The 68862-nt window shown below is 44.3% G+C and overlaps 7 protein-coding genes across 17 annotated transcripts in view; 2 read left to right on the top strand and 5 right to left on the bottom strand.

The window, feature by feature from the left end:
- Nucleotides 1–2785, top strand: part of polr3glb (RNA polymerase III subunit GL b) — a 12394-nt gene extending 9609 nt beyond the window's left edge. The window contains exons 7-8 of the mRNA XM_047361183.1: nucleotides 1–76; nucleotides 2503–2785. The exon at nucleotides 1–76 is cut by the window's left edge and continues 41 nt beyond it. Coding sequence (XP_047217139.1) covers nucleotides 1–76; nucleotides 2503–2589 — 163 coding nt within the window. The 3' untranslated portion in view covers nucleotides 2590–2785. The remainder of the gene's footprint in view (nucleotides 77–2502) is intronic.
- Nucleotides 1246–9175, bottom strand: LOC124865772 (thioredoxin-interacting protein-like). Of its 3 annotated transcripts, XR_007037661.1 has the most exons (8): nucleotides 8537–9175; nucleotides 8206–8281; nucleotides 7974–8121; nucleotides 7234–7446; nucleotides 7011–7157; nucleotides 6253–6558; nucleotides 5990–6123; nucleotides 1246–2278 (listed from the first exon to the last, which is right to left on the bottom strand). XR_007037661.1 is itself a non-coding variant. In XM_047361179.1 (7 exons), the coding sequence occupies exons 1-7, from the start codon at nucleotides 8862–8864 to the stop codon at nucleotides 6076–6078; spliced, it is 1266 nt and encodes a 421-aa protein (XP_047217135.1). In that variant the 5' UTR covers nucleotides 8865–9174; the 3' UTR covers nucleotides 5041–6075. The 3 variants fall into 3 exon arrangements, 2 of the variants coding, with proteins under 2 accessions (XP_047217135.1, XP_047217137.1); XM_047361179.1 differs by lacking the exon at nucleotides 1246–2278 and having other exon boundaries at nucleotides 5041–6123; nucleotides 8537–9174; XM_047361181.1 differs by lacking the exon at nucleotides 1246–2278 and having other exon boundaries at nucleotides 5041–6123; nucleotides 8615–9156.
- A 4150-nt stretch (nucleotides 9176–13325) lies between these two features.
- LOC124865775 (GON-4-like protein) lies at nucleotides 13326–17793 on the top strand. 4 transcript variants are annotated; one of them, XR_007037663.1, is made up of 8 exons: nucleotides 13326–13462; nucleotides 13622–13740; nucleotides 13963–14115; nucleotides 14593–14734; nucleotides 15858–15908; nucleotides 15980–16018; nucleotides 16096–16197; nucleotides 17124–17793. XR_007037663.1 is itself a non-coding variant. In XM_047361185.1 (7 exons), exons 4-7 carry the CDS (start codon nucleotides 15867–15869, stop codon nucleotides 17301–17303), a joined length of 363 nt encoding a protein of 120 aa, XP_047217141.1. In that variant the 5' UTR covers nucleotides 13342–13740; nucleotides 13963–14115; nucleotides 14593–14734; nucleotides 15858–15866; the 3' UTR covers nucleotides 17304–17793. The 4 variants fall into 4 exon arrangements, 2 of the variants coding, with proteins under 2 accessions (XP_047217141.1, XP_047217140.1); XR_007037662.1 differs by having other exon boundaries at nucleotides 13622–14115; XM_047361185.1 differs by having other exon boundaries at nucleotides 13342–13740.
- Nucleotides 17794–17943: 150 nt separating this feature from the next.
- Nucleotides 17944–32681, bottom strand: bnipl (BCL2 interacting protein like). Its single transcript, XM_047361182.1, has 10 exons — nucleotides 31972–32681; nucleotides 30153–30233; nucleotides 25473–25540; nucleotides 23202–23456; nucleotides 22934–23128; nucleotides 21026–21128; nucleotides 20809–20940; nucleotides 20543–20629; nucleotides 20186–20284; nucleotides 17944–19474 (listed from the first exon to the last, which is right to left on the bottom strand). Exons 1-10 carry the CDS (start codon nucleotides 31992–31994, stop codon nucleotides 19450–19452), a joined length of 1068 nt encoding a protein of 355 aa, XP_047217138.1. The 5' UTR covers nucleotides 31995–32681; the 3' UTR covers nucleotides 17944–19449.
- Nucleotides 32682–33532: 851 nt separating this feature from the next.
- prune (prune exopolyphosphatase) lies at nucleotides 33533–46581 on the bottom strand. 5 transcript variants are annotated; one of them, XM_047361174.1, is made up of 10 exons: nucleotides 45730–46581; nucleotides 43098–43205; nucleotides 42827–43029; nucleotides 38698–38781; nucleotides 37724–37908; nucleotides 37337–37498; nucleotides 36793–36884; nucleotides 35018–35176; nucleotides 34488–34578; nucleotides 33533–34400 (listed from the first exon to the last, which is right to left on the bottom strand). In XM_047361174.1, exons 1-10 carry the CDS (start codon nucleotides 45766–45768, stop codon nucleotides 34177–34179), a joined length of 1347 nt encoding a protein of 448 aa, XP_047217130.1. In that variant the 5' UTR covers nucleotides 45769–46581; the 3' UTR covers nucleotides 33533–34176. The 5 variants fall into 5 exon arrangements, with proteins under 5 accessions (XP_047217130.1, XP_047217131.1, XP_047217134.1 ...); XM_047361175.1 differs by having other exon boundaries at nucleotides 37337–37495; XM_047361178.1 differs by lacking the exon at nucleotides 37337–37498.
- A 639-nt stretch (nucleotides 46582–47220) lies between these two features.
- myo1eb (myosin IEb) lies at nucleotides 47221–61862 on the bottom strand. The gene is made up of 27 exons (XM_047361805.1): nucleotides 61626–61862; nucleotides 60049–60186; nucleotides 59796–59885; nucleotides 59318–59412; nucleotides 59016–59103; nucleotides 58334–58423; nucleotides 58113–58244; nucleotides 57880–58014; nucleotides 57678–57810; nucleotides 57148–57344; nucleotides 56985–57065; nucleotides 55672–55758; nucleotides 55444–55530; nucleotides 55196–55363; nucleotides 55014–55099; nucleotides 54366–54447; nucleotides 54044–54249; nucleotides 53824–53968; nucleotides 53557–53671; nucleotides 53311–53480; nucleotides 52780–52925; nucleotides 52475–52621; nucleotides 52017–52171; nucleotides 51859–51933; nucleotides 51578–51767; nucleotides 51316–51479; nucleotides 47221–48204 (listed from the first exon to the last, which is right to left on the bottom strand). The coding sequence occupies exons 1-27, from the start codon at nucleotides 61626–61628 to the stop codon at nucleotides 48128–48130; spliced, it is 3282 nt and encodes a 1093-aa protein (XP_047217761.1). The 5' UTR covers nucleotides 61629–61862; the 3' UTR covers nucleotides 47221–48127.
- A 6961-nt stretch (nucleotides 61863–68823) lies between these two features.
- The window catches only part of pi4kb (phosphatidylinositol 4-kinase, catalytic, beta), a 13754-nt gene continuing 13715 nt past the window's right edge, over nucleotides 68824–68862 (bottom strand). For both annotated transcript variants that reach the window (XM_047361876.1, XM_047361877.1), the window contains one exon: nucleotides 68824–68862. This exon is cut by the window's right edge and continues 452 nt beyond it. The gene's annotated coding sequence lies outside the window, so the exon portion shown is untranslated.

Genomic DNA, 68862 nt, shown 5'->3' with positions numbered 1-68862 from the left:
GGGCGAGGGGAAGAATAAACAGAAGGAAGAGGAGGCCGAGGCTGAAGAGGAGTACGACGAAGAAGAGTTTGAGGAGGTGAGGGGAGGTCATGTGACCCTGCAGGTAGCCACCTTCAGGTGTTCGGTCTCACCTGTGGTCATGTGACCTGTGTACATCAGCTCACATGACCACAGGTGCTTCCTGTGGAGCCAGCTCAGGTGCTGCCAGCACACTGGCTCTAGTGCTCTGCAGAAACGCTACTTTAGCACGTCCTCCATGTAGTGAGTGGCACGGTCCCAGAGGGAACCAGAACCAGTCTGCCTGGAAGGTGGGTTTCTGAATAAAAGAGGCACTAAAATGAACGTTCCACTGATTTCCATCAATGTTATCTAAATACAGCATTTTAGCACTAAAACTGGGGATCAGTGAGACACAATACCTGTTAATATAAATTACACAGAGCGACCAATATGAAGCACAGCTTATTTACACAGTGCTTTCATCTACCCATAAAAATATAAACGATAAACCAGGTATGATATAAACAAATAGAATTCAGTTGGGACGTTGTGTGGAACATAAATAAAAACAGAGAACAATGACTTGCAAATTCTGTTCAACCTAAATGCAACTGAATCCACTACAGGCCAGTCTAGAAACTGCACTCTTTTACTGCGACACCATTCTGCAGGCATCAAACCCAACATGAGTGAATAAACAATAAAAAAAACAGTAAATGTATTACAATAAATATCTTGTCTTTGTAGTGGATTCAGTTGCATAAAGGTTGAACAGGATTGGCAGATCAACGTCCCAACTTCACTGGAACGGGGTTGTAGTTTAGTTATTTTGTTTTGCAAAAAATGTTTGAGGAGTGTATACTTCTTCAAAGAACCTGCTTTTACATGTTTAATATTATTAATAAGAATAATATTAATGATAATAGTAATAATGATGATGATGGTGCCTTGTGATGGACTAGTGCCCTCATGTCTTCCACATCTCTCAGCTGGAAATTGCCATTGCCTTCCCCTACAACCTGGCAAGGATGAATAATAATAATGATGCCGTGTGTGTTGTTGTTCAATAATATGCTTATGTTATTGAATATTTAATTATGTAACCATTCAGTCTGTCAAGTACTGTCCTGGGAATACCAGTCCAATATGGCACTGGTAATAGAACAGTAGATGAAAGAGTGAGTCGAGTACTGGCATTACTGACCCGCAAACTCTGCACACACATGGAATAACAACAACAACTTCTCCTTAAAATGTAGGACTTTATTAACAAAAACAATTCAACTCCAAGTAAAAATATTTAAATGAACAAAGCTAGTACAATTCAACTAAAACTACCAAGCAGAATCAAAGAATAAAGAAAACTAATACAAACAATGGAACCACTGTAATCATTCAGTGATATGACAGTTAAATGTGGATTTTTATGTTTAAAAAACCAAGAAACCAAGAAATTAGTTTTAAAACTAATCAATGACAACAGTTGGTACGTCTTCAAAACAATAAAGTCACAATGCAAAATCAGAAGCATACATAAAACAATATTTTAGTAAAATAACATTTTGAAAAATATAATTTTTCAAAATAAATGATGATTTTAACTAACCATCACTTGGAGTAATGGACTACTAAAATGGCGGAGAGGAACGTCTGTGGACCATCAAGAGTCAGATGTAAATATTTGACTTTGATGGCACTAGCATTAGCGGTTTTGGCTATCAAAGGAAAGTAGTTTATTTGCCAACCCTTTTAGTTTCATATGGGTTTAAATACCATTTATACTAATATTAAGATGTATATGAACACCAGCAGGTGCGTTATGGCAGATCTATGTTTAAACCACTCATTAAAATAAAGTTTGGCGTAACTTTACAACAAAACACAGACAAATCGACTAGCCTCAAGGCTTAGAGTTCCTATTAGCTTCACCAGGTAGCCACCACCAAAAACAAAGCAAACCACCATAAAATAAATAAGGTCTAGATTAGTTCATCTTAAACTAATTGTCTCTGCCCAGACACCACCTCTTACATGAACTGTTCTGAAGAACAGGAGGTCCAACCTCAATGAGTTGAGTAGCGAAGGTGATCAAAGAACCGTGGCGCAGCTCTCAGTAGCAGCTGGGGGGTAGCTCCTCCTACCCAGACTGGCAGACAGGAAGGCGTGTGATGCTGGTGCTTCTTACGTTGTCGTCTTACTCGCAAGGGGGAAACCGCTTTACTCGACGTGATTAGAGACACCGTCTCATCTGGGGAAATCTCTGGCTCAGATTCCTTTTCTGCAGAAGGTCAGAAATACATTTTCAAGACAAGATTGTCGCAATTACCCATTTAAAATGAACGCTGGATGCACTAACAGCAGATCTTTACTTAACTTAATGGAAACATTACTTAATAGAAATCAATGGAAGTCAATGAGAGTCAATGCAAGGTCCTGACAACATACAGTAAGACAAGAGTGTGTATGTGTTATTTATGACTGACTGGTTTCTTCGTCCCACAGGAGACAGATTATATCATGTCGTACTTCGATAACGGCGAGGACTTTGAAGGGGACAGCGATGACAACATGGACGAGGCTATCTACTAAAACAATGCTTCTCTGGGCCATGGTTCTGGTTATGACTCGACTGCTGATTATAAAGAGTTTTATCCGAGTGTTCTTAATGTTTTGTACGAGCATTGTTTTTATTATTTAGTTTTCTTCTGTTGGAAAAATAAACAAATGTGATGTTTGGTGTGGTTCTGACTCAGAAACCCACTGAAGAGATCGCAGTGTACAATAATGTGAGTTTACTCTGCAGTACTCTTATTACTCTGTCCGGTACTGTGACCCAGAGCCTACTGACATAAAGGAGCTTTTCAGCTCTTTGGGTTCTGAGGTGGAAACCAGGTGGAGGTAACTGACGTAGAACTGACCACGACCACAACAATCAGCTGCCGACTAATTAAACCATTCACACTTACAGAAATCATTCAGTAATATTTTTAAACGACTACCGGTTCCTCCTGATGATCTGGATCAGTTGTACTGACAGCAGAGGAATTACATTCACCTGGCTCTAGATGCTTGGTCTCATGGAACCCAGTTCTGTACAGGCAGTTCAGACTCCTCTGCAGGCCCACTTCATGCGCTCTGGAATTGGTTGTGCATCTGTGATTGGCTGCTGCTACATTAAGACCTCGGATACAAAACGTTGCCCTGATTTTTGTCTGCAGAAACAGAAATGGAAATCTGAGCTGCTGACTCAGATGCTCCAGCTGTCTCTAAAGAAATGGTCTTTAGCCAATCACATGCTACCTAGGAGGCTCTCAGCCAATGAGAGTGAGAGTACTGTGCACAAAGAAGGGTGATAGGGGAGGGGCTTCTGGGTGCTGGGTCAGCAGCAAGGTGAGAGTGTGAATGTGCAGGCAGAACATGAAAACCTAGTAAACCCAGGCAAGGTTCGGAACATGGAGTAGTGGTATAGCGCCACAACCCATATACAGAGGACTTAGTCCTCAGCTGTCCCTGCTCAGCGGCCCAACCCAGAGACCTATGCTGCATGTTTTCCTCCTCTCTGTGACCCACTTCCTGTGTGCTTACCTTCAGAAAACAACAAAAATAAAGCAACAAAAACATCTTAAACAACCCAGTAAACCCGGTTAAAACAGAACCGCTCCGTGGCTCCTGCTCCACATTCAACAACCCAGTTAACCCGCTGGTTCTCTCAGTGGTTCTGTCAGTGTTTTGTCTGGTTGTTTGTACTGTTGTTGTGTTGCAGATTCTGAGAGCAGCTGCAGAGGCCGTAAACAGCAGGTCCGATTACACATACACACAGGCAAACAGGGTCAGAACAGTGCTGTAGCTTCGCTGCCAGTTTAACTCCAGGTTTACCAGCCTGTATCAGACCCTCTGCAGAACTCAGATGTGGAACCAGAACTGAAACTTGAATTTCAGTCCCTTCGTCCAACCCTGCTGCTGTTCTGCTTCTTAAACTGTGACTTTTTCCTTTTCTGCTTCTGTTTCTCAGAAAGTTGTTCTGGTTCTGTTCAGTAGCTTTCTGAGAAGATGAAACTGAGACAGGGCAACAGCTGTGGAGCTCGGCAGCGTCCCGGCAGAGCTATCTTCTAAATATGTCCTGCAGTCCTCGTGTCCAAACCAAATCTGATATCTCAGTGTAGGTCAGCTGCAGTTCACTGACCTAGGAAACACTTTTATTGCGAAGGAGGCAGGAGGTGTTTTATTTTGAAGGGAAGACCAGCTCTTGGCTTCTGCTTAGTGATGTTGGGGTCTGATGGTTTTTGAGAAGCTCTGGTTTTGATGATTCTGGAAACAGGAACCAGTGTTTCGGCTTCAGAGCCATAGAGAGGATGGAGATGTTCCTTTTCTTCTTTTTATGATCGCAAACATAAAGACGTGAAGACATTTAAAAAAAGTGGACAAAAATTCAATGAAACCTGGAAAGAAACTAAAACCACATGAGAGCCAAATGTTTACATGTTCTCATTAAATTAAATTCAGTTTATTTATATAGCACCAATTCACAACACATGTCGTCTCAAGGCTCTTCATTCACTCATTAAACCAGAAGAGGTGCAGCATGGAGGGATCTAGAAAGAAATGCTTTAAAATACGGTAATTCATTAAATTGTTTCCATGTGTTTTAATGTAATTGATCTATAAGTAGTAGTAAATAATTATGAATTAATATTTGCATTTATGTTCAACCCCCTTTACTCTGATACCCTAAAATAAAATACAGCAACTTGCCTTTAGAAGTCTCCACGTCCAGCTGATTGAGTCTAACTGCAGATGTTCTGATGTTTCTGGCCTCAGAGGTTTGTTGGAGAACATTAAAGAACATCCTGGATCACGAAGACCAAGGAACAGCAGACAGGTGTTCACATATTTATAAAATGTGTTCAAATGTATTTTTGTTTTGGTCTGGAACATCAAATCTAAATAAAATAGCCTGACGTTTGTGGCTGGGGGTGTGAATACTTATGCAAGGCTCTGTAAACAGCATCAGCGTGAACAATAAAGATTCAGAGAATGAAATATGTTCATAAGTTGTGAAAAAGTTTATTAAAGGTATACAAAAATGAAAAAAATCTGTTAATTTACTAAATATACATGAAATATAAACGACTTCCTGTTACTGTAGTAAAAATTCCACGTATTTACAAAACAATTTTCACAACAAAAACATTTAATGAACATTAACATAGTTACATAAGCCGAGTCCTCCTTAAAAACAGCCGAGTCCTCCTTAAAAACAGCCGAGTCCTCCTTAAAAACAGCCGAGTCCTCCTTAAAAACAGCCGAGTCCTCCTTAAAAACAGCCGAGTCCTCCTTAAAAACGGCCGAGTCATCCTTAAAAACAGCCGAGTCCTCCTTAAAAACAGCCGAGTCCTCCTTAAAAACAGCCGAGTCATCCTTAAAAACAGCCGAGTCCTCCTTAAAAACAGCCGAGTCCTCCTTCAAAACAGCCGAGTCCTCCTTAAAAACAGCCGAGTCCTCCTTCAAAACAGCCGAGTCATCCTTAAAAACAGCCGAGTCCTCCTTAAAAACAGCCGAGTCCTCCTTAAAAACGGCCGAGTCATCCTTAAAAACAGCCGAGTCCTCCTTAAAAACAACCGAGTCCTCCTTAAAAACGGCCGAGTCATCCTTAAAAACAGCCGAGTCCTCCTTAAAAACAGCCGAGTCCTCCTTAAAAACAGCCGAGTCCTCCTTAAAAACAGCCGAGTCCTCCTTAAAAACGGCCGAGTCATCCTTAAAAACAGCCGAGTCCTCCTTAAAAACGGCCGAGTCATCCTTAAAAACGGCCGAGTCCTCCTTAAAAACAGCCGAGTCATCCTTATAAACGGCCAAGTCATCATAAATAGCCAAGTCATCGTCATTAAAAGCCGAGTCATATAAAAGATGCCAGTATAAAAGCGAGCTGGTGTGACTGGTGGAAATCTGATGGGCCAGTTTGGGTCTTTGACTGGACGTGTGATGAACGTACCTCCACACCCATTGTCTGCCCCCTCATGGCAGCAGGAAGGGATCTTCTACAGTCTTAAAGGGACAGTGACCTCCTTCTTTCTTTGCTCAAAAGACTGGAACAGCCTGTCGAGGGTCAATGGGTTCTTGATCAACCTGAAGACCACAGAAGGTCATCGATCAGACAATCATCATCGCAACTGAACCTGAACCTCATGATGTTCCTCTGAATGTTCACCATCCGACAGAGTGAACCAAGCTGTAGGGCTGGTTGGGCTGTCTCACCTTGCTGTAGGCAGGGGGAGGAGGGTAGCACCCTTCAGGAACTCTCATAAAGAGCCCTCCGTCATCATCATCATCATCCTCAGCACCGTCGTAATCATGGAGCAGCGGCGTGCAGAGGCCATTCACCCTCAAGTCCCTGTGGATGTTGCTGTAGCTGGGGGGGGGTGAGGGGATGGAGGCCCAGCTGCTAGAGGCCTGGCTGCTCATGCTGCTGGTTCTGCTGCCGACCCCACTGAACTGGGTAGTTCCAATGACCAGAGGCAGTTCCAGGATCAGCTTCTCACTGCCAGGAATGTGCAGGTAGATCTGAAGGAGGGAGTAAGGTAGATGTTATTTTAATGTTCTACTGTTTGAAGTTTTATCTAACTTCAGACGATGGAACCCCATCAGCAGCTGGGGTCTTCGTGAGGGATCTTCATCGGGTTATTGTTTAGCCTCAATCTCACTATGTGGCCTGTTACTGTTTTAGTCTTCAGGTTTATTTGGCCATTCAGAATTTGAACAAACAGATATTTCATCTGCATAAATGTTCAGTTAAGCTGGACTTCTTCCTCAGCTTGTTCATAAAAACAAACCCTGATAGAGTCCCAGCGTGGAGCCCTAATGAGCACCTTTAACTAACTCCAGATGGTCTGATTTCTGTTCACATTTAGACTCTTTCAGGAAAGTAATCAGTTTCTTTAATCAAAAACTAAAAGCTACAGTTTTAAATACCTCCTATGGCACCATTTCTCATGATAACATCACAGATGACTCACCATGAGGGTGTAGTCCACCTTGATGATGTCACAGCCGAGCAGTGTGGGCCTCAGTTTAGGGACTCTGATGGTCCTCCCTTGCCACATGTCACACATGCCCGAGATGATAGGGTTTCCTCGAACCGCCGTCAGTTTCTGACGCAGAACCTGTAGAGGAACCCAGAGTTGAAACCAGCAGGCGGGCCCTGAATGGACAGTAGGTTCAAACACGGTGAGCGCTCACCTTGGTGTGGCTGTTGATGATGTACGAGTGTTTGGCGATGATGGCGGCCTTTGGCACCACAATTCGGGAGCAGGAGTTCTCGAACTTAGCATTGATGTTGATGTCTTCACCCTCGCAGAACCCCTTCCTGTCGATCTGAGCTGTGATGGATACTTGGCCGTCAGGGATGAACATGCAGGTGACCTTCTTCTGTTTGGAGGCTGCAGCGGGAGCCTGGAGGAGTAGGATAAGGATCAGGATCAAGATCCTTTACTTCTCTTTATTGTGTCCAGGTCTCGGGTGTTACAGCTCTGTTAGACCTGTTGAGTTTCTGCTTTACTCAGAACTTTACTTAGAGCTTTGTGTGTTGATTCACGTTGGTAGAAAATCATTGACCAGAATCATGGTATCAATGTTTTGGAACCAGGCGCAGGATTCTTAGCTTTCGGTTGTTGCTTCTGCTCTCTGATTCCTAAATCTGAATGTGAAAATACAAACTGATCAGAGGTTATGAAAATGTTTCCTGATTTTGGATTCTGATGATGCTTTCAGCTCATGGATCATGGAAACAGGAAATAACTTTGTCCTGATTCTTGGACTCTCTCAACAGTTTAAAGATTTTATACTTTCCTGTGATTCATGATCAAACTTTCATCTGTTTCTTATTATGTTAGAAGCTGATGGTGCTGATGCTGATGTGTTCCCAGTGAGCGGTGTGACATCGCTTGCTATTGGTTCTGATCGGTTACTGCGGTTCATACCAGCAGGTCGGGTTGGTTTACATCCAGCGGCTCTTCTACTTCAAACTCCCGCTCGCACTGCAAAGCATGCTGGTAAGGTCGCTGCAGCTCCGCCCTCACGTAATACCGGACAGACCCAAACTTCCCTTTGAAGGATGATACTAGGCGCCTGCAGGCAGAACCCAGCAGGACCCAGCAGGGTCAATGATGTGATCAATAATTGAAAGATGAGCTGAACGGATCAGAGACTTACCCTGAAGGAGGAAGCTCGAAGCCGAACTGGAAGCTGAAGGATTTCCCAGCAGGAAGCAGGAAGCAGCCATCAGGGCCTGAGACACAGAGAGACAAGAGGAATGAGAAGATAGTGAGGAACACTAGGAGACAACGAAAGTTATGAGGAGACACGGAGGGACAGTGAAGTTTAGAAGACTGACACCTTGTCTCCATGACTCAGCACACATGGATCGAGACCAGAACAAAATCGAGACCAGAACAAAATCACACGGGACCCATAGGCTTACTAACTTTAACTGACCTAAACCGCAGATAAACTCTGACTGCTGATCTGGAGCTCCTCATCTAACCTGGTTTAGTATATTTCAGTGGACCCAGCAGGTCCTGATGGACCAGACCCAGTGGTCCAGCTGCAGCAACCACATCACCTGTGCTCAGAACCTCTTCCAGCCGAACCTCTTCCTCATACTTCAGGTACTCCACCTCCTGTCTGCGACTCCGGCTCTCTACGCGAGCACACCCAGCGGCAGTGACCCTGAGGCCAGTTAGCCTGCAAGGGGAGCCCGCCTCCAGCTGGACCCAACCAGACAGTTTGTCCCCACTGCTGTAGAAAGTTCGGGTTGGGTCAGAGAAGAGAAGCTGGAACATCCTGGGCTTGTTGGCTGAGGACAGAACCATGATACCGACTGGACGGAGAGTGATGAAGATGTTTTCTTAAAGTGGAAGGTAACAGCAGGAGGAAGATTAATCAGACCAATCTGAACAGTTTGTTAGAGTCTGGATGGTTCTGCAGGGCAATGAGGAAGTTCTGCTTTATACCCGAGGGGTGTGGGTCAGTGTTCTGTTACCACCACACTGGGCAGCACGTGCACACTGTGTGCACATGCACAGCGTTCAAAAACAGAGCACTGTGATTGGTCAGCCCTGACAGTAAGCCAATCAGAGCTCAGAAAGGCTGCATGGACAGCAGCTGGACTGAAGAGGACCTGGAGCTGGGAGGGGGTTAAATGACAGCAGAGTCATTAAAGTGAGAATAGAAACAGATCTACTGTAATAGAAGCAGCTTCACTGTAAACAACAGCTGCTGCGACACAGCATTCAGAACATTCAGAACAGAACCTAACAGAACCAATACATAGAACCCATAGAGAAGCATCTAACCACCAGGTAGCAGAACAAACTGAATCCGGCAACCTCCAGATGCTCCACACCGGATCAATACATCCATTCTGAATCTGTTCCAATCAGGAAGAAGCAGCAGAGGACATGGAAGGAAAATAAATCTTGGATTTCAACATTTTTTTTACCAATAAAATCAATAAAATGGAGAATGAATTTAATTTCAGCCATCTTTTAATCTGAAACTTCTAACTTAAAATCCAGTGCAGTCAATTGCTTTTAGTCCTCAGAGGTTCTTCAGAGAACATCAGAGAACAAACAGCACCATGAAGACCAAGGACCACAGCAGACTGGTAAAGAATAAAGTTCTGGTTCAGTTTAAGCTGGTTAAGTTCCACAACAACATCCCAAGCATGAACATCTCCCAGAGCTCTGTTCAATCCATCATCTGGACATGGAGAGAGGATGGACCAACTGAACACCTACCAAGACGTGGACCCGCACCGCCCTGAGAGGGTGGCCAAGGGGAGCATTAATTAGGGGAGCTGCACAGCTCAGGTAGGAGAATCTGTCCACAAGTACACTCCACAAATCTGGCCTTTATGGAAGACAAGCGAGAAGAAGTCCTGGTGTCAGTTTGCTCCAAGTCCATGTAGGAGAAGCAGCAAAGAAGGTGCTCTGATTAACGGAGACCAAAACTCAACTTTTTCATCTACTTGCAATACATTGTTCATCAGACTGTGGGGAAGACTAACACTATACATTGCACTGATCACAACATCCCCATAATGGTGGTGGCAGCATGATGCTGAGGGGACAGGGGAAAGCTGGTCAGAGGAAATGGGGAAGATAGATGGAGGTAAACCCAGGCCAATCCTGGCTGCAGAGAATGTGGAACTGGGATTGAGGTTCGCCTTCCAGCAGGACAACTACCCTAAACACTCGGCCAGAGATACAATGAGGTAATAATAATGATGATGATGATACTTTGTGATTTGTGTGTCCGGCAGCACGCAGAAATCACAAACCACACACAAATATAACCAGAACCCAGCATCAGTCATACTAGTGATGTTTATAAAGGGCACATGGTAACTGCAGCAGGAATGACGGATCTCCTGAACCCCTGTCACTGCAGCTACTTCTCTGAGTCTCATGCAGAGGGTGTCTCGTGTCGTTGAGGATGGTCTGCATCAGACACCTCATCCTCTTTTCCATCAACTCACCAACTGAGTCCACTTTCTCAGCCACCGGAAACACGGTTGTCAAACTTGTTCTGATCCCACAGTGATGCTGTTCTCCCAACAAACAACAGGAGGAACTGAATGCATACATTAAATGATTTTAGTTTTCTGAGAAATAAGAGCCTGCTCAGTCCTTTTTATATGCCACATTTGTGTGTATGGACCAGTCCAATTTGTTGTCTTGGGGAACTCCCAGATATTTATAGGACTCAACCACCTCAACGTTCTCTCCATCACTTGTAACAGGCTGATGCTGTTATAGTCCATGATCATCTCCTTGGGTTTAGAGGTATTCAGATGGTTTAGATCAAAGCAGATTCATGTGTTAGAATAGCCTAGTCAAAGCCCAGACCTAAGAATACGTGGCAGGACCTGAAAGCTGATGTCCAACGGTGCTCCAGGAGCTAGACTTGCAACCAGAGGTGGTTCTATAAACTCACTGACGCTTAATAAATAAATGTTTGCTGCACTTTCAGATTATGATAAGAGAAGTAAAACAATGAATACATTTCCGTCCTCTTCATTGCTGTACACAACTTTGTGTTGGTCTGTCAGGTTTGTTGGAACAGGGTGTGAATACTTTTGCCAGGCTTTCTTTGAACTTGTGGCTTATGAAACCAGTTTAAAGTCAGAATCCGAAGATGGGACAAAGGTGTGAGTTTGAACAGGTTTATTATTTTTACATAAGGAGGGTCTAAACAGCTTCAGGTGAGGCAGCAGGAGAAATATTTTATTTGTTAGAAGAATTGACGGGTTGGTGTGGTCTACTGGAGCTTCAACTGATCAGGAAGGCCCGCTTTATGTTGGGATGACCCCTCACCCCAGTGGAGAACTACATCCATACCAATATCCCACCTGGACATGATCTCCCCATGACATGGTAACAGCACAGGAGAACTCCCTCAACCTCTTTCCGCCCAGCAGCAGGTGGACTCTAACTGAAGATCTCAACAAACCTTATCATATTTCATCCGACCAATAAAAGAAAAGTGTTTTTAATACAAAAAACATCAACCTTCAAATAATCATGTACAGTTATGCACTCAATACTTGGTCGGGAATCCTTTGGCAGAAATGACTGCTTCAATGCGGCGTGGCATGGAGGCAATCAGCCTGTGGCACTGCTGAGATCTTATGGAGGCCCAGGATGCTTCGATAGCGGCCTTTAGCTCATCCAGAGTGTTGGGTCTTGAGTCTCTCAACGTTCTCTTCACAATATCCCACAGATTCTCTATGGGGTTCAGGTCAGGAGAGTTGGCAGGCCAATTGAGCACAGTGATACCATGGTCAGTAAACCATTTACCAGTGGTTTTGGCACTGTGAGCAGGTGCCAGGTCGTGCTGAAAAATGAAATCTTCATCTCCATAAAGCTTTTCAGCAGATGGAAGCATGAAGTGCTCCAAAATCTCCTGATAGCTAGCTGCATTGACCCTGCCCTTGATAAAACACAGTGGACCAACACCAGCAGCTGACACGGCACCCCAGACCATCACTGACTGTGGGTACTTGACACTGGACTTCTGGCATTTTGGCATTTCCTTCTCCCCAGTCTTCCTCCAGACTCTGGCACCTTGATTTCCGAATGACATGCAGAATTTGCTTTCATCCGAAAAAAGTACTTAGGACCACTGAGCAACAGTCCAGTGCTGCTTCTCTGTAGCCCTGGTCAGGCGCTTCTGCCGCTGTTTCTGGTTCAAAAGTGGCTTGACCTGGGGAATGCGGCACCTGTAGCCCATTTCCTGCACACGTCTGTGCACGGTGGCTCTGGATGTTTCTACTCCAGACTCAGTCCACTGCTTCCACAGGTCCCCCAAGGTCTGGAATCGGCCCTTCTCCACAATCTTCCTCAGGGTCCGATCACCTCTTCTCGTTGTGCAGCGTTTTCTGCCACACTTTTTCCTTCCCACAGACTTCCCACTGAGGTGCCTTGATACAGCACTCTGGGAACAGCCTATTCGTTCAGATATGTCTTTCTGTGTCTTACCCTCTTGCTTGAGGGTGTCAATAGTGGCCTTCTGGACAGCAGTCAGGTCGGCAGTCTTACCCATGATTGGGGTTTTGAGTGATGAACCAGGCTGGGAGTTTTAAAGGCCTCAGGAATCTTTTGCAGGTGTTTAGAGTTAACTCGTTGATTCAGATGATTAGGTTCATAGCTCGTTTAGAGACCCTTTTAATGATATGCTAATTTTGTGAGATAGGAATTTTGGGTTTTCATGAGCTGTATGCCAAAATTATCCGTATTAAGACAATAAAAGACCTGAAATATTTCAGTTAGTGTGCAATGAATCTAAAATATATGAATGTTAAATTTTCATCATTACATTATGGAAAATAATGAACTTTATCACAATATGATAATATTTTGAAAAGGACCAGTACACTCACTGGCCACTTTATTAGGTCCACCTGTCCAACTGCTCGTTAATTTCTAATCAGCCAATCACATGGCAGCAACTCAATACATTTAGGCATGTAGACATGGTCAAGATGATCTGCTGCAGTTCAAACCGAGCATCAGAACGGAGAAGAAAGGTGATTTAAGTGACATTGAACGTAGCATGGTTGTTGGTGCCAGATGGGGTGGTCTGAGTATTTCAGAAACTGTTGATCTACTGGGATTTTCACGCACTACCATCTCTAGGGTTTACAGAGAATGGTCTGAAAAAAAGAAAATATCCAGTGATCCAGTTCTGTGGCGCAAATGCCTTGTTGATGCCAGAGGTCAGAGGATAATGGCCAGACTGGTTCCAGCTGATAGAAAGGCAACAGTAACTCAAATAACCACTCGTTACAACCAAGGCATGCAGAAGAGCATCTCTGAACAACACGTTGAAACTTGAGGCGGATGGGCTACAGCAGCAGAAGACCACACCGGGTGCCACTCCTGTCAGCTTGTTCCTAATAAAGTGGATGGTGAGTGTATTTATTATATTTATCACAATGCAAATGTTATTCTTCACTGTTGCTCCTAATGGATTCTGTTAGCTTCTCATTGAGGGACAAATAAAGTTCATCAGCCTTCTTCAGAGAGTCTTCTTCACTCATCTTTCATTGTGTCCTCATTCCTTACAGATGTTTGGATCAGAATCTGATTTAGATGTTCAGCTCTCAGCAGGTTCAGGACCAGTGGAAGGTTTTAGGAGCCAACCAGGAGTATTGATTCTGCTTTCACTGTCACAACCTGTGTGCAGGTTGGTTGCGTTTGTGTCTCTGTCATCTCTACTGCAGGGTGTGACTGGCAGGTGTGGCCCACAGCTGCAACTCGTTTGGACTAATCAGGTGGAGCTGAAGGGGAGCATAAAACCCAGAGGGAGATGTCAGATAGTTTTCTCTTGTAGTGTGGTAATCAGGCCCGTTCTCTCTGCTCCTACGAGTAGTTTTGTGCTCCTAAGTTTTGTGCTCCCTGTTTCCAGATGTCCAGTCCACGAGCCCTTCCAAATTCCTTTGTTCCAGTGAATGGCTGCCACCCCTCCTGGAGAAGCCCTCCTATGATCACTGCTGTTAGTCTCCCTGCTGCTCCTCAGATCCTCCTCTGGATAAACAGCCACTTGCCATCCTCACACTCCGTGAGTTGCTCACCTTCCCTGGACATCCGTGTTCTTCGACAACACTAAGCGCTATCCATTTCTTCACTAAAATTATTTATAATGATGGTGATCTTCTGGCACCATTTTAACCCCTTACCTTAAACTCTTTAAACCTTTTTGACGTGTCCGTAATTGCAGTCAGACTACAAATAAACATCACACACACTTGAGCAACACAGTTGGTTCTGTTCTCCTGTAGCATTTTTTGTTGAGAACTCTGGTTCTTGAACCGGTTGGTTCTAGTGCAAGAACAATGGTATTTAAAAAGTTTTCATTTCTATACACTCAGCATCAGTGAGTCTAACAGAAACCAGTAGTAATACAATGTGTGTTAAGTGTGTTTTTGGAAACATATAAATAATGTTTACGGTATGTTCTTCGTCTTCGTCGCTGTACTCCATCCTTCTATTGTCTGTGACTTTAATCCACCCATTGGTGACGTTATGATTCCCACAGAAGAACCAAGCATTCTGCGGTGCCCGAGTTGAACCAGAGTTCGTGTTCTGGAAGCTCTGTTCCTTGGTGGAGACACACGTCACCGGTTGAAAATCACGTTCGGGAACGAGAGCGGGCCCCGGACAGCGTGGCTGGAATAGGGGTACCACCACTCACTGCCAACTTCTAACTTCTACGCTTTTGTGGGCTTATGAACTCTGCCATCTCCTCTTATTCCTATACTTTTCATTTCAATGCAGTTTATTTATATGGCACCAATTCACAACATATGTCGTCTCAAGGCCCTTCACAACACAAGGGGGCCCAGTGGTTAGAACAGGAGGTTTGCGGTCCGGAGGGGACACAAGGGGCCGGGTTCGTATCCCACAGATTGCCACTCTGGGTCCCTGAGCAAGACCCTTAGCCCCAGAATGCTCCCCGGGCGCCGCACAATGGCAGCCCACTGCTCCCTATTAGGGATGGGTTAAATGCAGAGGACAAATTTTGTTGTAAAGTACATGTGCAATGACCAATAAAGATGATTATAATTTAATTTAATTAATTTAACAGTCAGGTTCATACATTCCAATTAATCCTAACCTTTGAACAGTGCAGTCAGATTCAGTTATTTATTCAAATTGGATAAAAAGTTTTTCTGTCTAAGGAAACCCAGCAGATTGCATCCAGTCAGTGACTTTCTGCCATGGCGTCATCGGACAAGAAGGCAGAACTAATTTGCCGCGTAGCTTTGGAAAAACAAAAAGAAAAGAGGTGCTGGTTGGGGGCGTGGCCAGATTCAACTAATTTGCATTAAAGTGACAGAGCCCTAAAACAGTTCATTCTGAAAGGAGCCCATAAAAGGGGGAACTGAGGAGGTGAAATCCTATTATATGAAAATGATTTTGTGCAAAAAATGTAATTAACATGTTTTGTAAAGCCCTAGATCTATCCCAAATGTTTAAAAGGAAGTATGATAGGTCACGTTTAAGCAAAGAGCAGCTGTGCCTTGGCAGTGCTCAGTCATGCGTGTTTGGATTCTTATGCTGACATGTCCATTTTATAAATACCATAACTTGTAGAAGATACAGAGATACAGACTGCTCTGCAGTTTAATGCTGGAAAAGTTTGAAAATTTACATTGAAAATGCTTGAAAAGTGCTTGAATTTTACTGTGGGAAAAGTGTATGAACCTGAATAAATGTTGATTGACTGAGATCCACGATCAGTGTGCAGATTCACCTTTTTCTGGGTTCCGATTGTTGCCTGAAGGTTCTGTTTTCCTTCAGGAGCCCAAGATGACCCGGTCCAGGCTGAAACAGGCTGTACAGCAGGGACAGGTGAACAGAACCTCCACTCTCACATTAACCCTGTTGATCAGAACCAGCATGTTAATTTTGTCTATTTACAGCATCTGAACTGGGGCCTATCAGCTCTGAGCACAGTTAAGGTAAACTTTGTCTACCTGCCTCTCTGTCTCTGAAACTATCTGTTTGTTTGCTTTCTAACAGTTTTTCTCTTCTCCAGCCTCCTCAGTTTGTCGACATCGATCTTGAGGATGGTGAGGACTCCTCTGATGAAGAGTATTGTCCTGATGAAGAGGAGGAGGAGGAGGACACAGCTGAGGAGGTGAGGCAGGAATGATGGACTGAATAATCTGTCTGACTCACCAGCACCTAAACTAATCATCGCTCTGTCTTTGGAACATTTATTAATATTTCACACTTAAAAACAAGTTCATTAAAATATTTTACAGTCTAACCAAACAACAACATGAAAGGAAAAATATTAAGGATCGTTAATAAATGAGGAACAGACAATTTTATTCTCGACCTTCTCTGTCTTCCTGATAGTAAAGAATTACAATAGTCCAGCCTTGAAGTAACAAATGCATGGACTAGTTTTTCAGCGTCACTCCTGGACAAGATATTTCTAATTTTGACAATGTTCTGGAGATGAAAGAAAGAAATCCTAGAAACCTGTTTAATATAGGATTTAAATGACATGTCCTAGTCAAAGTTAACACCAAGGTTTTTTACTTTATTACCAGAGGTCAATTTAATGCCATCCAGGTTAAGTGATTAACTAAGCAGTTTCTTTTTTTTTTTTTTATACTCTTTATTTAACATTTGTCATTACAATGAGACATACAACACACACAGAACTTGGGGCACTGATTCTTAGTTAAGTAGGAAGAGAGAAAAAAAAAACATTACAAGTGTTACACCTAGTTATGCTTCCTTGCTCTTGTATGTCAGCCATTTAGACCAGCGTTTGTTATAAAAATGTCCTTTTATATGTAAAAGATATGTCATATCTTATACATATACAATGTATCATTATTATTATTATTATTCTGATTGTCCCACACGGACAGCAGAGTTCATACTTTCCCCCTCTTTTTACTGCACACTTCCAGAACCTTCAATGATATGAAATGGTCCCAGGTTAACTTTGATTCTGGTTCATGCAGTCAGTTTAACTGTTGAACACCTTGGTGTTAGACTGCCCTGTGCTGGCTTTAGTAACTCTGAAAATTCCCTGTCCTGACCCAGGACATTCATACTGGGCAACAATCCCTCACAGACTGCAACCAAACAGAGGATCCCAACATCCCCCCCCCACAAGGCCTAGGGACACAAACCCATCTAAGGACTGCAACCACCTATACTTTGAAGAGGCCCAGGAGTTGCCCCCTTCCGGACACCTGTCGGAGCACACCCCTCGTAGGCTGACAGTCCTGCCTATGGGGACGGAAAACGATAATTCACCACAACGATCAGACAACACCCCATCACCAGCACAGCGATGTGGGCTTGGGAGCAGCGAAAGAACTGTATCTGAGCTGGACAGACAAAGACACACAGCTGCATCAGGTTAACTTCACAGATAAACTGATGTGAACCAATTAGATTTGCTTAGTCTCTTAGTTTAACACCCTCAGATGAACTGTAGAACGCTTTAAACGTGCAAAGCTGAGTCTTCAGGTCCCACTGGAACATTTTTAGGCTTTTTAATGAAGTTGAACACGAAACCTTTAAAGCAGACAAACATTACCCTGTTGTGTGAGCAGAGGTGAAACTAGGTGCTACTCAGGATGTGACATTTTTTATTATCGATGCTCTACAGCTTTCAAGTCATCTGCAACAAGCCTGTTCTCAGATCTGATTGGCTGGTAACAAAACCTTTCTCCAGCTCCTGAATTGAAAAGTAGGTGGATTTAGACGAGATTACCGTTGAATCTTTGGTATTCAGTTCACATTGGTTTTACATTCTGGCTAAAGGTGCTTCAAAATAAGGTGATCAGAACCAGAACCAGACTGACCTTATAACCCAGCTCACACTGTAAAACGAATAAAAAAAAGAAAACGGAGCCATTTTTTAAATGTTTTATTACTGGAGGGGCAGCAGGTAAACACATGTCAGCAACCAATCAGGAGCCTCCTGCACTTCTGCTGCAGGACAGCATGAAACCCAAACTAAAACCAGAGCAGATCCAACCAGATTAACCAGGGCTGCATCCTTCCAAGGACCGGTCTACGTGGACCGGGTCCTTCGATGACTGAAGGCTGGAAGTGATCGGTTGTGAATTTGGACGGTCTCACCGTCACCAGCTGGTCCCGCTCTTACTCCAGCGTAACTTCTGTTGCCTAGCAACCATGACAGCATGAAGCTCAGAGCTGTGAAGATGCAGCCTGAAGGTTGGTCCCGCCGTCTCCACTGTAAATCACTACACAGGGTTTCTATATATTCCCGATGGCTTATAAGCTTGTTTTCTTTAAAATGTTCTTGTTTTATTATCATAAGTCATTATTTAGCAGTTTAAAATGTCATGTTCATAGATATGTTGATAAAGAAACATACCATTTGTTTCATTTATTGGTAAAACCTTTAACCAACATAACTTTCTGAGCAAACTTGAAATCTACTTATTTGTAGAGCATAATAATAACACTAAATAAACCAAACATTAAAGTGCCTGCATATGGCATTGAATTTCTTATGATAAATCTAATTACATTTATGGAAAGGAAACACTGCTTCTACCTGATGCGTTTATCACTGACGCTCACACATTGAATGACCGCAGACTTCCCCTTTGATGTTATTTCTGGACGACTTTGGACAATGAAAAATGCCAATTTTATGTCACAATTATCATTTATCATGGGAATGAATCATGGAAAAGGGTGATCCACAAAGGATTCACCAGACCCATCCTTCAAATCTGGGGAACAGGAGGACACATTTAGATGATCCTTTGAATTTCGACAACTTTTGTTGCATTGCTGTGACTTAATCAGCCTACAAATGCAGCTTTAGAAGGATGCAGCTCCTGAATTTGGACACAGCTCAGGAACACCTTACACCTGCTGGTGTTACTATGGTAACAGAGACGGTGAGACAGTGTTGGTTTATATAGTAGATGGTGTTCCATGACCATCAATATGATGAATTAAGTCAAACGCTGACATGGAAAAAACTTGTCTGGTCCTATTTAGAGAAAAAGGCAGCAGAAATTCTGTGAAGATCAAGGATCTTGTCTTCACTGTAATCAGGAAGAGCTCGTGCTGAAGCACAGCTCTGACCTTTAACATGGTTTCCATGAAGATGAGCTCGGATCTATCAAATTTGATCAGAAAGGACATTAAGAAGTTCTTTCTGATAAATCATAAGATGCTATGTCGTTTTGCAGAGGATCTGAAAGGAGCCGGAAAACCAACCCAGGAACAGTTCCTTGAACCTTCCCAACACAAACAAAGGCAGCCTAAATAAACCACAGTCTGTTTGTCTGTACATTCAACAGGTAAAGGTCAGCAGGCTGACAGCTTCATAAGCTTCAGCCCCCATAATCCCTCTCGTCTGATCAATCTGAGGTTGTCACCTGCTAAGCTTCTCATCATACCTGCAGGAGACAGAAACATGACATATGAGCCAAAAAACTAAAGAGCCACATATACAGATACAGGTGGATTTATTAATTTTAACAGAAGGACTGATAAACCTAGGAGACGTTTGTAAACTAACCACAGAGAGATACGATATAATAATAATAATAATATACACTATTGATCTCACAATGGAGAAATGATCCTCTGCATTTAACCCATCCCTTAGGGAGCAGGGGGCTGCCATTGTGCGGCGCCCGGGGAGCATTCAGGGGCTAAGGGTCTTGCTCAGGGACCCAGAGTGGCAGGCTGTGGGATTCAAACCAGGGTACTTGTGGCCCCGCTCTCTAACCACTAGGCCACCATTCCCCCTAAAACAGAGTTCTAGAAAACATTAGAGCAACTGGAAGAAGAGGTGAACACATCAAGTAACAGGCTGCTGCTTCCTAAGTGGACAAAGAAGTGTTATCACAGGTCCTTCCCTCCACCAGGCATTAGACTTTATAACCTTCACAGCGTTTACATTCCTGCTGTTATTCAATTTTTCCATTTCTTGCATATAGTTTGTTTGTTGTTTTTTATGCACAAATATATGTGAACATGTCGAACATTTTCAAATTAATGCAACTTAGATGCACATTTCTTGAATGAGTTACAGCACTGTAACAGTACAGTTACAGCAGATACAAAGCAGAAACTGTAGAATAAGAAAACAAATGATCTCTTACTGTCTTATTGCATCTGGGATCTGCAGTCTGTCTGTAGGGATGAACTGAGAGAGCTGCTGAAGATTCTGAACAAAGCGAATTTTCCTGCTGAATTTGTCACTATGGAGGACAGGTGAAGCCAGACATCACAATAAATACCACAAGGAAGCCTTTTGAACGCTGTGTAAATGTGTTAATAGATCTATTTTGGCTCACTAAAGTATTTCTTAGTATTTCGTCCTGATTTTAATGGTAATGTGATTTATAGGCTCCACTTCTAGACAGGTGTGTTTCTGATCTTCACATCACTGAATCTACAAATTCTTTGTTTGCAGTGTTAACATGGTTGTAAATACAATCTTTGTATGAGATGCAGACCTGATGAAGGGTTTGACAAGTGTGATCAGAGCTTTGATGTACCAGGCAGGATGGACGACCAGCAGTCCTTTCAGGTCCTTCTTCAACCTGGACAGAAGGCACACTGATTTCACCTCTGTCTCCACGGAAATCTTTATAGTACTACCTCAGTAATAGTAATGGTAATAGCTGTCACAGATGGTTAGTAATGTTTGCAGTGGTCTTAGTGGAATATCTGAGAAATAGCTCCATTCGCCAGTGGTCCCTGCTGATAGAAACCATCATACCTCCTGTCAATGGAGGTGTAGCACTGGTTGAGCCATTTGATGGCTGGGAGTTTGTTTCTGGGAGCCATGGCACACAGGTAGACCAGAACGTAGTTCTCTGAAACCATAAGGTCCAGCGTTCCTACAATGTACCTGCAAGCAAGCCAAGAGGTGAGTTACATCTCAACCAGGTGGGATTTTGTGATACTGTGCTTCTTTACTACAGACCCAAACACACCTGAACAGGTTTTCCATTACATACTCGTAGTTCTCTACCGTGTTTTCTGGCAGGTAACATGAGGTGAACAGAATTATGGCATTCATCCCGTCTCCATAATAACCTGCCAATAACATGCAATTTGACTTTATTTCCACAATGAACACCTAAACAGCTAAAATCATTATCTGAGATCTGACTCTTTGCCGGTTTGCAACAGGTGTTTCAGAAGTTTATTTTATGTGCTGCAGCTTTAAGACTTGTTTCAGGTGTAATGTGTGTTACAGGTGTTTTATGTGTTACAATGGTATTACGGGTATGTTTCATTTGTAACATGTGTTACTCGTGTTTTGTGTGTAACACGTGTTATAGGTTTGTGTCATGTGTAACTGTGTTACAGGTGCTTTATGTGTTACAATGGTGTTACAGGTGTGCATCATGCGTAATGCGTGTGTTACCGGATGTGTTATGATGTGTTTCATTTGTAACATAAGTTACAGTTGTGTTTTATGCGTCACACACAACTTGTTTATTATGGCTGTTAATGTGTAACTTGTCTGTTAGGGGGGTTTCATATGTGACGTGTGTGTTAAGGGTGTCTCGTGTGTGTAACATGTGTTTCATGTGTAACACTTGTGTTACACGTGTGTTTCAAATGTGTAACGTGTGTTGCAGGTGTGTTTCATGTGTTACAATGGTGTTTCATGTGTTCCAGGTGTGTTTCAGAGGTGTTACGGGTGTGTTTCTCGTGTAACAGGTGTGTAACAGGTGTGTTTAATGTGTAACGTGTGTGTGTTTTGTGTGTTACAGGTGTTTCACGTGTAACGTTTGTTGTGGGTGTGTTTCATGTGTGACGTGTTTGTTGCGGGTATGTTTCATGTGTTACAGGTGTGTTTCATTTGTAACATGTCTTACAGGTGTTCCATGTGTAACCATGTGTTACAGGTGTGTTTTAAAGGTGCTACAGGTGTATTTGATTTGTAACGTGTGTTACAGATATTTCATGTATAACGTATGGTACGGGTGTGTTTCATGTGTAGCATGTGTGTTACAGGTGTGTGTGTTTCACGTATTACAGGTGTAACATGTGTTAGGGGTGTTTCATGTGTAACAAGTGTGTTGGGGTGTATTTCATTTGTAACGTGTGCTACAGCTGTGTTTTATGCATAACATACAACTTGTTTGTAATGGCCGTTAATGTGTAACTTGTGTGTTAGGGGGATTTCATGTGTGATGTGTGTGTTAAGAGTGTCTCGTGTGTGTAACGTGTGTCATGGGTGTTTCAAATGTGTAACTTGTGTGTTACGGGTGTTTTGAGTAACATGGGTTACGGATGTGTTATGTGTAACACGTGTGTTACAGGTGTGTTTAATTTGTAACATGTCTTACAGGTGTTTCATGTGTAATCATGTGTGTTTCAAAGGTGTTACGGGTGTGTTTGAATTGTGACGGGTGTTATGGATGTTTCATGTATAACGTGTATTATGGGTGTGTTTCACGTGTAGTATGTGTGTTACAGGTGTGTTTAATGTGTAACATGTGTTAGGGCTGTTTCAGGTGTAAAATGTTTGGTGCGGGTGTGTTTCATGTGTAATGTCCGTTACAAGTGTGTTACGGGTGTTTCGTGTGTAGCATGTATTAAAAGCATTTCATGTGTGTTACAGGTGTGTTTAATGGGTAGTTTGTGCGTTACGGCATGTTTCATGTGTAACATGTGTGTTACGGGTTTTTCATGTGTAACCTGCATTACGGGTGTGTGTCATGTGTAACATGTGGGTTACAGGTGTGTTTCATGTGTGACGTGTGTGTTACGGGTGTTGTGTACAGGTACATACATGTACATGTATGTTTCAGCACTGTTTACAGTATTTAACATTGTGTTCCAGGTATTTTGCATATGTGTTACATGTAAAGGTGTCACCCTCTGACCTCCATGTGATAGAACCTGCAAGTAAGGCTCCAGCACGCTCATGTTGACGTGGTACTCGTGTCCGGAGATGGAGAACCTTCTCCAACGGCGTCCCTGGTCATCCACCTGATCGAGCTCCATCAGACCCTCAGTTTGCTCTATGGGGCTTCCAGCCACACCCATAGACCTGCCCTTTCCCATCCTTGGAAGGTCATCTATCAGAAAGAGGTCAGAGGTCAGCTCTGAACAGGAGCACAGCTTCTTTAGCTCTGCTTCCTAATGTATCACCTTCCCACTCCAGATCGTGCATACTGTCTGGCAGTGTTCCCGTCTCACTGTCTGATGGCGTCTCCAGAGCCTCCAGGTTGATGTCCAGTGACGGTGTCTCATCTGGAGTTCCTGATAGCGCTGCAGCTGAAAAGCTGTCATTGCTTGGGTCATGAGAATCTCGCTGGCTCAGAGTGACACTGAGAGATGGCGCTGTCAGACGCTTCTTAGCACCACCTACACCTGCAGCTGAGAAGGCAAGGCTGTTGGGCGGGGCTGATGGTGAACAGGGGATAGAGATGAATAAGAGTGCAATAACAGAAGATCCAGGTTCATAACATTCAGTTTAAGAGTTGCTGATGTTTGCAGAATGACATGGATCAATACCTCAGTTTCACGCATCACTGATAAGTATCATCGTTGAGTGTGACATCTGAATGATACAGGAGAGCTTCCTACCTCAGAATCAAACCTGAGCATTATGTCAGTCTCAGACTCGAGTCTGAGGTAATGCTCACGTGACTGAAAGACCTAAATTTGGATTCAGTGTTTCTCACAGAGGTGAGTGAGAAATAAATAACAGAACATTTTGAAACGTACAAACAGGACATTTTTCCTTTTTAACGTGTCTGTCGCTGTGGTTCGGGCATACCATTTGGAGAAGACGGTTGCCTATATTTGCCAGGGCAGTTTTGTTCTACAAAAACGATTTCTCAAGACAGTATCCTGATTTGCATGATTAACTTTATAAATTCCAAATTCAAGCCAGCATCAGAGTAGCACTCCACATTAAGGTTATCGTAAACTGTGTTTGTATGACCTTTAACCATTTTGAGTAATCGTGTGTTGATGTATGTATGTATGTATGTGTGTATGGGTGGGTGATCATACTGTATATGTAGTAAGAATGGTATAAGGCCTGCAATCCACAGCACCTAAGAGCAGTAAAGAAGAGGTAAATCCAGCACGAGAAGGCTGCAGTACTCCCGGGCACCCAGACATACAGTCTGAACCACAAGACGGGTGTCCACCACTCTGAGATGTTGCCTACACAGCACCAAAGCACCTACACAGGCAATACCATACCAAGGTAGGTAGCCCCTTGCCAGGGCCCCCCATGGTGCCATCAGAGACCCCCTGGCCATCACCAAACCCCATGTCACCGCTGAACCAGCAAAGGCTCCATGGCAAGTGCCAGGGGACCATGGCATGCCAGTCGAACACAGCCCCACCCTCCGTGGTGTTTGAATCTGTGATAATGTGAAGTGTTGTGACAAATGCAGATTTGTATGTCTAAATGGTAAATGTCCTGCACTTGTATAGCGCATCATCAAGTCCAAAGCACTTTACACTAAAATCAGTTATCCACCCATTCATACACACATTCACACACTGACAGTGATAAGCTACAATCTAGCCACAGCTGCCCTGGGGCTGACTGACAAAAGTGAGGCTGTCATACAGTCAGCGCCAGCAAACCCTCTGACCACCATCAGCAGGCAAGGGGGGCTGCATGGCGCTCCTCCTATGTCCGCAGGGCACATCGTCCCACACAGATTTTGTCTGGGGGCTCCCTCCAGCCAAGACCTACAGCATGCCCTAGGGCAGTTCACAGCTGAGTGCAAAGTGGGGGAAATGAGAATCGACTCCTCCAAGTCCAAATTCCTGTCTCAAGTGGAGGAGGTCAAGTTACTCGGGGTCTTGTTCACGAGTGAGAGGAGAATGGAGCGGGAGATCGACAGACAGATCCGGTGTGGCTGCTGCAGTAATGCAGATGCTGTGCCGGTCCGTTGTGGTGCAGAGAGAGCTGAGCTGAAAGACGAAGCTCTCAATTTAACAGTCGGTTACGTTACTACCCTCACCCAGGTCATAAACACTGGGTCATGACTGAAAGAACAAGATCCCGAATACAAGCGGCTGAAATAAGCTTCCTCTGCAGGCTGGCAGGGCACTCCTTTAGAGATGGGGTGAGTAACTCGGCCATATAGAACCGCTGCTCCTCCACATCGAGAGGAGTCAGGTAAAGTGGTGAGGTCATTTGTTTCGAATGCCCCTGGACGCCTCCCTCAGGAGGTGTTCCCACCGGGAGGAGGCCCAGGGGACACGCAGGACACACTGGAGGGAGTACACCCCCACAAGATCTGGAGGAGGTACCTAACTAACACCTTAGCATCACACATGGGCTTTAGGAATAGAAATGATCTTTTATTTGATAAACTAAAGTTTTTAGAAAAAAATAAATCCTGCATCTGTTCATCTCCTATTCTCTTAGGATTAGAATCTGTATTTCACCTGACTCTGTGGTGCCTTCTGGTGGACTTTCAGCCTCCTCTGGTTCTACACAGTCCTCTGGAAGAAGCCTTAACCACCGGGACAGAACAGAAACATGATAGTTAGATCAGAGTCCAGGTACTTCTTTTGAGTTAATTTCAATCCAAGATGACCAACCTTTGTCCATAATGCAGAGAGAATGGGTTAGTAATATGTTTCTGATACACACACAGTAAATGATTAAGGAAATGTTCTGTCTAGTTTCACCTAATGTTCAATAGAACCTTTAGCTCAGAAAACAAACAACAGATCCGTGTCTGATCATGGATTACAGCATTGTTTCTAACCGGCAAATGAAACTTGATCAGAAAGTTTTCTGCTTCTTCCTTGTTTTGATCAGTACCTCTGACCTGAGCGATGACATATGAATGACCTCAACTGACCCTAAGCTCAAACGTATGATGGTGGAGCCTAGCCTAACCCTAATGCTAAGGATGAACAGTGAGCACCACTTAAAGCTCTGAATCTGAGAACCAAAATGTTCAAACAGGTTGAAGGTGATTTCATAATTCATACATGGGAGGTATTGGACCTATTGTCAACTTTTCCTGCCATTTTTGTCCCTTCATGTTTGCATTATCTGCACTTATTGCTGCCATTAACTCTGTTCTTCCCTCCATGGAAGGTATGCCTAGCCCAATATTTCTGTGTTTAGCTGGGTCTCTTTCCTAAACAGAACAAATTTACCACATTACAATGTATCTAAATAGTACACTGCTTCCTATAAGGGAAGGGTTAAATGCAGAGGACAAATTTCGTTGTAATGTACATGTGCAATGACCAATAAAGATGATTATTATTATTAGAAGGTGACTGGACTCTTGTTCCTTTAAGATTTTGTACCCCTCATCCAAAACAATAGCCACATTCACCACCCTGCTAATGTTTGTAACATTCCCAATTTGGAAACTTTGGAAAATGTTCAAATTGATCCAGAGGCTAAACATTCATCTAGGCTTTCTTAGATAACGTTTAACCAGATGTTTTTTGACAGTTAGGATGAAAGATAGAAAACATTGAAAAGTTATTGTCCTAATAGGGACATTTTGCTATGAGTACAACGCTGGCTGTTAACTAGACTGAAAAAAGACACAAACAAGAAATGTAAGTCTGGTGTTTTACATCAAGACACAAAAGTCCTGTAAAAAACCAACAACATCCTCTGCAGCTCATGGCGTCTGTCATACTACTACTACCGACTAGAAACATATTCTTATGAAAGAGGTCCAGACCTGCTGGCCATAAAGAAGACATTTATTAGAAAACCATTTTCTTCAACACAAATATAAAAAGCTCTTTGTCGGTATGAAAAACCACCCCTCTCGCCCGTAAAACGCTGGAGATAGCCACCAGCTCCCCCCGCGACCCTCTACAGGAGGAGTGGGTGTAGAAAATGTATGGATGGATGAAGGACCGTTTTGTTGAGGGTAGCAGTTTGAATGCAGTAGTAAGTGGATGCCCCCTCCTTGAACCGCCATCTTAACGTGGTGGAGGGGTTTAAGTACTCAAATGATTCTAGAGGCTATGTTGTCTGGGGCTTAAATGCCCCTGGTAGGGTCTCCCATGGCAAACAGGTTCTGGATGACGGGTCAGACAAAGAGCAGTTCAAGAATCCCTCATGAGGACCACAAAATTGAGGCACCTGACATCACCAAGTACGACACACCCTGGGACCCACCCTGGAGCCAGGCCTGGGGTTGGGACTCGTCAGAGTGCCTGGTGGCCTGGCTGCTCTTTGCGGGACCAGGCCGGGCCAAGCCTGAACAAGAGACACGAGGCCATGCCCCAGTGGGCCCACCATCTGCAGGGAGAACCATGAGGGGCCGGTACAAAGAGGATCGGGCAGCGGACGGAGGTGGAGACAACCGAATCTCCGGATGCTTAGGCTGGCGTGGAATGTCACCTTGCTGGGGTGGGAAGGAGCCGGAGCTTGTGTGGGAGGTCGAGAGATATTGACTAGAAATAGTCGGGCTCACCTCCACACATGGTGTCGGCTTTGGAACCCAGCTCCTCGAGAGAGGTTAGACTCTCCTCTACTCTGGAGTGGCCCGCAGGCAGAGGCGGTGAGCTGGGGTGGGTTTGCTTGTTTCCCCCAAGCTTAGCTGTTTCGTGTTGGCATTTACCCCAGTGGACGCCTTCGGGTCGGGGACAGGTCTCTGACTGTCGTTTCTGCCTACAGGCCGAGCGGTAGTGTGGAGTACCTGGCCATCTTGGCGTCTCTTTCGGGGGTGCTACATAGTGCCCCTCCCGGGGACTCTGTTATTCTGCTGGGGTACTTCCTCGCCCACGTGGGAAATGACAGTGACGCCGGGAGAGGCGTGAGTAGGAGGAATGGCCTCCCCGATCTGAATCAGAGTGGTGTTTCATTATTGGACCTCTGTGCTAGTCACGGATTGTCCATAATGAACACAATGTTCAAGCATGAGGGTGGTCAACAGTGCACTTGCCACCAGGACACCTTAGGCAGGAGGTCAATGATCGACTTTTATGTCGTTTCTTCAGACATGCCGGCCGCATGTTTTGGACACTTGGGTGAAGAGAGGGGCTGAGCTGTCCACTGATCACCACCTGGTGGTGAGTTGGATCCGCTGGAAGAGGAGAAAGCCGGACAGACCTGGCAGGCCCAAGCGTATAGTGAGGGTCTGCTGGGAACGCCTGGCAGAGCCCTCGGCCAGGGATGTATTCAACTCCCACCTCCGGGAGAGCTTTGACCAGATTCCGGGGGAGGTTGGAGACAGAGTCCGAGTGGACCATGTTCTCCACCTCTATTGTCGATGCTGCCGGCCGTAATGTCTGTGGTGCCTGTCACGGCAGCAATCCCCAAAGCCAGAGGTGGACACCGGCAGTAAGGGATGCTGTCAAGCTGAAGAAGGAGTCCTATCAGCTGTGGTTGGCTTGTTGGACTCCTGAGGCAGAACTCGGCAGAGGCAGAACTCAGCAGAGGCAAAAACCCAGGCCTGGGAGGAGTTCGGTGAGGCCATGGAGAAGGACTACCGGTTGGTCTCAAAGCGATTCTGGTAAACTTCACCTCAGGAGGGGGAAGCAGTGCTTTGCCAACACTGTTTACAGTGGGGGTGGGGAGCTGTTGACCTCGACTGAGAACATTATTGTTGAAGTAGCACTTCGAGGATCTCCTCAATTCTGCCGTCACGCATTCCTTGGTAGAAGCAGAGGCTGGGGACTCGGGTTGGACTCTTTCATCACCCAAGCTGAAGTCACCGAGGTGGTTAAAAAAACTCCACGGTGGCAAGGCTTCGGGGGTGAATGAGATCCGCCCTGAGTACCTCAAGTCTCTGGATGTTGTGGGGCTGTCATGGTTGACACGCCTCTTCAACACTGCGTGGCGGTCGGGGACAGTGCCTCTGGACTGGCAGACTGGGGTGGTGGTCCCCCTTCATAAGAAGGGTGACCGGAAGGTGTGTTCCAACTACAGGGGGATCACACTCTTCAGCCTCCCTGGTAAGGCCTACGCCAGGGTATTGGAGAGGAGAATCTGGCCGATAGTCCAACCTCGGCTTCAGGAGGAGCAGTGTGGTTTTTTGTCCCGGCCGTGGAACACTGGACCGATTCTACACCCTCTGCACGGTCCTTGAGGGTGTAGACTTCATGGGAGTTTGCCCAACCGGTCCACAGGTGTTTTATGAACCTGGAGAAGGCATTCGACTATGTCCCTCGTGATGCCCTGTGGGGGGTGCTCCAGGAGTACAGAGTCAGGGACCATTTATTTTGGGGCATCTGGTCTCCATATAAGCAGAGCAGGACTATAGTCCACGTTGCTGGCACCAAGTCGGACCTGTTACCAGTGCATGTTGGATTCCGGCAGGGCCACCCTTTGTCAGTGGTCCTTTTCATTACTTTTATGGACAGGATTTCTATGCGCAGCCAAGGGAACGGCTCCTCCTAGAGGAGCTGGAGGTGTCTGGGGAGAGGGACTTCTGGGCGTCTCTCCTAGGTCTGCTGCCCCCCGCGGCCCGGTCCTGGATGAAGCGGAAGACGACGAGTACGAGTAGTAACTGGATGCTTCAGGTCAGCAAGAATGATATGTACACTACCGGTCAAACGTTTTAGATAGACCCATTAAGTGAGAAAGTGTTTATTTTCATGACTATTGACATTGTAGATTTTCACCTATGGCATCAAAACAATGAATGAGCACACATAGAATTATGTAGTAAACAAAAAAATTGAATTAACTAAAGATTTTTATATTTTAGATTCTTCCTACTAGCCACCCTTTGCTCTGATGACTGCTTTGCTCTCTTGGCGTTCTCCACATGAGTTTCATGAGGTGGTCACCTGGAATGGTTTTCCAAAGAGTCTTGAAAGAACTTCCCAGTAGTTCATTATGAGACTGCTAAAGGTTAATATTTCAGTCATCACAGCAAACTTTAAGATATCTAAAATATAAAACATATTTAAAGTTATTTTACAATTTTTTGTTCACTATATAATTCCATATGTGTAGTGTATGTAAACTATATGTAATTGGACCTGAATGTGAAATAATACATTTGGACCGAGCTGGAATCGACGGAGATTGATTCAGGTCTTTAGAACTGAGAGGAACTTTAGAAGATCGGCTGAATCAAAATCATCTTGCTGATGGAGGCATTTCTGGGTTTTAATGCTGAAGGTTCCTACCTGGGGAACCCATCATCCTGCCATTCCTCCTTCAGCTCCATGTCCTGGAAGTTCTTGGGGTCCAGGGCCTCAGCAGCAACCCTGGAGGGGCCAAACACACACTGTTAACATGTTAACGTTCAATTCAGACAGGTCAACATGTGTTCAGAACCAACCTCATGGGTCCTCACAGATAGTGAAGAATGTGACCCCACAACTCTGTTAAAACTAAGAACACAGTACACACTGGTGTGGTCTACTGGTCCCCATAATGTCCCCTGTCTGTTTAAAGACATTAATTCCTCAACAAGACATCTGTCCACCCATTAAGTGAGAAAGTGTGTTTATTTTCATGCTAACATTGTAGATTTTAACCTAAGGCATCAAAACTATGAATGAGCACACATGGAATTTTGTAGTAAACAAAAGAAGACAGTTGTCCATCCACCAAGGATGGACAGAAGCCCCCCATGAAGTCCACACGACAGATCAATTCATATGAATATCAATAGAACTGGAATCAAACTCACTCCTGGCGCTCCTTGTTCTGTGGAATCAGACTCAGTCCATAGGTGAGAAACTTCCCCTCGACATGCGTCAGTGAAGAGATTACAGCTGTTGTTCTGGTGAAATGTCACCCAGCCAATAGAACCTGCCTAACTACTCCCACTGACACACCTGAGCAGGTGAGGAGGGGTGGGGCTCATTGTTTCTATGTTTGGCGTTAAGCTCACACACCCAGCCAGGTAACTGCATCCGTGTGTGTAGGGTTCATATTTCCATTGTGTTGCCTTCAGGGTCCAGCTGTGGAAAAACCAACATGCCAGCAGAAGATGGGGTGGGGGGTGTTACAGTAAGGCGTTGGGGGCAGGGCAAGGGGGTTTGTCAACAGAAGTTAATGTTATCAGAATGCAGTTACATAATAAATATGATGCAGACACAGAAGCAATGTCCTGCATCAAACGCTTTGGTGAAACTGGAAGAAACAGTCCTCAGAGGACTCCAGATTCCTTAAAGGAGGATGTATTGGACAGTAGATGTTCTGGAAAACATTCCAGCTGATTTTGAAGAAGATATTGCACCCGGATCTGAATACAAGTTCGGATCAGCTTTAAGATTCATAGATTATTTATCCTGCTTGTCTCTCATCCCGTCGTCCATCTTTATCCGAAGCTACACCTTCAGGAACTAAACCACCTCTGCTCTGATTGGACAGTTTCATCTGTGATTGTTTGAGGTGTGAAGGCAAGGTCAGAACTCCCAGTTTAGGTCGGGTGGAAACTTTCATACACTGATGTTCATCCAATGATCTTTGGAACATCAGTTCCTACATCCAGAACAATGGATCTAGAATCCTTTACATGATCCTACACTAACAGATAGACACACACAGAACCTTCCTGTTTCCTCCCCATCTCCGAGGAACTTCTGTTTTTACAGAACAAATGTTTTCCTCCTGGCAGCAAACCGGACCTTATCTCAGCTGCTCTGAGAGATTCCGACTGCAAACTCTGGAACCTTTTAGGAATATTGCAATCCTCTCTGACCTGAATCTGAACTTGAGCCAATCAAAAGCTGACATTCCAAATGGTGACATCAATAAATAACCAGTCCTGCTGCTGAAGACCAGAACCAGTCCATCCTCGGGGTTCAGTCTAGTCTTTGAACCAGACCTGGATCAGAATTGAAGCAGCATTGCGATACCTTCACTAACAGACGGGAAGAACCAGCGTCAGCACCAAAAGTACAACTTCCTCTGTGAGTTGGAACAGGAAGTACACACACACACACACACACACAGTGAGGTTCTGCTGAGTCTCTGGTCCAAGCATTGGCTCACCTGTCCTCTGCAGTCCTGTCCATCTTCCCAGTGAGGGAGCTAACGATGTCACAGTGATGTCCCAGCGTGTTCTGACCTGCATGTATGACTAGCTGGCCGTTGGTGTGTGTCTTCCTCCTTCTTCAACTTCTCTCTCTCTTTAAGCTCCACTTTACTCTATGAGACTCGCCCTCTGACTGTCCAACAGGTCTGACTGCATTTCAGTGCAGAACGACCGTCTGATTGGCCAAGGCTCACCTGGTCTGTGCAGACAGCTGAGGTGGAGCATCAGCTGCAGCAGCTCTTCATTAATATCCACCAATCACAGCAAGGTCAGGTTAGACAGGACGAAGATCTGCAAAGCTGCAGGGTCCTAAAGCCCATTGAGTCCAGTTTTGCTCTGGGAAACCAGAACTTCAGGAGACAAAAATGATTCCAGGTTGCTCTCCCAACATCCTACTTGGATGTTTTCACCTAGGGTCGGTGCTGGTTCCCTAATCTCGGGTCTATGACTCAAAGTCTGCTCATGTTCAGTGATCTGAACCAGAACATTTAACAGTCCAGAAAAACCAAGAACAAAGCACAGACAGAACCACTGGATGAAAATGATCTGATCCAAATCTTGCAGGTTCTGATTTCTGAAGCTTTGTCTGTTGAGCTCCTGCAGCTAAAACTGATTTGGGCCAGCAGATCCAGATAGTTGGATTGATGTTAGTCTGGTTCTGATCTACAGAACCTACCTATAGATTGGATGTTATCTGTTGTCCCTCCAACCACTCGGACCTACTAGGAGCTTGGATCAGGTTCTGAGTTGAGCTGGACTTGCTGATTTTCTTCATGCCTAATGTCACACTCTGATCCAGCACCTGGACTCTTGCCGCAGAAAAGCCCATCAGTTCTGAGTCTACAGGTATGCAGTCCTGAAGCAAAGCCTTCATCTGATTGGGTCCAATTGGATCAGTTGGGGAGCAGGTGGTACTGTGGGTCAGAGGTCAACAGGGTGATGATCTGCTGCAGATGAGAAACCTAAAAACTGCCATTGGAGGGAAAGAAGCCTCTTCCTTTTGTAACTTCCCTGTTAATAGAAACTTCCTCCTTGTATTTCACAATAAAAGCCCCCTCCTTGTGAAACGTTCTCAGCTAAGAATCAGTGGCTGCATTCTCATCAGATGAACAGTATTGGTGGTGAAGATTTCTCCCCTGAGGAACTTGAGTTTCCAGTTAACGGTCTTCATGGCTGTCCCATCAGAGCTGCTCTTCATCTCAAACATTTAATGTGTTCAAGTAAAACAAATAACCAGCAGTGGAGCAGCTCTCACCAAGATAAACAGAAGTTCCTCCACAAGATCCTGAAGTCATCAGACCCGGTTGTAGAGCAGATGGACATCAACTGGACTGCAGAGTTCCTCTACATGATGCCTGTTTAGGCATGAATATACTGAAACTGACCAATCACAGCCCTGAGCTGGAGGTGCCAATAAACTACGATCCAACAATAATCTGAATGTTCCTCACAGACCGAACTCAGTTCCAGAACAAATATTCTCTTAAGATCAGAAGTCACACAGAACCACCCATCTGCTGCTTTTAGAATGTCTATCAGGTGACAGACCTTTATTCTGAAGGAACAGCTCATGCAGATCTTTGTTGTGACCAGTTTCATTCAAGGGTAAGACTGACATGCTTTTATTATTGTAAGTGGAGATGTGTTGAAGTTTTTTAGCTTGAACATTTTACTATCAGAGAAACAGTTTCGTTAACTTCATGAAGGAGATCCCGTATCTGAGCAGGAACATCATCAACAATAAACAGGTTATTAAAAAAACATGAAATAAAGTCTTTTATTCTGAAGGTTTTACACATCTCCCAGCTGCATTTTGGTTGCTCAGATTGTCTTTGTTAAAATTAGGAGAAACAAATGAGATCATGAACTCACTTCAGAATGGTCCAGTAGAACCTGTTCAGAGCAGGTTCTACTGGACCAGTCACCTTAATCTACTGTACTGAGTCTACCCCACTGAGAATGGGCCGGTTCTGTTGGACTGGTTTTGTAGGACCAGCTTTAGTTCCACCGGAATCGATCTGAGATTAAAACGGTTTCCTGACAGAAGTAATTTGGGTTCTGATGTTCTGTCCTCAGAGTCTCTGCCCATCCTCTGACACTGGTGTGGTATCAGAGACGATGGGATGACGACAGAGACACCCTGAGGACCAACAGAAGAGAGGTCAGAGGTCAGCAGACTCCATCTGGTGCAACTTGTCCTGCAGGTCCTCAGCAGTTATTCGAGGAAGTCCTTCGTCCAGAGGACAGCCGTCCACCAGACTATTCATGGGGGTAGGAGGAACCTCAGAGTCCTCCTCTGTGTCTCTCAGGCAACCGTCTCCATCACACTCTCTCAGGAAGTCCTTAACTAGGGGTAGGAGCTTCTTCCTGGAAGCCAGTGTGTTCCCTGAGACAGAAGATGAGATTATTCACTGAACTGAACAGACTCATGTAAAGCTCCGGCCTCACCTGGAGAACCAGGTAAAATCCTTACCTTGCTGATACGCTGAGATGTGTGGATGGGGGCAGCTGATTGGACTGAGGTTGAGGGCGGGGTTGTGGGCCTGCTCCAGGTACTTACTTACCTAAAGGAGTACATCAAGGTTGTCATGGTAACTTCAACAAACTAGCAACAGGAACGGACTCCTGGATGGAGAGTACTATCACAGTACTATGAGAGTACAATCTAGGTACTGTTAAGACAACCAACGTACTATAAAAGTACTATCAAGGTACTGTCCCAGAATTATCAGGGTAGTGTCATTTCTACAAGGGTACCATGGGAGTACTATCAGAGTACTAGCACAGTAAAACAAGAATACTACCAGTAACTTGTAACTTTCAGCGTACTATTAGGTCCAGACAAAAATATCAAAGTACTATAAGAGTACTATCAGAAGACTTATCAGAGTACTGTTATCAGAGTACTATCAGGTACAATCAGAGTAGGCAGCGTACTAACAGATTATTAACAGGATACTATCATTGTTACTGTGTCAAATCAATGTGTGGTGGCTGAGGTACCTGCTCCCTGCAGGAGGCGCTGTGGCTGAACACAACAAGCTCTCTGATTGGCTCTTTGCTCTCAGTAAAGGAGATTGTCATCATCAGCAGCAAATCAAATCCAGACTTTTGACAGAAAACTGAAAGCTCCGCTTCCAAGTCAGCCCTCTGCAAAAATTCCTGGAACACAAGAAGGTTTTCAGCCTGTGAGACAAAACTGAGGGTAAAGTGCTGCTAGGTGGCCCCCTGCTGGCAGAACGATGTTACTGTTGCTGATTATTCAACAGTACAAATGTGTGTATGTATTTCGATGTGTTCGGTTCAGGGTTGCTATACTGTATGTATTACAGAGTATATTACAGAGTGCAGTACAAGATGTAGTACAGGGTGTAGTACAGGGTGTAGTATAGGGTGTAGAACAGGGTGTAGTATAGGGTGTAGTACAGGGTGTAGTATAGGGTGTAGTACAGGGTGTAGTATAGGGTGTAGTACAGGGTGTAATACAGGGTGCAGTATAGGGTGTAGTACAGGGTGTAGTACAGGGTGTAGTATAGGGTGTAGTACAGGGTGTAGTATAGGGTGTAGTACAGGGTGTAATACAGGGTGCAGTATAGGGTGTAGTACAGGGTGTAATACAGGGTGCAGTATAGGGTGTAATACAGGGTGTAGTATAGGGTGTAGTACAGGGTGTAGTACAGGGTGCAGTATAGGGTGTAGTACAGGGTGTAATACAGGGTGCAGTACAGGGTGTAATACAGGGTGCAGTACAGGGTGTAGTACAGGGTGTAGTATAGGGTGTAGTACAGGGTGTAGTACAGGGTGTAGTATAGGGTGTAGTACAGGGTGTAGTACAGGGTGCAGTATAGGGTGTAGTACAGGGTGTAGTACAGGGTGCAGTATAGGGTGTAATACAGGGTGCAGTATAGGGTGTAGTACAGGTTGTAGTATAGGGTGTAGTACAGGGTGTAATACAGGGTGTAATACAGGGTGTAGTATAGGGTGTAGTACAGGGTGTAATACAGGGTGCAGTAAAGGGTGTAGTACAGGTTGTAGTATAGGGTGTAGTACAGGGTGCAGTATAGGGTGTAGTACAGGGTGTAATACAGGGTGCAGTATAGGGTGTAGTACAGGGTGTAGTATAGGGTGTAGTACAGGGTGCAGTACAGGGTGTAATACAGGGTGCAGTATAGGGTGTAGTACAGGGTGTAGTATAGGGTGTAGTACAGGGTGTAGTACAGGGTGTAGTATAGGGTGTAATACAGGGTGCAGTATAGGGTGTAGTACAGGTTGTAGTATAGGGTGTAGTACAGGGTGTAGTACAGGGTGCAGTATAGGGTGTAATACAGGGTGCAGTATAGGGTGTAGTACAGGTTGTAGTATAGGGTGTAGTACAGGGTGTAATACAGGGTGTAGTATAGGGTGTAGTACAGGGTGTAATACAGGGTGCAGTAAAGGGTGTAGTACAGGTTGTAGTATAGGGTGTAGTACAGGGTGCAGTATAGGGTGTAGTACAGGGTGTAATACAGGGTGCAGTATAGGGTGTAGTACAGGGTGTAGTATAGGGTGTAGTACAGGGTGTAGTACAGGGTGCAGTATAGGGTGTAGTACAGGGTGTAGTACAGGGTGCAGTATAGGGTGTAGTACAGGGTGTAGTACAGGGTGTAGTACAGGGTGTAGTACAGGGTGCAGTATAGGGTGTAGTACAGGGTGTAGTACAGGGTGCAGTATAGGGTGTAGTACAGGGTGTAGTACAGGGTGCAGTACAGGGTGTAGTATAGGGTGTAGTACTGTGTTACCTTCAGGGTGATGTAGAGAACTGGAACGGCGACGTTGAGACTTCCTGAAACAGCTTTCATGTCTTTTAACAACATCTGCTCCATGTTCAGACCTAAGTACAAAATACTGCACTCAGTACTACCAAATACTGTGAGAACTACTTCAGCAACTCAAGCATGGATAAGAATTAAATAGTGAAGCTATACGGAGCAGAATATTTCGAACATTACAGTTTATTGTAACAAATGTGGCTCAGCGGGAGGAGTAGTTGTTTTGCAGTCCCAAAGTTGTGGGTTCGATTCCAGCTTCCTCCTGCCACATCTTGATGTGCCACTGGGCAAGGCACTTAACATCAACTTGCCTACCAATCCAAGTACTGGTGTATGAATGTGTGTGTGTTTGTGAGAACAGTTGGGTGAATGTGGCTATAGTGTAAAATACAGTTCATCTACCACTTATTCTAAGGGCTGGTGTAACACACTGACTACTACAGTTACTCCTGATAACGCTCTACATGGTGTCAGACTTCAGATTGTGGTCTACAGATCAGATTCACGAACTTACCTGACACGTCAAACTTGGCATTCTGCAGCGCCTGGAACAGAGTGCCCCTTGGTGGCATAGTGGGGAATCGCGTCTCCAGCACAGCAATGTACTGACTGTCTTTAGGTGTTACTTTACCTGCAGCAGGAGCCATGTTGACACAGTCCAGCACCACTGTCGCTGCTCACACACACAGAGATCAGTAACCAATGATTTTTAATTGGGACAAATCTGTGAGTGAGCGTGATCAAGAGTCTGTAATCTGTAAACCTAATCAGATCTGCTCAGGTGAATGCATCCAGGTGTGTGAACCAGCTGTAATGTAACCAGGTGTATGTATTCAGGTGTGTGTAAACAGCTGTATAAGCATCTAGGTGTGTTAGAAACCAGGTGTTTGCAGGAGTGTACCATAGAGCAGCTGGGCCAGCTGCTGGTCCAGGATCTGTGGAGCTTTCTGGATGATGCGTTCAGTTACCAAGGTAGCACAAGATCCCACCATCTCCACGGTAACAGGACAGGTGGGGGAAAGTTTTCTCTCAAGCTGATGGTGATCAAGCACCTCCACCACTGCCCCCTCCAGGTCAGTGTCTGAACTGCAGGAGAGAGAGGCACAGATTGATTAATATACACCTGATTAGGAATGGAGAGATTCACCGATTAGAATCGATGGTTCAGTTTAAATTCAGTTTATTTATATAGCGCCAATTCACAACACATGTCGTGTCAAAATAATGCAAAATTGGAGAGTAGTATGAGAATGTAGCAAAGAGAGTGAAAGTGGTCATTAAGTCCTCCAGCAGCCTAAGCCTATAGCAGCATAACTACAGAGATAGCTCAGGATAAACTAACCCACTCTAACTATAAGCTTTATCAAAAAGGAAAGTTTTAAGCCCAGCCTTAAAAGTAGACAGTTTATCCATCTAGAACCACTGATGGTTATTGTTATACTAAAAACCACAATGACTGGGATACCTCTCTCTGTCAGATTGACCATAACCATTGGAAAAGAGATCTGAAATAGATGTTAGTGATGCGACTGCAATGGTAGCTTTAGTGCCCAACGGACACAGCCGCCAGCTAAATGCGCAATGTATCTTTCTTAGTGTGTCTGCATTGGTAAAAAAACCCATGGTTACATCGAATATAACGTACTTTATCTCCTCTGATTTCACGTCAATCACTTTCTTTTGCCGTTTACCTAATGTGACCTTTTTTCTCATCTAACAAGGGCAGCGCCTGTGAGTGGGCAGCAAAGCCTTGGTGACCCGTCTCCCCCTTGTCTTGTGTCATGATGTATGTTTGGATGGGTTGTACTGGACTTCTAATGTCCCCTCGGGGATCAATAAAGTATCTTTGAATTGAATTTCATTATTAAAACTTACGGGAGCCGAGTGGCGCAGCCGCAGTTCAACAACAGCAGAATGGAGGGAAGTGAAGCAAGTGAGGAAGAGATTTGCAACGTTAGTCTGAAGACACAAGAGAGGTCATCACAAAAGGTCTCCCTGTCGAAATCCACAGGAGAGCTGGACAACTTGAACATTAGATCTCTGTCAGGAAAATCATTTTTAATCAATGACTTCATTACTGACCACGATCTTGATGTTTCTGTTTTTAACAGAAACATGTTTACATGAATTTAATGAAGCTCCCATTCTGATAGAGGCGACGCCTCCAAACTACAATTTTCTTTGTGAGAGCAGACAGCAAAGAAAAGGTGGAGGGGCCACTTTGTTTAAAGATTTATTAGAGTGTAAAAAAGTATTTCTGGGCAAATTTGATTCTTTTGAATATTTGGCTCTCCAGGTAAAGAGCCCTGTCCAAACAATGTTCTTGAATATTTACAGGCCTCCTAAGTCCAAAACAAACTTTATCAATTATTTTAATGAGCTTTTATCTGTGATATGTGTTGATTATGACTGTTTAATTATTGTGGGAGACTTCAACATTCACATGGACAATCCTGAAGACAGAAGTCCAATAGATCTATGTGACACTCTTAGAAATGTTGGTTTGACTCAACATGTTAAACAGCAAACGCACAAACAGGGACATATTTTGGACTTGATCATCACTAAGGGTCTAAACATTTCCAAGGTGTCTGTAACTGATGTTGCTCTATCTGACAACTTTTCTGTTATTTTTGAAAGCATCATCTGCAATGACTCAGTTTGCCAAAGAGACATGATAAGAAAACGCATCTTTAAGGACGGTGCTGCTGAAACCTTTAACCAGATTTACTCTTCTACCTCCACTTTGACCTGTAACACTGTAGATGAGCTGGTAGATAACTTTCATTCTAAAATCTCAGACATCATTGATTCAATTGCTCCAATTAAAGTGAAAGTTGTTTCTGGGAAGAAAATGTCTCCATGGAGAAGTGCTCCACCAGTCAGAAGTGAATAAAATGAGTGTTGAAAAGCTGAACGCAGGTGGAGAAAGACTGGACTCCAGGTTCACTATATTATCTATAAAGAGAGACTATACAGATATAACCTACAACTGAAAAATGCAAGAGAATCTTTCTTTTCTGAGATCATCAGTAAAAACATTAACAATACTGGTCCATTATTTGCCACGGTTGACAGGTTAACAAACCCTCCTGTAACTGTAGCATCTGAACTCCACTCTACCAGGACCTGCAATTAATTTGTTAACTTCTTCACTGAAAAAACCCAAAAGATCAGAGAGGCAGTCAGAACATCCACATCAACTCCAGGACCAATGTTGTCTCCAACTAGAACTGATTTTGACAAAATTTCCCAGTTTCACCAAATAAACTACAAAAACCTAGCAGAAATCGTACAGCAACTAAGCTCTTCTTCCTGCTGTCTCGATCTTTTACCCACAGCTTTCCTTAAGAAAGTTTTGCCTGTAATAACATCTGATTTAACACAAATAATAAACACGTCCCTTTTGTCAGGTGTTTTCCTCCAGGCTCTGAAAACAGCAATTATCAAACCTCTATTGAAAAAGAGCAACTTGGACAAGCTGCTACTACAGAACTACAGGCCTATATCAAACCTCCCCTTCATCAGTAAAATTATTGAAAAAGCTGTGTTTCAAGCAGTTAAACAACTTCCTAACAACGACCAACCTGCTTCGATGTCTTCCAGTCAGGCTTCCTGCTCACCACAGTACAGAGACTGCTCTTGTCAAGGTGTTCAATGACATCCGTATAAATGCAGACTGTGGAAGAACCACAGTGCTGGTATTATTGGACCTTAGTGCAGCATTCAACACTGTTGATCACTCCATTTTATTAGAGCGCCTGGAAAACTGGGTCAGCCTTTCTGGTACAGCACTCAACTAGTTTAAATCCTACTTGAAGGACAGGGACTTTTTTGTGTCAGTAGGTAACTTTACATCAGAGACACAAAAATCACATGTGGCGTTCCCCAAGGGTCCATCTTAGGGCCCCTCCTATTCAATATCTACATGCTCCCCCTAACTCAGATTTTAATAAACAACAACGTAAGTTATCATAACTATGCAGACGACACACAGCTATACGTTACGATGTCACCAGGTGACCATGAACCCATTAAAGCACTGGGTAAATGCTTAGAAGAAATCAATGCATGGATGGGCCTAAATTTTCTTCAGCTGAATCAAAACAAAACTGAAGTAATAATCTTTGGACCAAAGGAAGAGCGTTTAAAAGTTATCACACAGCTTCAGTTAATACAGCTAGAAACCACCAGTCAGGCTGGAAACCTGGGTGTAGTGATGGACTCAGACCTGAACCTTCAGAGGAACATAAAGACAGTAAGAAGGTTGACCTTCTATCACCTAAAGAACATCTCCAGGATTAAAGGACTAATGTCTCAGCAGGACCTTGAAAAACTAATTCATGCGTTCATCTTTAGTAGAATTGATTACTGCAACGGTGTCTTCACAGGTCTGCCTAAAAAGTGGATCAGACAGCTGCAGAACCAGAACCAGAACCAGAACCAAACATGGAGAAGCAGCTTTTGGTTCTTATGCTCCACTAATCTGGAATAAACTCCCAGAAAACTGGAAAAGTGCAGAAACCCTAAGTTGTTTAAATAAATATTAAAAACGTATTTGTTTAGAGCGGCCTTTGACTGGGCCATCTAAACATTATTAGTTAAGTTTTCAGTCGTTTTCTTATCTATCATTCTATTGTCTTTATTTTTTTTAAATGACCTCTGATGTTTGATTGTCTGTATCATTGTAATGTTTTTCCTTATGTACAGCACCTTGATGCCTTGTTGCTGAAAATGGTTGTATAAATAAACTGGACTTGACCACTTTCACCCTCTTCGCTACATTCTCATACTACTCTCCAATTTTGCATTATTTGCTGTTATTTCAGCTTTTAACTTTGTTCTCTCTTTTCTCTTCCTAGAAGCTACACCTGGCCTGACTCTGTGTCTACCTGTGACACCTTTCTGGAGAGGGGCATCGTCCGAGCTTCTGCTGGCAACAACTTAATGCTCACCTTCTACAGATGATCCACATGGCCCTGTCTTTCAGTGTTTAACCCTTTCTCTCTCCTAGACATGGCTACTGACTGAGCTTCTACTGTAACTAACTCTATGTTCTCTCTTTCAGACTCTAACCTTGAAAACTGGATCAGAGTTTATCTGTTCTTTCTTTCTAGATGAAACAACTAAAGGAGCTACATCCATTAACATTTAGTTTTCCTTCCCATAGAAAGTACTCCTGGATCAGTGCTTCTTTGTTCTCTTTGTGTCTCTGCTCTGTTCTCTCAAACCTCCAGTCGGTTGTGGCAGATGGCCGCTCACACTGAGCCTGGTTCTGGTTCTGCTGGAGGTTTCTTCCTGTTAAAAGGGAGTTTTTCCTCTCCACTGTCTCTACATGCATGCTCAGTATGAAGGATTGCTGCACAGTCAACACCAGTGACTGTCCACTGTCTCTACATGCTCATCCAGGAGGAGTGAATGCTGCAAGTCACTGACTGGATGCAATCTGCTGGGTTTCCTTAGATAGAAAAACTTTTTATCCAATTTGAATAAATAACTGAATCTGACTGAACTGTTCAATGGTTACGATTAATTGGAATGTATGAACCTGACTGTTGTGAAGAACCTTGAGACGACATGTGTTGTGAATTGGCGCTATATAAATAAACTGAATTGAATTGATTCGTATCAAACCAAATCGCATTGTATAAAGTCAAATCGTTGTCAGATCATTAATGAATCGCATCATATCGGCTTGGGTCCTCAACGTATCGTTGATATATCGTATCACTGGCAACGTATCGAGATGCGCATCAAATCGACCTCAGTGGTGGAGATTCACATCCCTAGCATACATGAATAGACACTTGTGGAGATGAGGCGTTCAAGGCCCTGTGGCTGCAGCAGCACCTGTCAGGATTATGCACATGAGCTGAGTGTTGGGTAGGGTTTATGGTTACCAGTCAGAGGCCAGTGCTGTTTCCAGTTAAACCAGTCAGCCATGTGAGGTTACCCGACACATTTCTGTAGCTTACCTGGCAGGTGTTTCGGTTGGGTGTCTCACCTAGGCAGGACGTTATGGTCGACAAGGGTCAGCCGCAGACGGCCTGCTCTGTGCAGAACTCTGAGGTCCAGCTGGTCCCTGAACAGCAGCAGGTCTGGAGACAGACCAGTCTGACGCAGCAGGAACACGTTGTCTGATCGCAGCACCAGTTCTGACTGTCGGATGTTGAGCAGGGGCAGAACCAGCGAGTCGCCACCTGCAGTCTGACACATGCAGAGACCTTAAACTTTAATTCGAATGAGGCCTGGTAGCTGATTGGACCGCTTCTCACCTTGAACAGTAAGTAGGCGAAGGCAAGAGCGGACACCATAGAGTCCACATCACAGGCTTCATTCCCCAAAACAACATGGAAACCCGGGCTGTCCTGATCCGTTTTCTCCTGGAGAACCAGGACGCAGCAGTCAGATAACAGAACCACTCCACAGAATATTCGGTAAAACCAGGTCTGCTGGGCCCGAATGACATTTGTTCAGTCCACAGCCAAGCCTCCTGTCCGAACAGAGAACCTGGTGGGATCCATGGTGAATCTGAAAGCATCTTTAGACTCTGAGAGCAAACTTCACTTCAGCTGCTGTAAAAATGACATCACGTATGGTGCTAGGAAGTTTTTACCCCCCTGTACATATCTTCTGTTTATTGCGGTTTTGCTCCATTTAGATTTTTCAGATCATCAAACAAATAGATCTTTATCGAACAACTATGAACCCCTTTTAACATTTTCTGTATTGTTGAACAAAGAGTATGGTTTTGATACTAGCTAACCAGTCGGTAATCTAGTTATGAAGGACAATGAACTAATCTATCGCAGGGAAATGGAGGTGCCTGAAACCTTGCCCAAGGTCACCACTGGGGGCAGCATAACAGGAGGCAGCTTAATGGCTTCCTGTTAAGAAGTAATTAATAAGGAGAACTACAGCCAGGATACTGGAAGGATTTCATTCTGAGCCAGACTGGGAGCGACTGGGAAGATGTTGTCCAGATACATGATGAGGTGCATGAACCAGAAAGACTGAGCCGACTAGGCAGCTGACTGAGCAGCCAACCACTTGGTGACCCAGACTGGTACGTGTTGTCATTTGAGCATGATGAGCATTTTAGAAATGTTTTGCAGAGAAATTAATTTTCTGTGGTGTCTTTATGTTTTGAGACTTCATTATTATTTTGATTGATCATTGTTGTCAATGCATGTTACTGTAAACAGCATGATGCCTACCTAAGCAGTGGTACCATTTGCAGCAGGCTCCTAAACTCCATCCTTTATGACTACAGATCTAACAGGAACAAGCTGAGACTGATTATTGTCCTGCAACAAACCAACTAGATACCATATGACCATCACAGCAGCCAAGAGCAGGAGGAGTTGTTGATAAGCTCTAAGATGTACAAAAATGACTGCACCTCAGCGGACCCGTCCGTGAAACTCCTGAAGTTCATAGAGGACACCACTGTTGTTGGACTGATCCAGAACACTGATGAGACTGCATACAGACAGGAGGGGGATCAGCTGGTACACTGGTTTGTTCAGAACCACCTGGAACCAAATCTGTTTAAAGACAGTGGAGATGATGGTGGACTTCCAGTGAAGCACCACTGTGTCTGCTGTGGATCACCTTTTGTTCCTAGGAACCACCATTCTCAGGACCTGAGATGGTCCTTGGTGAAATAAGGTGGTTAATCACATTTAATTCAGGATTTAACAAAGGGAACAATTACATTTCACACAGGACCTGGTCGATTTGAAGAGATTTTTATCCTTAATAAATGAAATCATCATCTGAAAAATCCGGTCATCTTTGTCTCATATTAACAATAGTTTAATGATCTGAGTCTGCTGCCCCCGCGACCCGGTCTCAGAAGAAGCGGAAGACGACAAGTACGACGAGTGTGAGTTAATGATCTGAAACATTTAAATGTGACAGAGGAAATCTGTAAGGGGGTAAATACTTTTTCACAACACAAAAGGAAAAAGATACTAATGTTCCTTTGATCACAATTTAAACTCTTAAACATTAAAAGGAACCACTAAGCACAAAGAAAATACCAAACATTTGACAGAATCTATCAGGAAGTATAAAATACTTTTCCAGAGTACTACAGGATTCACAAACATGTATCACAAATGCTCAAATCTGATTAGCTGAGAACAAAACACAGAGGAAGAATCTGACATACAATGAAATATGAGCAAATAAACAATAAAACAGCAAAATATTTTCAAACAAACGAACATTAATGGATTTCTATGAAATACTCCAAATCCCATAACTTCTGTTCCACCCCCGAAGTCGAGAAAAATGTTACCCAATTATTTTTCAGAGATTTATGATGTTCGGTTCTGGTCCTCTAGTCTGCAACGTTTGAATCAGTCAGTCAGTCATTTTCTATCACTTATTCCATAGTGGGTCACGGGGAAGCTGGTGTCTATCTCCAGCAGTCTATGGACAGGAGGCAGGGTTCACCCTGGACAGGTCACCAGTCCATCACAGGGCAACACACAAACAACCACACACACTCATTCATACAATTTAGAGAGACCAATTAACCTAACAGGCATGTCTTTGGACTGTGGGAGGAAGCCAGAGTACCCGGTGAGAACCCACGCATGCACGGGGAGAACATGCAAACTCCATGCAGAAAGACCCCAGGCTGGGAATCAAACCCAGGACCTTCTTGCTGCAAGGCAACAGTGCTACCAACTGCGCCACGTTTGAATCGATGCTCTTAATTTTAAAATCTGACCGGAAGTTAATTTTGAAATATGACCGGATGTGAGCGAAAGAGTTGCTAGCTTAACTCGATAGGATTTGAATACATCGAATTCAGGAGATAAAAGCAGCAGCTATTGCTAATCAGCTGCTTTAACCCCAACCTGAGCTGGACCGAACGTAGGACGGCACCGGTACCTGCAAGGTCTGCCGGCAGCTCTGCAGAAACTCCTCCATTTGCGTTAGAGAGCCTGTGGCTTCCAGATGGTATCGCTCCGGTTCTGTTGATGCGACCGAACCGAGCAATGGGCACCGTGGGCTCACCGAGCGGTAAAGCAGGGTCCTAAGCGGAACGTTGGCGTGTTAACGGTCTGCTGCAGAGGGCGACTGTTGGTACAGAGCGGGGTGAAAGGTCAGGACGGCTTCACTGACCCTTTCATGGCTCGGAAAACAGAAAGTCAAATTTACTATGAGAAACCAGAACCATTATGAAGAATTATTGGATCAGCAGCGACCAATGAAAAACACGCAGCTGCTTTTATTTTCTCTAACCTTCCGCTTTTTAAATAAAGCATGGAATCATCTGCCGTAAGACACTAAAGAACACGTCACTCTTCCTAGTGTGATTCTTAAAAATGGAGCATCAAACGGAGCTTTGAGGGGTTCTAGTGGGACATCGTGGATCTTCGGCCTGAAGACCCTGGTGTGACCCAGTTTCAGGGTCAGGGAGATAATAGAACCAGTGTCAGCGTGGGTTAATGGGGATGTTCGTCAGAGGCAACGCTACAGAATGCTTCAACTGATGCTTGCCAGTAGAACCCTTTACCGCAGACTCTCTGAAGTGGGCCGAACCGACGATCCCTGGACTTCAACCGCAGACGGTTTTACTCCCAGTGTTGAGGAAAGCTGTCCGGCCTACCGCATCCTGTTGGCGGTCAGACGCCTCGGAGCTCCTCCGGTCCTTGGTCCCCAGAAGCGATCAGAATCTCAACCAGTTTCTAACTTTTAGTTCCTTTAATCTAAATTAAGGAATGATTACAGAGATCAGCTCTGAGGCTCCCGTCTGTTAGAGGATGATGAAGAGCCTCGATAGAAGGTCACATATAGTTTTATATCTGGTTCTCCGATGTAATGGATGTTCTCTCCCTCAGTGATTATCAGTAGACTATGTGTCTCCATTGTGGTGTCTATCTGGTAGATTGTGTAGTAGCGGGTGTACATACTTAATCTAATTGTGCTGTAGGTTTCTAATCAACCCAGTTATACCAGCTGCTCCACTATCAAACCCAGTGCCCCAGCTTCAGGTCATTTCTCCTTGAACTGTATGTCTATGAGCTTCTTATCCTGTTGTAACAAAATGGAAACATTAGAACTTATACTTTCTATTACTATGGTATAAATGGGAAAAACTGCTATGAGTCATATTAATAAAGGTTATTCCTAACACATTAATGACTGAACCGCGGTACCAGACAATGTTCCGCAGAGGAGCACAGCGGTCCAGAAGGAGCATCGGTCCGCAGTTTAAACAGCTGCTGTAGACCCACAGCTCCCCCTGTAGGCAGCACCAGGGACTACATTTAACCGTCCACATGAATCCAAACCAGCAACTGGTGTTAAAATGAAATCTTTAGTTTCACAGAGGAAAAAATAAAAACAGCATAGTTTCCAAAATGAAAAGGCTCTTGGTAGATTTTCTTCTGAGTTTTTATTCAGTTTGTGTTTTACAGTCAGAACAATCTCCTATTTGAGTTTAAAATGATTCATTTACAACATAAGAGCTAATATGTAATATTAAGACACAGTGTGTACAAGTTTTGGACTGTCTAATCTCCATAAGCACTTGAAGGCAGCGCTCCTTTCCTCGGGAACTCTGGGTAATGTAGTGTTGAGAGGTTTCTTTTGGTTTACAGAAAGTACATATGCACTCTGTAAAGGTTGAAAATCAAACCAAACAAGGCATGATGAGATGGATTAATAAAAAAAAACTTTAGATAAAATGGAGACAGTATAGGTGGAGATAAAATCCACTGAATAAATGTGTTTTGATGCTGAAAACCTGAGAAGTATTGGTTTAGTGTTTCCTAAACTAATCAGGGATCAGTTGGAACTAAACCAGCATTCAGTTCAAAGAGTTATTCAAAATAATAATAACTCAGAGGGTGTCTACTTCAGACTTAATTTCATGATTTAATTAGAGATAAAAAACTGACATATCAGCTTCAGATCTGTTCATCTTGTTAGAAAATATACTAGCTGACCTTTTCAGCTCTGTGGTAATACTGATGTCAACATTGATCTAACTATCCCTTTAAAGTACCTGAGGTGATCAGAGAACCACTTAGGAACATTAATCGGACTCTGAGGCTTTTTAAGAACACTTCGAAACTGATTGGACCAGGACTGACCCCTGGCTGACCTCTGAGGATAATGAAACTCTGGCTGACTGACGGATGTCACTCAGAGGAACATGCATGTGTTTGTTTCTAAAAGTATCCAAGGAATCTAATGTTCTGTTGATGTGCTGAAAGTCACAGCGACCTCTGACCCCATCCACAGCTGCAGGTCTAGGACATTTGAGCCCCCAAAAGGAGGTCTAGATCTTCTCCACATAGTTTCCAGGGAACATCCCCTCTTTGCCCCGCAACCGGCCGAACCACCAACCAGACGGACCTACAGAAACAAGACAGTGATAAGAGTCTGACTCTACAGGGATGTGTAGGAATTATAGCTTTACATTTAACTGCAGAACAAGACTTTACAACCACAGAGAGAATGCAACTCTGCAAGTTCCTCAGGTTCATAAACATATCCATGTAGAACCCTGTAGGATAATACACACTGGGACCTGAAGGGGGCGCTTACTATAAAAGGTAGAAACAACTATGAGGTAGCAATTATTTAAATATGGCCACCAGCTGGACACACAACTACAAGTTACAACAGAAAATGAAAACCTGATCTGTAAGTAATGTGAAAAGACATGTGAAAGACAGTCCATACGTAACCACGACAACCTTCGTTCACAGACTGCAGGTTTACTGGTGGTTCCTAGAGTCTCTAGAAGTAGAATGGGAGGCAGATCCTTTAGTTATCAGGCTCCTCTCCTGTGGAACCAGCTCCCAGTTTTAGTCCGTGAGGCAGACACCCTGTCTACTTTTAAGGCTAGGCTTAAAACTTTCCTTTTTGATAAAGCTTATAGTTAGAGTGGCTTAGGTTATCCTGAGCTATCTTCCTTATTTTTTACCTCCGTCTTCTTCCCTCCCTGTTGGATGGAATAAGGGGGAGTTAGTTTTAGCCTAAACCGCTCAGTTATGGTTGAGGTGCAAACACACCCTCCATTTCTGCTACCTGTATGACCCCTTCTCTTTTCTAATGGTTATAATCAGTCTGACAGAGAGAGGTATCCCAATCATTGTGGTTTTTAGTATAACAATGACCATCAGTGGGACCCTTTGTGGGGTTCCTTGAGACGACATTGTTGTAAATAAGCGCCGTTTAACTAAATAATCTGAACTGAAACTATCTCTGTAGTTATGCTGCTATAGGCTTAGGCTGCTGGAGGACATAATGAACACTTTCACCCTCTTCGCTACATTCTCACACTACTCTCCAATTTTGCATTATTTGCTGTTATTTCAGCTTTTAACTTTGTTCTCTCTATTCTCTTCCTAGAAGCTACACCTGGCCTGACTCTGTGTCTACCTGTGACACCTTTCTGGAGAGGGGCATCGTCCAAGCTGCTGCTGGCAACAACTTAATGCTCACCTTCTACCGATGATCCGCCTGGCCCTGTCTTTTAGTGTTTAACCCTTTCTCTCTCCTAGACATGGCTACTGACTGAGCTTCTACTGTAACTAACTCTATGTTCTCTCTTTCAGACTCTAACCTTGAAAACTGGATCAGAGTTTATCTGTTCTTTCTTTCTAGATGAAACGACTAAAGGAGCTACATCCATTAACATTTACTTTTCCTTCCCATAGAAAGTACTCCTGGATCAGTGCTTCTTTGTTCTCTTTGTGTCTCTGCTCTGTTCTCTCAAACCTCCAGTCGGTCGTGGCAGATGGCCGCTCACACTGAGCCTGGTTCTGGTTCTGCTGGAGGTTTCTTCCTGTTAAAAGGGAGTTTTTCCTCTCCACTGTCGCTACATGCATGCTCAGTATGAGGGATTGCTGCAAAGTCAACACCAGTGACTGTCCACTGTCTCTACATGCTCATCCAGGAGGAGTGAATGCTGCAAGTCACTGACTGGATGCAATCTGCTGGGTTTCCTTAGATAGAAAAACTTTTTATCCAATTTGAATAAATAACTGAATCTGACTGAACTGTTCAATGATTACGATTAATAGGAATGTATGAACTTGACTGTTGTGAAGAACCTTGAGACGACATGTGTTGTGAATTGGAGCTATATAAATAAACTGAATTGAATTGAACCTCAAATAGTACCATTAAATACCCGAGGAGAGTACGTCGCTGTGTGAGCAGGAGGAAACTGGTTTTCAAATCACTTTTTTATATTGGACAGTATGGTTCCAAGTGATTCTTTTGTAACCTGTTCTGTTCCAGAGCATCACAATACTGGAGTCCAGTATCACAAAGCGTCTAATGTTAAAGAGTTTAGCCATTAACTGATGAGGCCCTCAACAGAGCTCCTATTCTGTTTCTGTGATTCTGGATGTTGATGTTCTCCTGAACCAGGAAGGTAGTATGGTGGTACAGACCTTATAAAAGCTTTGGTTTCTCCAGGGGGAGCAGCTGGAGTTGGTTCTTCACCATAGATGAAAATTATAAACTAAAGAAGTCTAATGTATGATGTCATCTTAACCAGCTGCAGAACTGACCATTGCCTTTCCTTCTTATGGAAGTATATGAACAGAAACAAAATGGACGTGAGGAACCGACCCATAATGATGATCCATATCTTCTAAAATAGATATATTGTAGTTTATATTTTAATCCTTAATAGACCAAACAAACTGTCACTCATTTTCTAAACCGCTTCTTCCATAGTGGGTCGCTGGAAGCTGGTGCAGCCCACCAAACAAACAGCAAAGAAAACATTTATCAAGATCACATGAGTACCTGTGACATTTAGAACCACTCCGTTTCCCTATTTGGTTCTGATCTGTGATCTGGAGGTAAAATGTAGAAACTCTTTGAATTCTGGATCCAATTGAAACCAGAACTCCTAATATTGTAGGCTTTAAACCAGAGGTTAGACCTATGCTTTGAAGCATTTTGGTGGAATAATGTCATTTATCTTCAGCTGAATTTAACCCTCCTGCCTGAAACACAAAAGCTGCAGAACATTTTTCTCTTCGTGTCGCAGTCCTTGTAGGTCACACCTAAAAGAACACTAGAAACTGATAATGGTCCAGAAAAGCCGAATCGGTTCATCTTTGAACTGTTCTAAATGGACGACACCAGACATGGCCAATAATTTCAATAAGACCTTCTGTATTGAAAAGCCAATCTGGATTTAGCTGAAAATAAAAGATGTTCCAGTTCTCCTAAAAACTCAACATTCTCTTTCTGGACTCCTCCTTTCCTCCGAGCAGCTCCAGATTGTCATGACCTTGGTTTACCTGAGGAAGAGCTTCAGGTAAACAGTGGATCAATCCACTCAGAGGACACCTGTCGATTGCTTTTTCAAAATAAAAGCTGAGAATCTGAGGAGTAGTTGGAGGAGGATCTAAATAATACTAACAAGTTTCATTATTGTCATGGCTCGTTTGGACCTGTGGTAGTTAATGAGCCTCTGACGTATTTGATCAACAGTACCTTCTGTCAGTATCTCAATGATGTCATCAGTGTTGAAGCTGAGCTCGTCGGTATCCTGGGCATCATAAGCATACAGAGCTCTGCACTGAGGAGACCGGGGCTTTGGTTTGGGCCGACCCGCTCCTGGAAGAGGTTTCACTTCCTTTGAGAGGCGCCTGTGGAGCCTGCAGGCAAAGAAAGGGGAAAAATGTCACACACAGTTACCTGGACGGCAGCTGATTTAACCTTCGACCACAGAGTACTGGACCCAGTGGTATCTCACCCTGCTGCACCCTGATCAGGGACGCTCATGAAGCCCATGTCCTGGTCCTGGGGAAGCTGGTTACTGGGGCGGTGCTGGTTCTGGAGTCGGGGCAGGGTGGGCTGCTCCATGCTGGCCTGTTTCCTCAGAGTGGACCCTCTCAAGAAGGCGGGGTGTCCTCTGAGTGCTCCGCCCCCCCTGTTGTGAGGTGCTAAAGAAAAAGCAAAGAGAAATCCAGCAAACTATGAATATATATATAAATATATGAGATGTTCTGACTCCAGAAGGAAACCTGCTGGTACCAGTGTTGTTCTGGTAGGTGGGTGGAGCCTGGTTGCCCATGTAGTGGCTCTTGCGGTTATCTTTTCTGGTTGGTCCTGCAAATCAGATCAAACACACAGGGAGTTATGTGAGGCAAACGTGGACTCTGACATGGTGAACAAACCCAGTTAGAGCTTACTGGAATTCTTCGGGAGACCCGGCCCGATTGAGACCTGCAGGATCTTCCCACTGGGTTTCAGCACCACCTCATCTCCCTGACCCACCTGGAACTGGATCTGTCGGGAGCCTGAAGAGCTAAATAGATGTCGGCCCTTCTTCACCTTAAACTCCAGACTGGATGGAGACAGGGAGGAGAACGTGAGACATATCAGAACTTCTCAGAGTGTTTTGGTAAATCTGGATCAGGGCTGATGTGTTTCACACTGATGTCAGCTCTGTGGACCTGCTGTGTTCTGATTAAGCCTCCAGCTATTAAACCAGAACTTTATAACATGCAAACATTTTCTGGATGAACTCATCTAGAACAGCCACACCAGAGACACGTTGTCCACTAAAACAGGAAGTCAAACGCTGTAACTGCAGTGAGATAAGCTGAGAGCTTTTAGAAACAGACTGGTTCTGGGCTGCGGTACTGACAGGTTGTTGAATTTCAGCGACAGCTTCTTGTCCGTCTTCTCCTGGTAACGTTTCACCAGCAGACTGAGGAACTCCGTCTTAAAGATGCTCTGAAGAACGCTGTCGTACTCTTCCTCATGGATGATGAAGAAGTCGTCCTGCATAGTGCTAGCAGAGACAGATGGACCAGGATAAACATCAGTACCACATATAGAAGCAATGATCTCCTCCCTCCATTTCTCCATACCTTCATGGTTTCCCAGTTCCACTTGTGACTGTTTGCCTGGTTCTAGTTTCTGCTTTTAGTTTTGGTTCTGGTGGCTTACCTGAGAGAAACAGATTGAATCCTGTTGAGTTCAATCTTCCTCTTTAGAATCTCTTGGATCTGGCCTTTATCTGGACCCTGCTTCACCTTCTCTCGGCCAATCAAATACAGGAACTTTGGGGTAAGAATGAAGTCCCGTTTCACGGTCTGTAGAACAGCAGGAACAAGAACATGTTGGAGCACTTTAGATTACAGTTCTGTTTTGAAACAGTGGAACCATTGACCTCTGCAGTGAACCAGGACATTTGGATCACAGTCTTGGAAAGACATCAGCAATTATCTTTTAGCAGCAAGTGTTGCTGCCGCTCAACCTGGGAAGGGTTATTACGTCTTCTTCAAACTATCTAAAGTCCATTAATTTACATAGAGAAAGATTAGCGAAGAATAAAGTGGGAAAACATCTCAGAAAGCTGCCAGTTTTCCGAGAGGCGAACGTCGCAGCGGATTCAGTTGAAGGTGAATCCACAACAAGTTTGATTGAGGATGGATTAGAAGGAGACGTTATTGGGTGAGTTTGTTCAGCTGTTTTTACCTTAAATCTTCTGTCAAATTTCACCACCACATCAGCAAAGTCGATCCTCTCTCTGCGGCCCACAAACTGTCGGATCTCGGGATGGTTGTCGGTACCGATGTAGTCACCCACAAAGTTCCTGTTAATGCTGTTTCTGCGGCGTTCCTTTTTGTTCAGGAGAACATCGGAGGCTGAAAATAATGAAAATCCATCAATTTGTAAACCAGACTCAGACTCTTCTGTCATGTTTGAGGAAGACTGTCTGACCTTCCTCCCTCATCTTGACGTATTTGCGGACAGCGATGTGTTTGCGCCACGCCTTCTGAATTACGCGAGCGTAACTGTTATACTTTCTCTCTCGCATCTCCTCCAACAGGAAAAGCTGCCAAAGAAAAACACTGAAATTTACAGTTTTACTGAGCAAACAGAACAGAACCTTCAAGTTCATGTTGTAGGGTGAAGGTTCTGCTTCAGGAACCCTGAACACTGGTGTTACTTTGATAGCAGGATGAACACCTTCTGAGGGTCTCTTACCGACTCAGGGGCTTTGATGAAAACTTTGGCTTTTCCCAGCTGGAACTGATCCTGATCCATGTTGACCGAGTGGAGGAGGTGCAGAACTCCCTGGCGTTGATCGCCCCTCCACCCAGGCCAGGTCTCTCTGGTCAGGATGGCATACCTGCAGACCATGAGACCCCATTATTGCATTGGAAGCAGCAGGTGGTTCCGTTTTGTCCTGTGTTTCAAGTGAGACCTGTGCAAGAACTTGTTGAAGACTCGTCGGTAGGCGTATCCAGCTCGACGGACTCTGATGTTCTCTCGGAGCCCCAGGTACTCCACCTGGTGCCTGACACGGTTCTCCTCCCAGTCCCTGGGCCGTTTGGTCTCGTTGGGTTTGATGCAGCGGATGTAGTGGGGGGTGCACTTCATCAGGGTCTGGACCAGACTGTTGGCTTGTTTCTGGAAAGGTTGGAGATGGCAGTGTAAGCCATGATGTTTACTGGTATGAACGCTTTATTTGAACCTTCTGAGTTCAAATAAAGAATAAAAATAAAATATCTGACGACTGGTCTCACCTTGATCTTGCTGCTGGCTGTGGTTGGTCGCCCTCGTTTTTCCACCTCCAGGTTCTCCGGGAACAGAGCTCTGATAAATGGACTGACCACAAACACATCACAGACAGGTTTAAATATTAGCTCAAAAACAGATGCCCATCTTTCTGTACGTGTTAACTCATACCTCTGTTTTCATTGTGACACTTTATTTTGAAGGGTCAATGCTTTGTTGAGTTTTACTTTCTGCTCCACAGGTCCATAAAAATTAGATTGAAGAGCATAAATAATAGAAGGTTGGGCCTGATTTATTTATTTACAACTGTGGCTTAGAAAAACACGGAGCCTCTTGGGCCATAAGAGGTTCGGTTTGGTTCACTTTCACTCCTCTGAAAGCACCCCAAACTGCCTGGACTTGCAGTTACAACAGCTGGCCATTTGGAGGCACTATTGTTTTAAACCTGCTACTGCATGGTGGTTTGATCCAAATGTCCTCATAAACAAGTAAGTAAAATTGTATTTATATAGCACCTCTCAAGACACAGATCACAAAGTGCTTCACAACACTAAAACAAATTACAATTGGAATAATATATAAACAAGAGGTGTCCTCATAAAGAGTTTACTCCCCAAGTCCCCCCAGAGGTCTCTGACGATGCTCCAAGTACTCACAACTCGCTGCTCTGCATCAGCTCGATGATGTCATTGAACAGAACATCTCTGTTCCGCTCACAGAACCCGCTGACATCATACGACACCTGAGAGAGAAACAGGTGCGGCCGTCACAGGTGAGCTCAGTGAGGAAGAAGTAAAGAGGGGCAGGTGAACAGGTGTGGTGGTGAACAGTAGAGGACCTTGCCAGCATAGTGGTGGACGATGAAGCCTTTGTTCCAGCTGCTGAAGTGCTCGTGTGATCCTATTTGTCCCTGTAGTTTCTGCAGCAGCGTCTGATCTGCTCCCTCACCTTTGGCGTGCATGGTGGCACAAACATCATCCAGGATGCTCATAATCCCAGGAGGATTCTGGGATACAGATGGAAGAAGTCATGTGTGCTAAAAGCTCTGGTCCCTAATAGAGCCGTTTCTGTGATTGTTCGACTCACCAGTTTGGACTCGATGACGTCACAAACCACCTTGTTGTTAAAATACTCAATTGGAGTCCATTTGATCCCTTCCTGAACATATTCCTCCTGCAGGAACCCAATACCAGAATCAGAACCAACACATACAAACATATCCAAATGACAATGTGGTCACATGAGCCAATGTTTCTGCAGAAACAAATCTTACGTAAGGAGAAATCTTCATGAAATCAGAATAAGAAAAGTTACCTGTTCAGCCTTCAGAGTGAGCTCGATAAAAATCTGCTGCAGCTTCTCGTTCACAAAGTTGATGCAAAACTGCTCGAAGCCATTTTGCTGAAACGAAGAAGAAACTGTTCTATGCATCGTTGACCAGCAGTACTTATTTTAACGTGCAGAGAGCAGTGTTCACTCTGACATCATTTAAACTGTAGTGAAATCCAGAAGGAAAATTAAAATCTGTGATTGCAGCTAAAGAATAAGCCCTCAGGTATCTCCCCATGTACCTGAAGGAAACTGTTCAGGTGTTTACTGTGAGACGATTGGGTTCTGCAGTTTCCATGAAGATGGGTCGTTTTCTCAGTCCATATGCTGCCAGTCAGCACCTCAATGTCCTGAGAATGTGGGTTTTTTAGGGAACCTAAAATCTGCTGAATGTTTTAGGAGCCAGGGCTGCTTCAGGTCTCCATCCTGTTTGTGGTGTTCCTGGACAACATCTCATTGTGTAGTCGTTGACATGAAGGGGTCTGGTATAGCAACGTCAGGGTGCCATGGTGCCATTTACAGATGATTTAGTTCTGTTGGTAACTTCAGGCCAGGTCAGCTGTCCTGGGTCGGTTCACAGCATATGTGAACCAGCTGGAATGAGATTCAGCCACTCTCAGGCAAAGGTCACTATTCTCAGCTTTCTGCAGCTCAGTGGTGACTCTCTGCCCCCGAGGAGATGTTCAAGTATCCTGGTGTTCTTGACAGGATGGAGCAGAAGACGGATCAGAGCTCCATCTGCAGTTATGAGGGAGTTGATTTACTGCTTCATCCACATTCTAGCCATTCCCAAAGGTGCTGAGACTTTGATCATGATTGAAGGAACCAGATCCTGGATATAAGAAACAGAAATGATCTTCGCCTGTAGGGGGAGCATGCTCTACCTGGAGATCTGGAGAAGAGCTCTATCACCCAGGAGGAGCTCAGAGTAGAGCTGCTGCAGACATCTCTCCATCCTTTTTGGTCTGAAACCCCCTTAGGACCCTTCACCTGGACCTGTAGCCCCCAGAACCAGATCTCACAAGGAAGAGAGAGGGTTGGATGTTTTAGGAACATTGTCTGCTCTTCTCTTGATGATCCACTATTGAACCAGACACTAAAGATCTAACCCAGTCTGGTTCTGGTTGCTTCAGGCAGCATTTGGCCGTCACCGTCAGTGGTGGTTTTGTCATTGTCATTAGTTTAAATTTAGAAGATGTTTCATCAGAACATAGTGAGACAAGGTTTCCAAACAGAGAACTTCCAGATGTTCATCTGGAACACCAGCTGATCCTAATGAATCAGGAGCACTTCTTTACCTGGAAGATCTCAAAGCCGTAGATGTCAAGGACTCCGATGTTGAGCTCCTCCGTCTTCTTCTGCATGGCTTTATTAATACACTGAGAAACAGGAGACACCAGGTGAGCAGGACAACCACAAACAGTCAGAAAGCAGAGCATGGAGACGGCTGCTGGGACTCACGTCCACCAGGTAATCAAAGAGTCGAGTGTACAGAGCTTTGGACAGGGCGTCTCTGGAGAAACAGGCCTGCTCCGTGTTCAGAGTAACGGAGATGGTCTCGGTCTTCCCGCCCCACTTACTGTCCATGATCCGACTGGTGAGTTTGCTGCAGAGGCCGTCCTGAGGTATTCCCAGCAGGTAGGCTGGAAAGGCTAGGACTGATGGAGACAGGATCCCAAAGTTTTAGCTTCACAACAAACTCACGTCAGTGAGAACAATAGAGCAGGAAGCTCCTGAAGAAGATGCTGGTGTTGCTCACTGAACAGTATCTGTACACCTGAGAGTTCCTGCAGGATCTGCTCCTGTGCAGAGTGCTATGCTGTCAGCTGTGTGTTCTGTGAAGGTCTGACATGTTCTGATACATTCTGAGTTCTGATTTATTGTGATGTATTCTATGCAGTCTGATGTGTTCTGCTTGTTCTGAGAAGTTCTGACTGTGTTCTGTGTATGCGGTTCTGCATGTTCTGAGGTGTTATTGTGTGTTTGCCTACAGTCCTGGCTCTCCACCACAGCATAGTTGTTTTCCTCTCGGAAGCTGATGTTTCCCAGATGAAGAATTCCTGCCACGAGCTGCAGAACCGAATCCTGATCATCCAAAGACAGACCCACAACTGACATCGCACCCTGCGAGACATAAAGACGGTTACACAGAGCTGTAGACAGAGACAGCTGGAGACAGAAGCAGGTGAGCACCATCGTATCAGTGAAATCCTTCTTGTCATTGATGTCCTCCACAGTGTAGGTTCCTGATTGGTTCATGTAATAGTAGTAGTCGGGGGTCGTGACCCCGAGGTTCTCCCTCTGTTCCCCGCTGGCTCCACCTAGAAGCTGACCTCACACAAGTGTGTGAGATAAGTATTAAAACACACACTTCACACCAGTAATCACTATGTTCTAGTACCTAGAAGTACTACACGCTGCGGTACCTGGTAGTAGATGTGGAAGTTTCTCTCTCCAGGGTTCTGGGAGACAACTCTGCTTTTTTCCAGCAAGAAGTTGGAGATTTTTCCTCCATCAGGAGCTCCTCCTCGGCTGAACTGTATCTCGACGTATTTTCCCTGACAGGAGTACACGTGTGTCTTATTCTGTTTGCACTGGTCTGTATATGTGGCACTGGTTTCTAGTACTGGTGTGTATTTATGCTCACAAATCTGCTGGAGTTGTTGTTGCGGACGGTCTTGGCATTTCCAAAGGCCTCGAGCAGGGGGTTGGACTGCAGGATGATGTCTTTAACATGCTGCACAGCGATCAGCGGAGGTGGTTAGCGTGGTAATGACATATAGGGTGGGGTGCACCGACTGCAGTTTTCTGGCTGATCAGGAAAAAGAGCCTGACCTGCTGATACTTCTAACACTGTCAAGTGTTTGAAGGTCACATAGACCTTCAATGTTCCAATCTTATTTAATGAAAAACATTGAACAATATCCGCTGGATTTGTCATGAGTCGCTTTTTTCAAAAGGGGTCTGAAAAGTCGCGAAACATAGCGACAAAGACGCTAAGTGGGCAACAGTGTGGTGACTTCTGTTAACCACACAGATGCAGACATGACGTGGTGGGGGGGTCTATCAGTCAGCCCTGCCTCACAGTGGATAAAATGAGGACAGCGTCTGATTTTCAGACCTTTGCGGAGGTAGATAAGTATCAGCTGATTGCCAATGACCCAAAATTAAGGAAATTGGCCAACCTATCAATCAGTGCACCCCGAATTTATGGTAATGCAATGTAAAAATCAGTCTCTATGAGCAGTTTGACATTAGTGATGGTAACCATGGTGACGGCTGTATCAGCAGCTAAATCCAGTACTTGAATTAGTACTTTTAGTATGCACCTGTACTTTTTCTCCTCCTCCAGACACTTTGGACACATAGCTCATGATGTATTTGGCAGCGACGGTTTTTCCAGCTCCGCTCTCTCCGCTGAGGTCACATAAATTGAAAACATTGAGACATTGAATATATTTACATGTCAGATTTAGAATTCCAGTTTAAAATTAAAATCTGTCTTTACATTAAATTTTGTCATGGAAACTGAAAAATCTCAGACTGCAAACCTGCAGGTTTCAAATCTAAATATGTGAAATTTTAAACGTTTCTGAACTCATGGAACCAAGACTGCCGAAGCTCCGCCCACCTGATGATGACACATTGGTTCTCACTGTCGATCATCATGTTCCTGTACATGTTGTCAGCCAGAGCGTAGATGTGGGGGGGGTTCTCATACTGAGCCTGGGGAGGGGGGGGAGAGTGAGAGAGTTACTGTCTGTCTGTCTGTCTGTCTGTCTGTCTGTCTGTCTGTCTGTCTGTCTGTGCCTCTGTCTGTCTGTCTGTCTGTCTATGCTTCTGTCTGTCTGTCTGTCTGTCTGTCTGTCTGTCTGTCTGTGCCTCTGTCTGTCTGTCTGTCTGTCTGTCTGTCTGTCTGTCTGTGCCTCTGTCTGTCTGTCTGTCTGTCTATGCTTCTGTCTGTCTGTCTGTCTGTCTGTCTGTGCCTCTGTCTGTCTGTCTGTCTGTCTATGCTTCTGTCTGTCTGTCTGTGCCTCTGTCTGTCTGTGTGTCTGTGCCTCTGTCTGTCTGTCTGTCTGTCTATGCTTCTGTCTGTCTGTCTGTCTCACCGCTCCCTGGTACAGCTCCACCTCTCTGTCAGTGAAGTACGGCAGCTGTTTAAAGGGGTTCACCGAGATCAGAACCGGGCCGATGTAGGTCTGACAGCTGGGTCAAGGAACAGTATCAGAACATTCTCTGTTGGACACCGTTTCCTGTGAACAAGTGTATAAAGAGGTCTGTATGTGTGTGTGTGTGTGTGTGTGTGTGTGTGTGTATGTGTGTGTATGTGTGTGTGTGTGTGTGTGTGTGGACGGAGGATACGAAGATGTAGTCGTCCATGTATCTCTTCTTCAGGTTGTCTGTGATGGCGTCCTCATTGATCTTTGACAGCAGAACCATGTCGTCCACGCCGCTCACCTTCACATTCTGGGCTTGCCAGTGGTACCGCTCCTTGCTGCCCTGTGCATCAGAACACAGTCTCTCATCAATAACCAATAATATCTGCAGTCTCAGTTTGACCCCCAGAGGAATCTGAATGGCTGAGGGTCACGTGCAATTACTTTTATTCAGTAAAGTGATTTCACTGCAGGCTGTGGGCCCTTTGAAACATTCCCGGGGCCCCGCTGTCTGCTGCCTCATCCCAGCTGAATTCCAGCATTCCAGAGTCCTGCGAGGACATGCTGAGCTGCAGGACGCTGCATGCTGCAGGGCGGGAGTGTGTGCGTGTGTGTGTGTTCCTGTTTGTGCGGGTGAGTGAGGACCACTTTTTGTATTTCACCATCAAAGTGAGGACATTTTCATGGTCCTCATGTGCTGTTTTGAGGGGTCAGGTTTAGGACTAAGGTGTGAATTGAGTTAGTTTTAGGGGTAGGGTCAGGGTTAGGCCATAGAAAGGGTTGAAAATGAATGGAAATCAGTGGAAGACAATGAGAGTCAATGCAAGGTCCTCACAACTTATAGTAAAACCTGTGTGTGTGTTACATGTGATTAGCTTTCTGTGAACTCACACTGAGTTTCAGTCAGAAGTAAAACTGAGTGAAAAACAAACAAATAAAGTTACTGTAGGGATCAGCTCACCTGAGATTAATTAGAGCCAAGAAAGACAGAATAAAATCCCCTGCCTGAGGGCCCCCAAGGGCCCCCGAGGGCCGCTGGCTGCAGCTGCTTCTTTACACATTTAATCTCCAGCTAAACAAATATTTTTACAGGAACAAACAATCAGCAGCAGGAAACAGACATCTCCTTAAATCATCTCAAATGAACCCCACTGACAAGCAGACATCCACCACCTGTAAACTGATCTCTGATTGGTCCGTTTGGATCTAAAACCTCCAAACAAAACATGTTTACAATTCAAACTGTAAACAAGAGCAAAGAAAGATTTGAAAACATTTAACTTTTTCAGTTGAAAACATTTTCTTTCTGCATGGAGGTTGCATGTTCTCCCCGTGCATGCATGGGTTCCCCCCTGGGTACTCCAGCTTCCTCCCACAATCCAAAAACACGACTGTTAGGTAAATTGGTCTCTAAATTGCCCTTAGGTCTGAATGAGTGTGTGCGTGGTTGTTTGGAGATAGGCACCAGCTCCCACTGACCCAGTATGGAAGAAGTGGTAGAGAAAATGACTGACTGATTGTTTCTTAATCATTAATCTGATTTATTTTGTATTTGATTTACATTTTTTGTTTTGCTGGTTAAGGAATTTTTAAATTTTCTAGTTTTTTTCCAGAATCAACAGAAAAAATATATAGTTTTCAGGAAGTTTCTTCAGTTCCAACAAACTCCAGAAATCTCATTAAGGATCATTTCATCCAAACAAACTGTAGAACCAGAACCTCAGTCTGCACTGGTGGGTTTGGGTCTGTTTTCCTTTTGAAGAATTAAGTCAGTGAACTCACCATGGTTGCTACTTCTTCACTTCCTGCTTCAGATCAGAGTTGAGAAACCTTTATCCAGTGGGATCCAGTTAAATCTTGGTGGCTCCAGATTTATCCAGGTCGAATAAGACAGAACTTGGACCTAATCGGTCCAAATCAGAGCCCTCAGGTTCGGTTCAGTTACTTCTCAACATGCTCCCTTCTCTCCCTCTCTGTCACTTTTCTGTTTTTCTTCCTTCAGTCTTTAGACTCTCAACTCCCTGCAGGTGTTAACAGGTATGCCCCGCCCCCTCTCCCCAGGCCAGCAGAACTCTGGGTAATTGAGTCTTTGCACTGCCCAGGTTAATTCTGCTGCCACCCTCTGGTCTGAACCACAACAGCAGCATGGCAGTGTTCAGGTTTTTGTTCTGTTAGGGTAAAATTTTAGAAAATGTTTGTTTCCATATTTAAGTTTTGTTTTTTCCTTCAAGTCAAAAAATGTCTGTGCAAAAGTTTAGTTTCCTGCTGATGTTTTTTTGCTGCATTTTAACATCTACAGCTAGAACAATTGAGTGTTTGTGTCTACATGCTAAACGATTTACTGGTGGGTGCAGCAGAATCACCGAAAACCCACAGAGCAAACAGCCAGGACCCGAACTCTGCTGATCCATTAATCAAAGGGACGTGTTCTGAATAATAGCAGCGTGTAGCTCAGTCAGTCAGGCCGTTCAGTGTGTGAACAAACAGGTGGCAGCAGATGTTGGACATGATGGTTCTTCTCTGAAACTGAGTGAAATGGGTCATTCCAGTGGATGTTCTGAAGAGCAGCATGGTTTGATTAGAGAGGGAGGAACAGATAAAAGAAAGCAGAAAATGATGTTGCTGAACTAAAATGATCTCAGAAGCTTTAAAATGGAAACCAAATCCAGAAAGAATCATAAGAAAACTGAATGTTTTCTGGACTCATGGAGTCAAGACTGTTCTTTTTGGGTCGAGGAGCCGCTGTCAGTTCGTCAGCCAAGCTCCAAAAACTGAATTCAAGCCACAGAACACCATGAAGCACGGTGGTCCAAACATCAGAGTCAGCTTTAGTGGCCAGGATTGTGTGTACAAACCAGGAACTTGACTTCAGCTCAAAGCGCTCACAGCACAGACTTCAAGTCTAAAAGGAACCTTATGTACAGCAGGGAGAACAAGTACTTGATACGCTGCTGATTCTGCATGGGGTTCCATGCAAGATCACACCTCATGGGACATCAATGATCATGAAGAAGGTGAGGAATCAGCCCAGAACTACATGGCAGGACCTAGTCAATGACCTGAAGGGAGTTGGGACCACAGTCTCAAAGAAGACCATCAGTAACACACTACACCACCATGGATTAATATCCTGCAGCGCTGCAAGGTCCTCCTGCTCAAGCCAGCGCATGTCCAGGCCCGTCTGAAGCTTCCAAGGACCATCTGGATGATCCAGAGAAGGAACGGGAGAAGGTCATGTGGTCTGAGGAGACAAAAATTGAGCTTTTTGGTCTAAACTCCACTCGCCGTGTTTGGAAGAAGGATGAGGACAACCCCAAGAACACCATCCCTACTGTGAAGCATGGAGGTGGAAACATCATTCTTTGGAGATGTTTTCTGCAAAGGGGACAGAACAATTGCACCATTGGGAGGGAGGATGGAAGGGTCCATGTATCAGGAGATCTTAGTCAACAACCTCCTTCCCTCAGTAAGGGCATTGAAGATGGGCCATGGCTGGGTCTTCCAGCAGGACAACGACCCGAAGCACACAGCTAGGAGCAGCTAAGGAGTGGCTCCATAAGAAGCATCTAAAGGTCCTGGAGTGTCCTAGCCGGTCTCCATACCTGAACTCAATTGAAAACCTTTGGAGAGAGCTGAAAGTCCCACAGCCCCGAAACCTGAAGGATCTGGATAAGATTTGTATGGAGGACTGGTCCAAAATCTCTGCTGCAGTGATTTTAAACCTGGTCAAGAACTACAGGAAACATCTGACCTCTGTTATTGCAAACAAAGGTTTCTGCACCAAACATTAAATTTAGTTTTCTGATGTATCAAATACTGATGTCATGAAATAAAATGCTAATTACTTAAATCACCCAATGTGATTTTCTGCATTTTTGTTTTAGATTCAGTCTCTTACAGTTGACTAGAACCTATGATTAAAATTAAAGACTTTTACATGCTTTGCAAGTGAGACAACTTGCAAAATCTGCAGTGTATCAAATGCTCGTTTCCCCACTGTGGAGGTACAGAGTTTTTCTATTTTTTTATTCACTACCGGTCAAATGTTTTAGATCCACTTTCTTACTTAATGGATCTCTTTATTTTCACGACTATTTACATTGTAGATTTTCACCTACTATGGATGAACCCATATTAATTATGTAGTAAATAAAAAGTGTGAATTAACTAAATATTTTTATATTTTAGATTCTTCCAACTAGCCACCCTTTGCTCTCATGCTTTGCTCTCTTGGCGTTCTCTGAATGAGCTTCATGAGGTGGTCACCTGAAATGGTTTTTCAAAGAGTCCTGAAAGAACTTCCCAGTAGTTCATTGAGAGAAGGTCAAAGGTTAATATTTCAGTCATTACAGGGTGGCTACTTTAAGAAAACTATAATAGTTTTGCTACATAATTCAATATGAGTTCATTCACTGTTTTGATGCCTTCAGTGAGAATCTGTGTACAATGTAGTCGTGAACATAAAGAAAAACATTTAATGAGAAAGAGGTTGTAAAACGTTTGACCGGTAGTGTGTATAATTAACGAAAGGCAGGTTGTAGCAGTACAGATGTGTTAAATTAAGTTTCCAGCAGAGTAGCTACCTATTCAGGCTGCAAGGTGTTTATTGTATGAATCAGAGAAGCACCTCTCAGGGGAAAAAAACAGTCTATGTAGCGCCACCTGTAGGTAAAGCTCTGAACAGTTTATGTGCAGGGTGTGTGGGATCTGCAGAGATGTTAGCAGCTCTTTTTCTGACCCTTGACCTGTATAAGTCCTGGATGGAGGGAAGGTCAGCTCTGATTATTCTCTCTGCAGTCCTGATTATTCGTTGCAGTCTGGACCTGTCCTGTTTGGTGGATGATCCAAACCACACTGAGATGGATGAAGACAGGACAGACTGAATGATGGCAGTGTAGAAGATGACCAGCAGCTCCTGTGGAAGGTTGAACTTCTTGAGTTGCCTCAGGAAGTACAGTCTCTGCTGGACCTTCTTCTGGACAGTGTCTATGTGTGAGGAACATCTCAGGTTTGGAGAAATGGTGGTTCCTAGGAACCTGAAGTGGTCCACAGCAGACACAGTGTTGTTGGTTGGTGAGGGGGGTATGTGGGGGTGGTGTTCTCTGAAAGTCTACCATCATCTCTTCAGTCTTGAGTGGGTAAGTTCAAGGTAGTTCTGACTGCACCAGTGGACCAGCCGATCCACCTGCTGTCTGTATGCAGACTCATCACCATCCTGGATCAGTCCAATCACAGTGGTGTCATCTGCAAACTTAAGGAGTTTCACGGACGGGTCCTCTGAGGTCCAGTCATTAGTATAGAGGGAGAAGAGGAGTGGGGATAGAACACACCCCTGGGCGGCATCAGTGCTGATGGTTCTTGATGATCCGCACAACATCTCAAGTTTTCTCACCATCTCATTCCTCTCCCTGATGATCTCCAGGATGACCACAGATTAACACAGAAGGTGTGAGGCAGTAACACAGTGCTGTAAACATCTAAACACCGTGGAGACACTGGAGCGTAATGCTGCATGATGGATGCATTGGAGCTGCTGGAAGACCTTGCAGATGGAGAACTAGGAGGGGTCACCAAGTTCCGCTGGTCCATGATGATGACTGATTAACATGCTGATTTAGACTCCCTAGAGCAGGGGTGTGAAACTCCAGTCCTCGAGGGCCAGTGTCCTGCAACTTTTAGATGTGTCCCTGGTCCAGCATACCTCAAACAAATGGCTGCATTTCCTTCTCAGTATGCAGTCAAGTTCTCCAGAGTCCTGCTAATCACTTAATTATTTGATTCAGGTGTGCTGAAGCAGAGGAACATCTAAAAGTTGCAGGTTACTGGCCCTCGAGGACTGGAGTTTGACACCTGTGACCTAGAGCATAGCTCTTGAATCTATGCGCTGAACTGGGTCCAGTATTGGAGAGACCAACCCACTGGTCCAACACCATTCTTGTTCAGTTGCACCCACCAATCTGGGATTCCTGGTAACCGGCTCTTACAGCGTTGATTAGCCGACAGGTCGGTCTAACATCATCAACCGTTAATGAAGTCTCTGCCTGAAGACACTTTTAGGAACAACATGATTCTGTGAAATGATCCAGAGGTCCGGGATCTCACAGCCAGCGCTGAGCGCAGTAATACCTGAATCCTGGATGGCTTTGTTAACCTGACCAGTCATCAGGGTTCTCTACTCTGTGGCTACCAGACATGAGGTGATCTCCACCTCACTCAACAACACCTCCATTTCAAATAAACGGTGTTTCTTTGATCTTGTATCCGTGGTTGCCATTGGTAACCATAAAATAACGTTGATCAGCTGCCTCATTTAAATACACAGACAGTTATGAGCTGCTTTGTTTGACCATTTATGGTTGAATGTGGAGGGCAGAACATGACCAGAAACCTGGTAGCAAATGTTGAGGAGCAGTTAGGGTGACAAGATATCAAAAAACCGAATGCAGGACAACAAGGATGCTTATCAGGGACATTATGGGACACATTACCAGCACTATGATGCTATCATACATTTTTATTTAACAGAGATCTCACATAACATTCATTAATCTAGGCTTTGCCTGTTAGGGCAAAAACAATGAATTAGCATGTTTTAAAAAAACACCTGACAAGCTTTTAAAGTTTAACTCCGGTAATCTGGGCTGCTGTTACCTTGTCTGTCTGGCTCTCATCTCTGGGTTTGAGTGAAAATGAGTCCATAGATTTTCAGCTCTACATTTCTTGCCAACTCCCTTTTACAGTGTCTTCACATCTGGCTCCACTCTGTGTGAAATTAAAAAATAACTTTGGAAAACTTCCCTCAGAGATCACCTCTTACTGGCCTCACCCAGTTATGAACAGGTCCAGTCTTTGTTGTAGCTGCATGTTCTTTTCTGGGACATGCTTTTCATTATATTCTGTATAGTTTACTGATGTAAGCTACACAAGAAAATCCTTTTCTTGTTACGGTTTATTTTCCCAGCATCGTGGCGTGCAGGTTGGTCACGACGTATTTTGATTGACAGCTGATGCGGCTCAGTGATGATGATTACAGCTCTGCTTTCTTTACACTTCAGAATAGCTCCAGTTGAAAAGTTTTTGGACTTATCAGAATCTGACCCACTGGGGGACACCAGGACAGGAGTGAAAAACACGCCACAGTTCCAGTCTTGAATCTCTGCAGGTATAATGAAATCTCAAGACTATCAAGAGATTCTAGAGAGAAATGTGTTGCCTAGTGTCATAAAGCTTGGTCTCAATCGCAGGTCATGGGTCTTTCAACAGGATAATGACCCAAAACACACAGCTAAAAACATCCAAGAATGACTAAGAGGAAAACATTGGACTATTCTGAAGTGACCTTCTATGACCCCTGACCTAAATCCTATTGAGCATCTTTGGAAGGAGCTGAAACATGCCATCTGGAAAAGGCTCCCTTCAAACCTGAGACAACTGGAGCTGTTTGCTCATGAGGAGTGGGCCAGAATACCTGCTGAGAGGTCCAGAAGTCTCATTGACAGTTATAAGAATCATTTGATTGCAGTGATTGCTTCAAAAGTTTGTGCAACAAAATATTAAGTTAAGGTAGCATCATTTTTGTCCAGGCCTGTTTCATGGGTTTATTTTTTAAATAATTCTGTTGAAACATGTTTGAAAAGCAACGTCTGACTTTCATTTGTCCATTTTCATAGAATCTTTATTCATTATCAAGTTATTTCTGTGACCATAGTGGGTTTTTCTTTCATTAACCGAGGGGTACCAACAATTTGGTCCAAGTGTGTATCTGTGCCTCCTTCTCGCCACAGTGACAGCAGACATTTTTGGGTGCCAGTTAGTACCTGCATGTCAAACTTGCTAAATCTAGCTGCAAAAAAATGGCACTGCGATCCGGTTCAGTGTTGATAAATGGTGTGATTAATCACATTTCAGGTGGTAAAGAATTACATTTGCATATCCTCCTCTCATAAGTGTGTTTGTTTGCGTCATTATCATGTGTTTTGCATATTCATGAAGAAAACACGCTAAGTAGTTTGTTCCCACCGTTCTACGGATTTTACACACGCAATCCGAGTAGGACCTGGGATTTGCCCATGCAACCCAGTTTGCATGTGGTTTTGTACATGCAACCCATTGTCCTTGAAGATCAGGGCCAAAGTCATTAAAATGAATCCGTTCTCAGCAGATGAAAGTGGTGCTGAACTGTTCAGTGCTAAATGATTCAATAAGTGATCTAGATTATTTGCTTTCTTCCAGCTGAGATAAAAACAATGGCTTCAGTAGTTTCCTCCAAAGAACACCACTAGAACCCTGATCGGAGTTCAACCTAACCCTAACCTTTACAGCTTGGTTCCAGCCCCCAGGAGAATAATCCACACCATGATGCCGTCACTGACCCTCCAAAGTTAGGCAGAGTTAACTTTACAAGACAAAACCAGGAACCATGGAAGCAACAACCTGCGTTGGTTTTTATTCCTGTCAGTTTGGTGTTCATATGACGGAGACTTTATCAGATTTATTATGACAAAACTAAAATGTTCTTAGAATTAAACTTGATGTTCTCAAAAGTACTAATCCAGCCCGAGTGTGGTCAGTTCAACAGAGTTTGGTACCCAACGACACACTGAGGATGAGGAGAGTTTACATCATAATCGCACAATGAATCATTTTTATCATCCTAATTCTACCAGTAATGGATAAATAATGCAATATAAAACAGGACTGAAGGTGGTGCTGCTGGGACCAATCTCTGAGGGATTCTTGACCTTACCATGAGGAGCTCAGATATTGGATCAGTGAGAAGAACATCGTGTTATAATGATCTCTGCCTCAGACTGAGGAGCATCCTCTTATGAAAGCTGGATAAACACAGAAGCCAATGTAGAAGTGATTCAGCTCCTGTTCTCTGCTACTTTCCATTTACAGCACCTTCAGTTTGGACTCTGCAGGTGGATAACACGTGGTTCAGGTGTGTTCAGGTAAAACAGGGACACAGACGAGGCTCTGCAGGTGCACACTGGCTGTTTTTAATGGCTCAAACACA

The sequence above is a fragment of the Girardinichthys multiradiatus genome, chromosome 3, assembly GCF_021462225.1.
Source record: "Girardinichthys multiradiatus isolate DD_20200921_A chromosome 3, DD_fGirMul_XY1, whole genome shotgun sequence".
Taxonomy (NCBI): domain Eukaryota; kingdom Metazoa; phylum Chordata; class Actinopteri; order Cyprinodontiformes; family Goodeidae; genus Girardinichthys; species Girardinichthys multiradiatus.
This window is presented reverse-complemented; position numbering and strand designations above follow the sequence as displayed.

Bases quoted from the DNA above. Each gene is read 5' to 3' on its own strand.
- LOC124865772 (XM_047361179.1), bottom strand. From the start codon at position 8,864: ATGGTTCTGTCCTCAGCCAACAAGCCCAGGATGTTCCAGCTTCTCTTC. The intron at 6,559-7,010 runs GTGAGTCATCTG...TCCCTCCTTCAG, and splicing joins AGGTGGACTACACCCTCATG to ATCTACCTGCACATTCCTGG. The intron at 6,124-6,252 runs GTGAGACAGCCC...TGTGGTCTTCAG, and splicing joins CTCCCCCTGCCTACAGCAAG to GTTGATCAAGAACCCATTGA.
- LOC124865775 (XM_047361185.1), top strand. From the start codon at position 15,867: ATGACCCGGTCCAGGCTGAAACAGGCTGTACAGCAGGGACAG. The intron at 15,909-15,979 runs GTGAACAGAACC...GTCTATTTACAG, and splicing joins AGGCTGTACAGCAGGGACAG to CATCTGAACTGGGGCCTATC. The intron at 16,019-16,095 runs GTAAACTTTGTC...TCTCTTCTCCAG, and splicing joins CAGCTCTGAGCACAGTTAAG to CCTCCTCAGTTTGTCGACAT.
- bnipl (XM_047361182.1), bottom strand. From the start codon at position 31,994: ATGGACAGGACTGCAGAGGACAG. The intron at 20,941-21,025 runs GTGTGTTTGGGT...GCTTGCTTGCAG, and splicing joins GTAATGGAAAACCTGTTCAG to GTACATTGTAGGAACGCTGG. The intron at 20,630-20,808 runs GTATGATGGTTT...CCTTCTGTCCAG, and splicing joins TACACCTCCATTGACAGGAG to GTTGAAGAAGGACCTGAAAG.
- prune (XM_047361174.1), bottom strand. From the start codon at position 45,768: ATGGAGGAGTTTCTGCAGAGCTGCCGGCAGACCTTGCAG. The intron at 43,206-45,729 runs GTACCGGTGCCG...CTGGTTCTCCAG, and splicing joins GCTGCCGGCAGACCTTGCAG to GAGAAAACGGATCAGGACAG. The intron at 34,579-35,017 runs GTACCTCAGCCA...GTACTCCTTTAG, and splicing joins GCGCCTCCTGCAGGGAGCAG to GTAAGTAAGTACCTGGAGCA.
- myo1eb (XM_047361805.1), bottom strand. The intron at 58,424-59,015 runs GTGCATACTAAA...ATCGCTGTGCAG, and splicing joins GAGGAGGAGAAAAAGTACAG to CATGTTAAAGACATCATCCT. The intron at 54,250-54,365 runs GTGAGACCAGTC...CAACCTTTCCAG, and splicing joins CAGCCAGCAGCAAGATCAAG to AAACAAGCCAACAGTCTGGT.